A 66407-nucleotide genomic window follows, 5' to 3' on the forward strand; every position below is an offset into this window, starting at 1 on the left:
GTGGGGGAAGGGAAAGGAATAGTATGTAATGGTGGTAAGAATGAATCCTAGCTTCTCATTCCCCAAAACAGCCCCAGCCCCCTGTTATCATGTCTGAGGCATCTAAACTAAGATCTAAGTGTAGTTACAGAACAGTTTCAAACATCTGGGCTATAGAAGAACACAAGATTATCTTCCTAGTACAGGGTTCCAATGGCATCCCCTAAGTCACTTGAGAAGGCTTTTCAGCAAGTGAATGTATTAAAAATCCTGACTTCACCTCTATTTCCCCAAAGTTCATTGGGCCTGAAAGTATAGAAACAGTCAATCTGTTACCACTACACTCTAAGTTAATAAAGATATAAATAACCATTGTTGATAACATTTTTATTTTTATTTTTCATTACATATTCTTGTCTATTTGGGGTTCACTTGGAGATGGTGATGAACTTGGAGACATTCATACCTGATCTCTGTTACTTAACACTTCCTTTGCAAAAATCGTTTGCATTTTCTGGGTTTTCTTGCTGTGACTATATGCCCTGTTATGTTACTTTATCACATGCAATAATAATAGTGGTAACAATTTGTATTATTTTTGTAGTATTATTTTTTATAACTGTGCTTTTTCTATGGGCATTATATTAGTCCAGATCATTGTTTTAAACCAAAATTGAAGATGTAAAATCCTAGAACTCACTAATCTATTTTAGTAGGTCACAGGAAGCATGCAAACCATAGAAACCACAGTCATCAAAAGCATCTGTATTGAAAAAAAAAAAAAGTAAGAATTTATCTTCTAAAGGTGTCAACAAACAAATCCATCACAGTAAAAAAGTTACAAGGGGGCATAGAAGTACCCTCAGGCCGTTGTAAACCTTGCCTGTCTTCTTGCTGGGACAGCAATTCTCTCCAACCATGCTCTTTCCCGTGTTTTTATTTGATTGAGTGCTATCATTCATGGAAGGGCAGAAGATTCTTAGAACAAACCTAACTTTCAGCTTCAGTGATCTAACCCTCAACTCAGCTGCTACAAATAAATAAGAATTTTAAACTTCCCATGGCCAGTGTGGGTCTGGTTCTTCCCTCTTCTTTGGAGAAGCAAGAACTATTTTTATTTCATTAGTTTATGGAAGAATTGAGTGTCTCCTCATCCCTGTCCCAGGTCATCCTGAGTTGACCACGGCCATGTGATCCTGCTTGGTCAGCAGGCAAACCAGAAATAGGAGGCTAGTGACATGCTTTCCCCAAAGTCTGCTCAAAGGGTTACCCTCCTCTTCCAGACTGAGAATTTCAGAAACCATGTGCCACAGGTAGGTATGGGAGTCTCAAACTTAGGGAAAAGCATCTTTCCTAACTCCTTCCATGTGTATGAAGAATTCTAAGGTATACTTACCCAGGTTCCCAATTTTCTGACTAGCTACCTGGACCAGGTGAGAACAAATAGACAAAACAAAACAAAAACAAGACACAAAAAAATACGTTTGGCCTGATAGTTGTGTGGTTATTTACTATTCTCCCCCAGATCCACGCTGAGCCCCAGGAAGCAACATTTATGGGCTACATCACTTAGATTCCCCATTTATCCCTCTGCCTGGTGGGTTCAGTCACTTGTAGGACTGGCAGGAGATTAGAGTAGAAACCAAAGGTTAGAGTACTTTCTGCTCCTGATCTTCTCCTGAGTTGCCAATGTCATAGTAATGGCTGCATCCTTTGACTTTCAACTCAACTCCAGAATATTTTTTATTCTATAACCCTTCAAGTATAGGCCTAAAAGCTCCACTGCTGCTAGTCACTGGGCACCTCACTACCCTGAGCATTTCTTGCAGGGAAGGTCTATTGGTAACAAGTTCTATCAGTTTTTATGTATTTTGGAATGCCCTAATTTCTCCCTCACTCTTGGACAATTTTTCCAGATATAGCCCTACATTTCTGATGAGGAATCTGCTGCTAATCGTAATGAGGATCCCCTGTATGTGATGAGCTGTTTCTCCTTGCTGCTTCAAGATTATCTGTGTGTCTTTGTCTCTTAAAAGTTTGATTATAATGTGTCATGGTGTGAGTCTCTTTAAATTTATCTTATTTGGAGCTTATGAGCTTCTTGAATGTTTATATTCATGTTTTTCTTCAGTTTGGGAAAATTTCAGCCATTATTTATTCAAATATTCTCTCTGCCTCTTTCTCTCTTTTCTCCTGGAACTCCCACAGGTTCCTTAACCTCTGTTCACTTTTCTCCAACATTTTCTGTTTCCATTGTCCTATCTACAAGTTTGTTGATTCTTCTGCCTGCTCAAATCTGTTTTTGAATCCCTGTAGTTAATTTTTTATTTCAGTTATTATATTTTTCAGCTCCAGATTATTTTTTGGTCTTTTTTTTTTTTTTAGGGTTTTCTCTCTTTATATTTACATTTTGTTCATGAATAGTTTTCTTGACTTCCTACACATCTTCCTTTAGTTCTTTGAGCATCTTTAAGACACTGTTTTAAAGTCTTTATCTAGTAAATTTGCCATCAGATCTTTTTCAGGAACAGTTTCTGTTGATTTTTTTCCTTTGAATGGATCATACTTTCATGTTTCTTGCATGCCTTATGATTTTGCTATTGTTGTTGAAAACTGGGCATTTGATTCTAATAATGTGATAACTCTTCTCCAGGGTTTGATGGTTTTTGTTATATTTTTAAATTGTTGTAAGTTGTGTCTGTGCCAAGGATCAGCCTGACGTGTGAAATTAAGGTCTTCTTGGGTCTTTTCTGAGCCTGTGCCTTTCCTTGGGTATGTATGGTCACTTTCTAATTTTTCCCAGAAATGCAGTTGCTATTAAATGTCCTGGTCTTTAATGTCTAGCTTCCAAAAGAGGAAAAAGAGAAAATGGAGAGAAAAATAAAGGGCACTGGCCCTTTAAATCTCCTAAAAGTCACTTCAGCCTGAGGAGGATGGGCTTGCAGCAATGGGGGGAAATGCAAGGGCAATGACTGTCTGCCTCTTTGCACCTCTGAGATCAGAATCAGCAGCCAGTGATCTGAGCACAGATTCCCTCCTATCTGGAGAGCAGAGTCCAATTTTTGCCCACCCTGGCTCCTGCAAGTGTGTGCCAAGGCCACCTGGAACATGTGCAAGGCCACCTGGAGCCTGGGTGCGGGAGATGAGCAGCTGCTATTGTGTTAGGAGCTGAAATGGACCAAAGCTAACTGCGATTAACCATTCAAGTCTACTCCTGAAAGTTATCAACAGACTCAAAGGGTCCCAAATAGTTAAATCAGACTGATTCTCCCAGGAAAATTGTTGTCTAGGTGAGGAGAACGATTCCTGGCGCTTCCTCCTCCACCATTTCCCCAGAATCTCAATGATGTTTTCTTTTAACACAACTTCTCTCTGAGTAGTCAAACCTATCACTGAGACTCTTCTTACTAAGGACATCTCTGACACAAAAGACCACCGAGCATTTCCTTTCATCAAAAGGCTCTCTTTAATGAAATTTCTAACCTGATCTTAAATCCATGATGCCACTGAAACCAGGGCACTTTGTCACATAAAACCTCATTATATTTCCTCCACCATCACCAACAGCCCCGGCTAGCATGTATCCTCATGAAGTTCTCTTTTGCTCGTGTCATGCAAATTATCACTGGCAGGAGAGAGTAAAAGATTTCTAGATATAGAGACCCACAAGATAAAGAAGCCCTGAGTCGTTAGACACAGGAGCAGATGTACAGGGTGTGTCTGACTTACTCTCAAGGTTGCATAAGCAAAGATTTCAAAATCAATCCTACTCTGGAGACCTCAACCTAGCGGACAGTGTTCCTGGCTGGTAAAGAAGAACCTCATGACTCTTCTTTTTCTTCTTCAAATCTTTACCCTTACTCTTGTATCCCCGCCTTCTCCTTCTGCAGGAAACTTTATTTCCTACTTCTGCACACCAAGTTCCTACCTCCAGATCTGCTCGGTTCAGTTGCTGAGAAACCTGACAACCCAGTGCCACTTGGAAGAAGCCATCGCCTGGTGAGTCGTGCATTTTTCCATCACTTTGTGGATCATAGGCTCAGAGTGTCTCAGCTCTGGAGATGCAGGGACTGGGAGCACTCTGAGGGGCTGCACAGCCCAGGAACTTGGGTGTGAGAAAGGTGGAAAGAGAGGGTGGAGGGTGGTGTCTGCCCCAGAAATGTTGAGAGAGACCATGGTGACAATGAGGAAGTGCAAAGCAGGGTGAGACCACCCCTCAGGGCCCAGGTGATTCGGAGAGTGTGCTGAAAAGGAACAATCAAGAGAGTGAGGACAGTCAGGCATTTCAACTACTGCTCCTCTCACTCTGTCCCTCCCAACTCCCAAGGGCTTTGAAGAGCTGGAACTTTCTACCCAGAATTTTCTACCCATCTAGTCCAGGCTCCAAATCAAAATGTGCCTCTTGCCTTAAACCAGGAGGCCGAAGTGAGGGGCTTACTTTTCTGAGAGGCAGCTTTTCATTGGCTCTGGGTGACGTGTCCTGACACTTGACGGTGACACTTAGGCCAGTGCATTTCAGCCACCTCCCTAAGTGTCTGCTGTGGTAGGAGCTAAGTGTGCTGGAGTGACAGGAGAAAGGTGACAGGCAGCTGGCCTTTGAGAGGCCAGTGCAGGTAAACAGCAAAGTGCAGAGAACACACGGTGGAAGGGGTTGAGGCAAGTCACCCCCTCGTACTCCCTCACCCTGATCTGGATCATCAGAGCGAGGGTCTGGGCTAGATATTTCTAACTGCCAGACTTCCTGTGTGATACTGGAGCCCGGCATTGAGTACCACTGCTTCAGTCCACACTTTCCCATACAAAAGAGGAAATTAAACCCTGATTAAATACAGAACCGCCCAAGAGCTTGCTGTACTTAGGGGCTTGGATCCCCAGAATACTCATTTTTATAAGGTCTCACACTGGATTACCTGGGCATCTTGTCCTCCGTGGAGCATTCTGTTTCTCAGTCACTTGCAGCCTGCTAGTTCTGTTAATCACTTATTCCACGGATATTTATTTAGTAGCAACTATGTGCTGGGTTGGGTTCTGGGACACTTATACTTCATTGCAAAGCCAAAGATCTCTACTCTCATGGAGCTTGTGTTCTGTTGGGAGTGTGTGTGTGGGGGGGGTGCGGGGTGAGGGGGTAGGGTATGCTTGTACATGCATGGGGTGGACATTTTCGTGTGGGTGCATGTGGATTCTAAGGCATGGGAAAATACCTAGAAAATCTGTTACCTGTTCTTCTACACCCATCTCTGCTCTCAGAGCCTGGAGATGAGGTGACAGCCCCTGAGGGTCCCAATTCCAGCTCAGCCACTGCTTGCTTTGTGGGTTTGGGAAAGTCATCTAATCCATGCATGCTTGCATTTCTTCACTTGTAAAATGCATAGTTATCTCACACATTTGTTGCAATGAATAAATTAATTAATGCATGCAAAGTATTTAGCATAGAACCTGGAGCTTAACAGAGGACTAGCAGGCTGTCCAGTTTTAACTCTTTGGATGGATGCACGTGATCAGAGATGTTGGTTAGGTGCTGCAGATTTCAAGAATCTGGCTCAGTGATATGAAATGCAAGATCTGTGAAATGTACCAATCACAGGAGGAATTAAGGAATGCATAAACATATAAAAAGATGTGTATGTTGATACAAACAAATTCAAAGTCACTGCCAGAAAAAAAAGAATATTCTTGAGAATCAAGCCTAATGATATTTAATGTCATACTTTTTATTGGTGCCTCCGTTAGCCAGGTGCCATCATCAGAGCTGGAGATAGAAACATGATCTAGTTCTTGACCTCAAGGAGCTCACAGTGTGTAGAAGATAAGGTGATACATGCTTACTTAGAGGCATGCACTGTGTTATGAGATGATTTAAAAAAAAAAAAAAAGGAGGAGGCTTCACAGAGAAGGGGACTTTGAGCAGGAGGTAGTGGAGGATGAGGGAGCTCACCAGCCATTTTAGGCAGAAGGGCAAGAATTTGCAAAACCAGGGAAGCCTGAAGGAAATGACACGTTTGGGGACATGAAGAGAAGAGGGCTATGCCTGGAGCAGAGGGCCTGGAATTTGATGAGGGAGTAGAGGTGACGCTGAGAAGTGAGTTTGGAAAAGGCATGATGAGTAGTCTGGGCATTACCTTTGAAGTCCCATCACATACACATCATGGGGCCACTGGGGGTTTGAAGCCAAGAAGGGCACGATCCAGTTTCAGTTTGAGAGAAGACAGAGTGAAGGGAGCGTGGCCAGGAATAACCTTGAGCAAACGAGAGACCACAACAAAGCCAAGAGTGAGAAGCATCCGAGGCAAAGAAGTGGCCCTGGAAAGAAGCTCAGAGGGATGAATCTCAGAGGTGTTTATGAGGGAGAAGTCATGTGGCATCATAATAACAATACAGAGCATGCCTCCACACCAGGTGCTGCACTAAGTCCTTGTCTGCAGTCATCTCCACGGCAGCCCAGCCTAGTTAATATTTTATATAAAGAAACTGATAGTTGAAGAAGTAATTAGCCCCAAGTTACACAACATGTTAGTTGGAGGCAGGATTCTAATCTAGGTCTGTTTGACACCCAAGACCCGGTTCCTAAGAATGTCCAATTCTGCTTCTTGGGGAGTGTAGTGAAGGACAATAGCCAAAGAAGAATCCACAGGTGGAAGCAAGTTTCCAGGGCTGTGCAGTGTGGGCGAAGTGGAATTTGAGGTGCCTGTATGACACCCACTTTGCCCACTGTTGTAGCTCTAATGCCTAAGACAGAGCATGGCTCCTAAGAGGCGCTCAATAGATAAATGAGTAAGTCCAAGGGGAGATACGCAGTAGACAGTGGAAAATTCCCCTCCGAAGTATAGAAGTTGAAAGATGAGACTGGAAGACAGAGCTTCGGGAAGCATTAGCCTTCAGGGGACTTAGCACCCTGAGATTAGATGACACGATTCAGGAAGAACTCAGGAGCGAGAATGAAGAGGAAAAAGGTAAAGAGGTGAGAGCCAAGAATGGTGCCCGGGGACTCTTACAGTGTGGGCAGGGGGAGGAGACACCAACGAAGAAAATTCATAGGAAGTGGTGAGAGAGGAGCTAACCTGTTTTACTTGGAAGGAGTTATCAGAAGGATGGACGGCTCAATGAAGATGAATCTGAAATGAAGCCAGGGCATTTATATATTGGGTTGTCATGGCAACCTTAGCAAGAGTCATTTTGGCAAAATGATGAAGGCAGAAAGTTGAGAAGATTATCAGTTAGAATACTTTTGGCTGCAAGTCACAGAAAAGGCAACTCATCACGGCTTACACACAGGGCCTCACTTTTCTCAGGTAACAAGGGCGGGTTTGGGACTTGGGGATGTTCGGACTCTGCTTAGATTTGCTCCAATTCTCTGGGGTCCTTCAGTCTTGGTCTCAAGCACAAGCTACAAGAGCGGAAGGTCAGGCTGAGGTTTCTCTTGCACCTCTCTTATCAAGGAATAGTGTTTGCAGGAGCCTTCAAACAGAGTCTCCTAGATCTGTGGTCGGCAAACTGCGGCTTGCGAGCCACATGCGGCTCTTTGGCCCCTTGAGTGTGGCTCTTCCACAAAATACCATGGCCTGGGCGAGTCTATTTTGAAGAAGTGGAGTTAGAAGAAGTTTAAGTTTAAAAAATTTGGCTCTCCAAAGAAACTTCAATCGTTGTACTGTTGATATTTGGCTCTGTGGGCTAATGAGTTTGCCGACCACTGTCCTAGATCATCATCCAGGAATGGGCCATCTGCAGAGGAGGGAGGGAAAGCAAGTGTGCAGCACATTCGCCTTATAATGAGAGTCGGGTGGCCAACGGTGCTGGCAAAGGGCGGATGGGGAAGATGACTAGCTTCTCTACTGGGAATAAAGGGAAGTGGTACACTAGCACGCATGCTTTCCAGGAGATGGTTTTGAAGCAAAGACAAAGACTGGATGCTGCTTAAGGGGCAAGAATACTTTTAAGACGGAGAATTGGAGCAGTTATGTTGTATGTTATCATCTTGTTCTCTGCTTGCAGGACGGAGGAGGATGGGAGGCAACGACACGTTGATCCAGTTGAGCCACAACATACTGTCCACATCTCATTCTCTGTTTGCAACAAACATCCGGGTGGACGGTGCCGACCCCACCACCGTCTTTGACTATGGGGAGGACAGTGCACCCTGCGTAAAAGACGACGTGAAACAAATCGCAGGCAGGCTCCTGCCTCCGCTCTACTCGCTGGTGTTCATCTTCGGGTTTGTGGGCAACCTGCTGGTCGTCCTCATCCTGATCAACTGCAAAAAGCTGAAGAGCATGACTGACATCTACCTGCTCAACCTGGCCATCTCCGACCTGCTCTTCCTTCTGACGTTCCCCGTGTGGATTCATTCTGCTGTGAATTGGTGGGCCCTGGGGAACGTGATGTGTAAAATCTTCACAGGGATGTACCACGTTGGTTATTTTGGAGGCATCTTCTTCATCATCCTCTTGACCATTGATAGGTACCTGGCGATCGTCCACGCTGTGTTTGCTTTAAAAGCCAGGACGGTCACGTTTGGGGTGGTAACAAGTGGGGTCACCTGGGTGGTGGCCGTATTCGCCTCTCTCCCAGGAATCGTCTTCACCAAATCCCAAGCTGACGAGTCTGTTTATTCCTGCGGCCCTTACTTCCCAGTCGGCTGGAAGAATTTCCATACGATAATGAGGACCCTCCTGGGCCTGGTCCTGCCCCTGCTGGTCATGGTCGTCTGCTACTCGGGAATCCTGAAGACCCTGCTTCGGTGTCGCAACGAGAAGAAGAGGCACAAGGCCGTGAGGCTCATCTTCGTGATCATGATCGTCTACTTCCTTTTCTGGGCTCCCTACAACGTCGTCCTGCTCCTGGACACCTTCCAGGAGTTCTTTGACCTGAGTACCTGCAAGAGCACCAGCCAGCTGGACCAGGCCATGCAGGTGACGGAGACCCTGGGCATGACGCACTGCTGCATCAACCCCATCATCTACGCCTTCGTCGGGGAGAAGTTCAGACGGTACCTCTCCGTGTTCTTCCGAAAGCACGTCGCCAAACACCTCTGCAAACAATGCCCGGTTTTCTACCGGGAGACCACCGATCGGGTGAGCTCCGCCTACACCCCTTCCACGGGAGAGCAGGAAGTCTCAGTGGGTTTGTAAATGAGCAGCAATTTGCTTGTTAAAGGGAGATAGCCATCTATCTATGATAATAAGCCTCAAGGGTGTTGAACTATATAGACCTGCAGACCTCTAAAGTCAGTGCCCAGGAACCTCAGGGTTGCGTGTACCGAGACAGACCTATGTCACTCCTTGTACAGCCAATGTGTACTCAGGGCATATTTCAGAAGCGCTGTGGGTAGAGATTGACTGCAGCCAGCTCGTCTCAGTTCCTGGAAAATGCCTCATTGCCGATGCTTATGCTCTTGCCCCCGCCTTCACCATTTTCTTCACCCGCTCTGATTCTATCAGTCTCTTTAATCAAGTGCCCAGTGAGACAACTGTGGGTGAAGGAAACGGGTGAGTGGGCTCGGCCACGTGCAGGGGGAGGGAGGCGTGAGAATGGCTCATTCAACCAGGCAAGGGTGGGGATGCAGGGAAGGGGTTTGCTCGTTCAACCAGGCAAGGAGCGGCCCTGAGCCTCACCTCCCACCTGTATTTGACTTTGAAGGCTTCCCAGGTCCTGAGCTTGGGGACTGTACTCACTTTCTGACAGCTTTGCTTGGGTCCCATGATCCTCTTCTGCGTAAGTGCATGACACATCCTCACTTTATTCTGTTTTGCCTATACCAGCCATGCACCCTACCTTTGAAATCTGTTAAATCTTTTGCCCCACTGCCCCCATGTTTCTTGGGCCACATCGCCCTATATAAAAATGTATACAAATGTTTGTTTGTGAAATATGCACCTTCTCTAATGAGATGAAAAATAAAGCCCTCGCTTGGTCTTGCCAGGGAAAAGGGAGGGTGGGAGGCAATGATTAGGAGAAAGGCTGGGACCAGTGAGTTCCCCCATCAGGGGTGCAGGGCCGTAGCAAGAGTGAGACCACCCCAGGAATGTTTCCAGCATCAGCTGAGGGGGAGGCCAGGAAGGACCCTCAGCACCTCCCAAGGCCTCGCTCCTGTCGCAGACCTGACAGTGCGGCTTCTGCTGCCTCTGCCTCTCCAGGCCTTCCGGCCGCCCTGGCCCTGTTTCCCCAAAGCCTTTCTCACCTCCCCTGCCTGTGGGGTGAGCCTCCTCCAGAGGCCAGTTTGTAGAGGGTCCAGGAGAGTAAACCTGGGGAGAGCCTGAAGGCAACTGTGCAGCAAGGACCCCCCAGTGGGCCGGGAAGAGGGAAGACAGTGGGTGGGAGCCCTGGGCTGTGTCCTCAGGACGGGGAAGGGGCCCCACACTGCCAATCACACATCAGCCATGTGTCTGTGTCTCCAGACCAGCAGGCAGGGCGGCCTCAATGAAGATGACTTTGGATTGCGGGATGGAGAGGGGGTGAGGTGGGGGGAGATACAAATGTTTTGCATGGGGGTGGGGATGGGGATGGAGGTGGAGTTGGGGGGGGATTAACTGGGGAATTTATATGTCTATGCATAACCCATGGACCCAGACAATAGTGTGGCAAAGGCTTGGGAGGAACGGGTGCAGGGAGGAGGGGGTCAATGGGGGAAAAAACAACAACAAAGCAGACATCTGTAATATTTTCAACAATAAAGATAAATTTTAAAAAAAATAAAGACATGAACAAAACAAAAAAAAAAAAGAAAAGAAAAGTTTTCCAAACTACCTTCCAGAGCTTCCTTTCTGGATACAGGGGCAGAGTTCAGATTTTTAAAAAAAAGTTAAAGATGAAAACTGCAACTTGTGAATGTGCTAGCCTACATTTTAAGAATTGTTATTGTGCCAAGCCTGAAAGTGCTATATTCGTCATGGAGACAATTCTGCTTTTGAGCTTAACGTCTTGGACTGCAGCTCAGCAGACACAGCTGTAGGTCAGGGGTTGGCGGTCTGCGATCTCCGACCTAAATAGCAGCAGCTGATTGATCCCAGCGCTCCCTGAAGCCGGCAGCCCAGCCCAGCCCTGTGTTCATTCTCTGACGTGCTGCCAGGCATCTTGTTTTGCATCAGTTAGTCTAGGAAGGCGTAGATTTAATCACATTTGAATGCTTCCGGCCTTTGTCAATGTCCGTATTGATGCTTGGACTGTCCCCTTTGGCCGGTGGGAATTCCTAAATCAAGCTGACCCCTAGGCAAAGCTTTCCAGGGGTCCTCAAACTTTTTAAACAGGGGGCCAGTTCACTGTCCCTCAGACCGTTGGAGGGCCGGACTATAGTTTAAAAAAAAACTATGAACAAATTCCTATGCACACTGCACATATCTTATTTTGAAGTAAAAAAAAAAAAACGGCAAAAACACCCGCATGTGGCCCGAGGGCCGTAGTTTGAGGACGCCTGCTTAGACCTTCTTTGTAAAGAAGGGGATTAGTTCACCTAAGTCAGAAAGGTGAGCCCGGTTAAGCATGTGCATCCGCGGTACCCAGTGCACCTCTGATCTGATGCCAGAAACACGGGCTTTCGGAACCTGGCTCTCGGGACCTGGAAGCTACTGTGGTTTTACTTTCTTGTTTCCTGACTAGAGAAGGATCACAAAGAAGTGGCCGGGGCGGGGCCGGGGGGGGGGGGGGTGTCTTTCTCCCTCCGGTATTTGTATTATCCCAATGAATGCATTCAGTTCTGTTTTGGTGATGAAATGTAAGTCTTGTTATGACTCTGAAAATGAGTCAATGCTCTAACTATATTGTTTTAAAAAAAAACACCTGTTGGTTAAAAACTCATTTCCTTCTCCCCCGCCCCCAACTCTGGCAACCACTGCTCCCTCCATTTCACCTATGAGTTTGACTGCTTTAAATATCTCCTGTAAGTGGCGTCAGGCAGTACCCGTCCTTCTGTGCCTGGCATATTTCACTTAATATAACATCCTCCGGTTCGCCCGTGTTACAGGGTTTTCTTCTTTTCTGAGGCTGAATAATATTCCACTCTGTATATATCACATTTTCTTTATCCATTTAGCAACATGTGTAAAATTTCAGTTATACAAGATGAGTAAGCTCCAAATGTCTGCTTTGCAACATCGCGCCTATAAATAACAATACTGTATTGTACACTAAAAAATCTGTTAAGAGGGTAGGTCTCGTGTTAAGGGTTCTTACCACAATAAAAAAAAAAAAAGGTGTTTTTTTTTTAAAAAACTGCCTGTTTTGTTGTACTGTGGTGTGGTGATCGCAACGTTTCCCTCCTTCCCCGGGTGATTACACAAGCCTGTCCTTGCTGTGTGACCTGCAGGCGGGACACCCCCACCACACCCACAGGTGGGAAGTGAGCCGTTGTTAACAGTGGTTGGGCTGAGCCTCCAGCTGTCCCTGCTCAGCCACTGACCGGCCGCCCCAGACCAGCACTCCTTCCACCCAGGCGTCCTGGGGGCCAAGCGAGAAGACACAGAGAGCAGAGCCCGGTCCCCAGCCACACGGCGGCCACACGGCGGCCACACGTCCCCGCAGCAAGAGGTCTGTGTCAAGCCCCTGAGTTGTGGGGGTTGTTTGCCAAGCAGCACAGAAGCTAATGAATACGTATAATACATAGAAGCTTCCTAAGTAAGATCCAATGTGACAAACACACCCGACGATCAACGAGGTGCCAGACTAGGTCAGGTATTAATGCCTGTGCCCTTTTGATTTTACTTTTTAAAATAGGTTTTTATTGATTTTAGAAAGAGAGGAAGGGAGATGGAGAGAGAGAGAGAAACATTGATGAGACAGAAACATCGATTGGCTGCCTCCCACACTGGGGATGGAGCCCACAACCTGGGCATGTGCCCTGACTGGGAATGGTGCCTAGGACGACACTCAATCCACTGAGCCACACCGGCCAGGCAATGTCTGTGCCCTTGGACCTCACTGCCGATGGGGTGAGGGGTAGAGAGTGGGGTGATTTAGAAATCACAATGCCCACTGCAGAGCGCAGAAACACGGAGATGTGAAAGTTTTCTGCGAGCCCAGAGGAGAAAGTGACGGACAACGATAGGCCTGCGTCGCAGTAACAACAGCTACAGCGGGATTTATCAGCGCCAAGGAAAATGCCATTTCTAGACGTGGGCACCTCCAGCCTCCTCTCTCCCGGGAAGAGCATGTGAGGGGGCTGTTTGAGTTCAGCGGATGCCAGGGAAGGTCAGCATTCCTCGGGATGGGCACCTTGAGACTTTTAGTGGCGTCGGGGGCTTGACACAGCCCGCCCCACGCCGCCCTCCCGGTGTGGGCAGTTGGAGGCCTTTGAGCACGCCTCAGGGAGGGCCTGCAGCCTCCTGGGAAGAAGCCATGCAGACCCCATCTGGCCCCTTGGCTTCCTCCCATTACTAAAGCTTCCCTCACACATCGCCGTGGCCTCGGTGAGCTTCCCCAGCAGCCAAGGACGCCCAGGGGCACCTTGCGGGAGAGAAGAGGGTCCGGGCTGGTGCCTGACCTCTGCAAGGCCGCCCGGAACTCGGGGGGCGGCCCTGGGTGTGGTGAGGGACTGAGGTTGGAAACTTCTTCAGACGCTGCTGCGTTGGCAGCAGGTTTGACCTTGACCCGGGAGCTCTCACATCCTGGGGATGTCCTTGCTGCCCAGATGCCACGCCCTGTCTTCCCCGCCACCTCTCTCCAGCGCCCTCTTCCCATGCTCAGCTGGTCTGCTGCCTAGCGGATGCCCCTTGAAGAATGTGGGGCCCATCGCTTCGATAGAAGGAAAAGTGTCAGTGGCCTTAGGGTGAGTGAAGGCTGTGGAGTCTGTTGATGGCTTCCAGGACTGGGGCTTTATGTAGGAGCCAGTTAATAAACATTGTTGTCACTCAAAAAAAAACCCTAAAAATGTGGGACTGGCCTCCCCTTCTGACCACCCCCATTCCTCATACGATTCTCTGGCAGCCTGCTCCTTGGTTCCCCTCACACCTCCCCATCAATCCCACCCACTTCTATGACCCTTTTCTGCCACCAGTTTTCTCCTTACAGGGACAGGAGTGAGAGGGTAGACATGGGGGTGGGGGTGGGGGGGGCGGTGCCCAGGGCTGGTTCTGTCGCTCAGCCCTGGGGAAGGTGTGTGACCAGGTGTCAGTGGTTTTCTTAGAACTGCAGAGTACTTAACACCTCCTCGCCCTCAGCCTCAGGGTACAGCTGCCAGTTCTGGGGCAATGGGCAAAGTCCCACCTACTATCCTGTTATGCACAGAGTTGAATATAGAGCAGAGCACAGTGAGCCTACTGTGCTCCTTAATCGGTACATTAGACTTCTATCACTGCACCTAAGGTCGCATCCGCCCCATGTCTGGGCAGTGATTTAAAAAAAACAACAAACCCAAAATGCAAGAGCAGACATTTCCGGGGAGTTAAGGGGTTTCCACCTTGTCTAAACCAAGGGGTGAGGTGGACAGTCCGCACGTGCCTAGGTGGCTTGATGGTTTAACAGGGCATCGGGGATGTGGTGCGTGGGCTAGAGGATGGGGTTATCCTGGGAAGGTTCTAGAGCAGTGGTCAGCAAACTGCGGCTCACGAGCCACATGCGGCTCTTTGGCCCCTTGAGTGTGGCTCTTCCACAAAATACCACGGCCTGGGCGAGTCTATTTTGAAGAAGTGGCGTTAGAAGAAGTTTAAGTTTAAAAAATTTGGCTCTCCAAAGAAATTTCAATCGTTGTACTGTTGATATTTGGCTCTGTTGACTAATGAGTTTGCCGACCACTGGGCTAGAGACAGCGGGAATAGAGGACGGCATGGTGACCTCCCAACTACGCTTCAGGACGGGTGTCTGAGACAGAGGGTAAAAGGCAGTGGGAGTCACAGGACGCCAGCATCATTGCTGAGGCACATGGGTGACAAAGTGTGGCCCTGGCCGGGGATGAGGGGGTGTCTGTACGTATTGGGGGGAGGAGGGGTTCTCCCTTTTTCTTCGAGGGCCACAGGGACTCTGGCTCTCCTGGTGAAGGTGGCTTCGGGGACCCCGGGAGCGTCTTCCTTGGTGGGGAGATCAGAGACTGACAGCAACATCAAAACAAGCTGTCCACACCCGTGACCAGTGGAAACGCCCAGCTGTCTAATCACAGGGCTCTGTTGGACAAAAGAAGCCGACAGGAAGGACGCCAGAGTCTAGTTACAGGAGGTTAAAGGACAGGCACATCGAATCCCTGACGACAGAAGTCAGAGTGCCCTGGTCTCCGGGCAGGGCACAAGGGCGCCTTCGGGGTGACAGGGCCATTCCGGGTCATCTCGACCCGGGTGGTGGTTGCATGGTGCCTCTCCAAGCTGTCCACCTAGGGCTAGTGTGCTAGGCCGCATGGAAGCTCCACCCCAATACAAATAACAGTTGAAGAACAATACGAGACATTTAATAATGTGAGCAAATGCCTACCAAGTCGTCTTCAGTCTGATAAGAAAAAGAGCAGCCCCCGGAACTGGTATACATGGGAGGGCAATTAACCAAAAAGCACACGTAAGCAAAGGTCTGGATTAAAACACATCGTATGTTGAGAGGGACTGTTTTGAGATTGTGAGAATATGCCTAATTTCCCCCCACTTTCTATTTTTCTGTTTTTCCCAACTTCATACCATGAGCACATGTTGGCTTTATAATTAGGCATTTGTTTAAAAAACTAAAGGATGCGTTCGCTGTTTTTACAGCCGGTCTCAGTGTTGACTGACATTGACTACAGTCCATTCGAGCCCCAGGTATGTTCATGTGAGCTCCTGTGTGGCAGGTTTGAGCTGCCTGTGCTCAAGCAGGTGGCCCTTCTAACCCCAGGAGAAGACCATCCGATGTTCTCCCCAACCTGTGGGCGATGCTCTGAGTACATGGTCCAGAGAGGGCCAGGGTACGGAGCGTGAAGCAACCCTTGGAACTTGGGGGCAATGACCAGATGTAGAGCAGCTGTTTAAGGCCTGGGCTGAGACACCCTCCAATACGGACATTGAGGAGGTCTGAATGCCACGCCTCTGAGGACGGGAGCCCTGGAGAGTGGGAGGGACCGAGTGAAAAGGGAAGCAGAGACCGGGAAGCGAAGGCACAGGACACACTGCTCATTTGTTGTCCTTGTTGTATCCAGAACAGCGTTTCATTGAGGAAATGCTGAAGAAGTTCCTTCCCACTGGTTCTCACTCCCTGGTGCATCCTTGGGATGGACCCTATCGCGGGAGCTGACCTGAACTCACCTCTGGACCCAGAAGTGAGAAGGGGCCCTGGCTGGTTTGGCTCAATGGATAGAGCATCGGCCTGCAGACTCAAGGGTCCCAGGTTCGATTCCAGCCAAGGGATCCGATTCCAGCCAAGGGATCCGTACCTTGGTTGCGGGCACATCCCCAGTAGGGAGTGTGCAGGAGGCAGCTGATCGATGTTTCTCTCTCATCGATGTTTCTAACTCTCTATCCCTCTCCTTTCCTCTCTGTAAAAAAAATCAATAAAATATATATTTTTTTAAAAAGAAGTGAGAGGGGGTCAGGCACCCTGCTAAGCTGTGGTTCCTTGTCTCCGCCTTATTCCCATCTAATGTGTATTTTCCAAACCAACCTGGCCAGGAGTCATTCACTATTTAAGTGGGGAGCTGCCTTCCGGACCCCCAGGCCTAAGCCATCACTGGACAGATGAGGAAGTGGAAGCCCAGAGAGGAAGTGTCTTGGCCGAGAGCACAGGGTGAGTGGGCACCACCGTGTGGGCGAGGGAGCCTGCTCCTTGCTCCACACTGCCCTCTGGTGGTGAGCACGCCGTCAGGGACTCAGCCACCCCAGGGCAAAGCCCCAGCTCCACGTGGGAAAGTCCGAAACAACCACTGTCTCCTACAGAAACGTAAGGTTTGTCCAGCAGCATCTGAGAGTCCCTCACCATGTCTTACCGGAAACACCAGAACCAAAGCCGCACCTGCTTTCTGTGCCATTTTACATCCGTGTATTTGCTCCCGGTTTTGTGAACTCTTTCTAAAGCACGCTTCATAGTTCACTGCTTAACTAACCCACAGAGGACAGGCATCTGCAAAAGCATCTACTATACACTCGTCACATCATTTGATACCCCACCCCACCCTGCGCCGGCACAGAATAAGCACAATATAAGGAATAGACATTAACATAATTTTCCTAAGCCAGTGATGGCGAACCTATGACACGCGTGTCAGCACTGACACGCGTAGCCATTTCTGATGACACGCGGCCACTGAGGCGGCCGCATGGCGAGGATGAAACATTTGCTGCTCCTGAGGATGAAACATTTGCAAAATAATGTTTTTTCCTCAAAGTGACACACTACCCGAGTTATGCTCAGTTTTTTGGCGAAGTTTGACACACCAAGCTCAAAAGGTTGCCCATCACTGTCCTAAGCCCTGCTGACAAAACGACAGGCCGCCTAGAATTTTCCCTCCCTTTTTTAATTCGCGTCCTCCACCCCGCCCCTTTGGCAGCCGGTAGCTCCTTCTCTGTGTCAGTGGGTCTGTGTATCACTCGATCTTGACCACAGACCTAACGAGTAGGTTTGTGTGTTGGATGTGTTGCCCCATTTCCCAGATAAGGAAACTGAGGCCTGGAGCGTTTCCGTAACTTGCTCAGGTCACATAGTAAATAGCGACGCTGGGGCTGAAATCCAGCAACAGGACTGCAGGGTGCGGTTCCGAGTCGTTGCCTCTTGAATGACACACAGGACGAACGGGGACATTTTCTTTATGGCTCCCTGTCCTGGTTAGGGTGACCAGGCTCTGTGGTCACACAAACATATGTGCCCTCGTGTGGCGGTTCTGGATTGCGGGGCTATCCCTGTGCTTTCCTGCTTCCCCTGGTCTCCAGGCACCAGGCGTCAGCTTCATTCTTTCAGCTTCTCATTTGCTGATACTAAGCAGCTCTATACAAGGACCCCAGGGAGCCATTTATCTATCTATCTATCTATCTATCTATCTATCTATCTATCATCTATCTATCTATCATCTATCTACCTACCTTTATTGATTTCAGAGAGGAAGGAAGAGGGAGAGATAGATAGAAACATCAATGATGAGAGAGAATCATCGATTGGCTGCCTCCTGCACACCCCGCCATTGGGGATCGAGCCCGCAACCCGGCATGACTGGGAATCGAACCGTAATCTCCTGGTTCATAGGTCGATGCTCAATCACTGAGTCAAGCCAGGCAGGCAACAACTGAGGTTTTTAGCTAAGTCACCCACCACCAAGAAAGCTTGATGTGACTGCCTAGTCTTGTCATCTAGTCCTGAATTCGACCCTGTTCTTCTGGCATTTGTTGCCCATTTCATGTTGAAAAGTTCTCACAACTCCAGACAGACCGTATCCTGGGAGTGGGAACTCTGCCGCCGCTATACCTGGCACGGTGCCCACACCCACCAATGCCCGCGGGGCTGGAGGGCTGCCAAGCAGTGAAGAGGGAGAGTGAAAACTCTGTACTGACGAGCCCCACCAGATTCCCGAGAGAAAGGCGGGCAGCGTGGTTCGCTCGCAGGTGAGCCTGCAGTTCAAATGCTTTAGGTAACCAGTTGTTTGAGTTTACAGAGAAAAATCGTGTAGGGTGCTGAGTGAATGTGTCAGTTGCCGTAGGCAGGCGGTGGGGAGAAGGATGGGTAAAGGGGAGCACGGGGTTACTACGAAGGATTCCCCTCTCAATTTCAAGTCCTTTTGAGTTGGCTTCATGGACAACAAACAGGAAGAGGATGGGGATCTCTGGGCCTTTGGGCCTCACGCTGATCAGCCCTGAGGCCTTGCACACATCATTTGCCCCTTGGACAGCAGGGGTTTTTGGTTTTGTTTTTCCAGAAAGCGAGGGCTTTTCACTAGATACGTGTGAATACTCTAGTTCCGAGATCCTCCCGTTCTTTCTGCTTCCTAACAGCCTCTGTGTAGCTGGATGAGCAGAGAACCTAAAGAAAATAGTGTAACTAGGGAAGCCCACGTGACAGGCCCGAAATCTACTCTCCAGCCTATTTAAAGCTCAATTAAAAAAGGAAAAGAAAAAGGAGAACTGTTTACTGATTTTTTTTTGCCCTGCAACATACGTATGCATCACAACTCCACCCCCCCGTTTAAGTAGAAACTGCTTAAGCTTCCTGCGCGTCTGCTGCTATATGCTTGATTTGCACAGCTCAGCTGGTCAGAAGAGCTAAGACATCCGTCCCCACCAGAAACTTCCCGGTAAGTCACCTCTCAGTCACTTTGCCTATGAGTTAGCTCGGCTTCTGTGATGAGCGCAAGCCTTTACAGGAAACCCAGAGGAGACATTAGACAAGCACCAGGTGCTCAAAGGACTATCTTAAACGATCACCTCGATGATCAGGAAAGGCTTAGAATTTAGAATGAGTTTCAGACGGTGATAACATCGAAGATACAAAACACGATTATGAATGAAAAATTCTAAAGGAAACAGTATTATTTCTTTGAAAGCCCCGACCTTTCGAAAGAAAGCTTTGTCAGAGAGGGGGTTCTTGGCAGAGTCTGGGTAGAGATTTTTCTTCTGATCAGGACAAAAGCTCCCGGCAGGATGCCCTCCGAACATGCGCCCCACCAGAAGTTGCATCTCAGTCTGGTTCTTTGGGTGTGTGTTTCCCCCCCCCCAGAAAAGAGGGAGGCTGAGAAGTGCTCAAATTAATATCATCACAAATATCAAAGTCTCCCTTTAACATATGAGTCTCACAGCACATGCTCGTGTGTGCTCCTTTTTCTGGCTCAGAACTTCAAGGGGAGATGGTCTTCCCCAGCTGCCCAGGATTAGAGAGAATTCTCAGGCCAGGAGTGGAACTTGGGTAGCTGGGGCAAGCCGGAGGGTTGCGAAGGAACTGAGCTCACCCAGGAAGGGTGGTGGCAGATGGGACATTGTCCACTTGGCCATTCCATGTGGATGTGGCGATCTCTTACTCATCGCAACTCGGGAACTATAAACACAAACTTCAGAGGAAAGGGGACAGTGGTCTGGATGTTACAATTGGCCGTTGGCCTTAGGACCCTCTTGGGGACCCGGCATCTGCAAGCCCATTTTGTTCTGACCATAGAGAAAGAGGGGAACCAATGGCCCTGCCTGTTGGGTCTCTCACCAAGGAGTGAGAGACAGGATGACATGGTGGATGAGTGTAGGTTGCCTGTGTTCAGAATCAGTTGCTCCCCAGCTGTGTGTCTTTGGGTAAGTTACGCATCCTCTCTGAACTTTAATAGTCTCATCTGCAACATGGGAGCAGTAATGTGACCTGCCTCATTGGGTCACCTTGAGGATTAGTTGCCTACGTGAAGCTTAGTGGTTGGCATGAATGGTACCCTGGGAAATTTAATTATCAGAGCATGCCCAAGGTGACGCTCACGGAAGCCCGCTCCAGGTAATGGCAGCTTCGCCATAGACTGCAAGGCAGTGCTGGACTGAGGGTGCCTGACTCCGTTTCCTGAAACCGTTATTCAAGTTTTACCCACTCCACGGGGTTGTGGAACCACCAGATTTTATTTGGCAACATGGTCCTTTCCTGAGTTTCCCCAACAGAGCAAGTAAGCAGCAAGCCTTCCCTTTATTTTAAGAGTTCATTCTGTGTGTGGGGGGGGGGGGGTGAGGGGGGGGGAAGGAGCTCAATTAAATGTAGAAATCTATGTATCAATTTCAGGGACCCATTCATGTGTAAAAACGTTCGCAGTCATGGTGGGCCCCTCGGTACCTTCTGGGGCTTTATCAGAGATCACTGCTTCTGTATTCACAGGGCTGAGCACGATGGAGCAAGTGTCAGCCACACCCGATTACATCGACTACAGCATGTCAGAGCCCTGCCAGAAAACCAACGTGAGGCATGTGGCCGCCGGGCTGCTGCCTCCGCTGTACTCGCTGGTATTCATCTTCGGGTTTGTGGGCAACCTGCTGGTCGTCCTCATCCTGATCAAATGCAAAAAGCTGAAGAGCATGACTGACATCTACCTGCTCAACCTGGCCATCTCCGACCTGCTCTTCCTTCTCACCATCCCCTTCTGGGCTCACTACGCAGCCGGCCAATGGGTCTTCGGGAACACCATGTGCCGGCTTCTGACGGGCCTCTATTTCATCGGCTTCTTCTCCGGCATCTTCTTCATCATCCTCTTGACCATTGATAGGTACCTGGCGATCGTCCACGCTGTGTTTGCTTTAAAAGCCAGGACGGTCACGTTTGGGGTGGTGACAAGTGGGGTCACCTGGGTGGTGGCCGTGTTCGCCTCTCTCCCAGGAATCATCTTCACCAAATCCCAACAAGAGGGTTCTCGTTGCACCTGCAGCCCTCACTACCCCACCAGCCAGTATCATTTCTGGAAGAACTTCCAGACCTTGAAGATGGTCCTCTTGGGCCTGGTCCTGCCCCTGCTGGTCATGGTCATCTGCTACTCGGGAATCCTGAAGACCCTGCTTCGGTGTCGCAACGAGAAGAAGAGGCACAAGGCTGTGAGGCTCATCTTCGTGATCATGATCGTCTACTTCCTTTTCTGGGCTCCCTACAACCTCGTCCTGCTCCTGAACACCTTCCAGGAGTTCTTCGGCCTGAACAACTGCACTAGCTCCAATCGGCTGGACCAGGCCATGCAGGTGACGGAGACCCTGGGCATGACGCACTGCTGCATCAACCCCATCATCTACGCCTTCGTCGGGGAGAAGTTCAGAAGCCACCTGTCGGCCTTCTTCCGAAAGCACATCGCCCGCCGCCTCTGCAAACGCTGCCCGATCTTCCAGGGAGAGGCCCCCGAGCGCGGGGGCTCCGTCTACACGCGCTCCACGGGGGAGCAGGACATCTCTGTTGGCTTGTGACCTGCACTCGGTTTTTAGCCCCGGGCTGGGGGTGGGGGCTGTTATTTCAGAAAGGAAGCGGCTGTCATCGAAGGCCTAAGATCCACCCATCTATTTGGCATCTGCCCTTCCATTCTAGAACCCAAACAAGTGGGTGAAATGGCCGCCTTGTCATCTGCCCTCCACGGACCTCAGCAATCGACGAATGCTCCCCTCCCTGCAAAAGTTCATTGTAAAAACTGTCCCCCGAGAATTGCTGATGCTTGAGTTTGGTTACCTGGCCAGGAACAACAAAACGAATCAAGACATAGTTTCTTGCCTGCACAAGGCAACGTACAGGTTGTAAATGTGTGTAGAACAGTCCTTGTCTCGCCGTGGGGAGGAGAGACTTGGACGTGGTCAGTTATGAAAGGCCGTCTCCTCCTGTGACCTCCCCTCCAAGGTGGGCAGTAAGTTCCCCGGGCACTCGGGACCAGGTGAGAGCCGGTGGCCTGGTGGAGCTGAGAGGAAGGGAGGGGGACCCACTGCTGGTGGAAGAGAGGAAAGCTGCGCGACTGGTTGGGAGGAAGGTGTGGGCTGGAGTGTGAGGAACCTGACAGCAGAACAGGGGCCTTGACCAGCGTTGCAGAGGTTCATCCCGTGCCCTGAGGAGGACCTGGGGAGATGAGCATTTAGGGCAGGGAGACCAGCAACCCGCAGGTCAGGGTGAGGAGGCCTCCGCTTAGGTCACGGCACAGGAAGGGATGGGGTGGCGGGGAGTATATGCACAGCATTTAGGGTAAGAGTCAGCAGAGCTCAACATGCAGACTGGAGATACCCTAAAAGAGACTTCTAGGGAGGTTTAGGTGAAAAGCAGGAGCGGGAGGTGGGAGAGGAAGGGTGGGTGTTGTGAGCTTGTATGCAGCCTGGTGCGGACAGACTCTGGCTGTCTCTCATTGATGTAGCAGTTCTCAGAGCATCCTTCCTGCCCCAGCTCAGTCACCAGGCATCTCCCGGAGGCTTTGAAGCAACAGGTGTGTGAATGCATGTGCCTGAGGCCCAGGAACACTGCCAGCTCAGATAGGCGACCTACATAGTTCATGAAAACCCAGAGCTTTATAAGCATTGAGCCAAGAGGTGAGGGAAGCCCAAATGACTAAGAGTCTGCCTGCCACACCCCGCCGCGTCTTCCCTCCCCCCACTGTCTAAGCATCGTCTTCCGGATTTAACCCTATCAATCGGCGGAGCGGAGAAGACACACACCCGTTTGGGAACAGGCTGCCCCCAGCTCTATAAGCCACAAAAAGTACAATTGACCAACCTCTGTGTTTTGGGCTGAGTGTGGGGCCTTTAGATACTCTTCAATGATGCCTCCTCCAGACAAATCCTACCCAAACACTAAGGAAGTTGCCCATTTGGAAGGGAGAACTATGGGGTTGTTTTTTTCCTCTCTGCAGTTGCTACTTTTCTTACCTAGCATATGCCTGAGAATGTTTTGAATTGAGGTAGCTAGGACCATGGTAGTAAACATTAGGTGAGGAAACATACAGGAGCGAGAATCACCCGGGAGATAAAGGTGTCAGAAAAATAGGAGGTGTTAATGATTTTTCTCAAACTCCGAAACCTGAACCTTGTGGGTTGTGGTTGTGGGCAGGAAGTGACCGAAGTGCCTGATCTTTCCCTCTTAAGGCGGTTAAGGGGGCATAAGTAGCATATGACCCCAGCCTCTGGCTTGATTCAGAAATTCTGATATCTTTGTATCTATCTACCTATCTATCATCTATCTATATCTATCTATCATCTAGAAAGATAGATAGATAGAATATAGATAGATATAGATATTGATATATAGATAGAGATATATGGTCTTTGTATGTATATAGCAAGTTACCAATTGCTTGGAAGAAAATATGTGTCTAATAAAGCCACCCTCTAAAATAATAAATTATATTCTTGTTCTTTCAGTGCAGAGTTCCTTTAGAGACTAGCACTTAAACTGTGATCGCATTTTGTAAGTAACTGGGAGAATTTCACACATGTATTGAGAATTGTGTTTTGTAAAGATAGTTTAAAAAGTTGACCTGGTACCTGGATCAAATTTTCAGAATAATTTGTATTTAAAGATGCCGCCTCCAGGGTGGAGTTTCTCAGCAACAGACCTTGGAAATCGTTCCATTTCCAATTTAATTCCATGACGCAAATAAAAGAGTTGACACGTTGCTGTTGTTGTTTTAAAAAAGCACCCCGTGAGTGTTGAAGCACTCGGCAGCTGTGTGTGTTTGCCAACGAGGGCGGTAGATAACACCATGGCCGCATGGGCCTGCAGTCCTGAGTTGAAGGCAGTGGGATGCGGGAGGAGGAGGTTGGTTGCTGTAAAGGTTGCTTTTCGTTCATTTACAATCTCTCTCAAGCACCTGGCTGTGGTGATGGCAAGGATGGTGCGCCAGGTAGAGGTGACCTCTGCGCACATTCACGGTTGGGAACATGCTGGTGTCCAGGTTTGCAGCCTGCTGTGCTGTCACCTTCCAGCAGGTGGCAGCAGAGCCAGCAGCCATCCTACTTGGGCGCGGGTGAACCGCGCAGAAGACAAGGACAGCTGGAGCTGGCTCTTAAGACAACTTCTCCCAAACAGCATTGAAGGGCCGCCTTCCATCTCCTAGGCCTAGAGGAGGCATGAGCCCAGGAAGGCCGGCAGGGGGCTGAAGTTAGCGTAGAGGGACGGGGTCAGGGACAAGGGGGACCTGTCCCAGACGACAAAGGCAGCTGTTTGGGCAGGTTGGAAGGTGTTAACTTTTAGGGCCGATATACATCACTTCTTATCTCCTTTCCATCTTAATAAGGGACTCCAGAATGAACATGAAGAAGTAGCTGCCGGGGGTGTCTGCAGCATTACCAGGGCCCGCCCCCATGAGCTCCTTCCGCCCATTTTCTCACTTCTCCTTGGCCTGGACTCTCCACTGCCCACTCTTCTCGGGAGTTCTGACTCCATTCACCATCCCCTGGGGGAAGGGACCCTGCTCCCCCACCCAGGGGCCCCTGCCAAGGAGGGCACTGCGTACATGTCGTGCATAAAGTCCGGGGAGGAATAAGGTACAAATTCATAAATTGCAATTCTGTTTACATTTGTATTCCAAGGGTTCTCAAGTTTAAACAGCTCTAACTTAAAATGCACTGGCATTTCCACTGCTACGATTACATTTACAAGTCATTTATTTTCTACCGGAGGGAACAACAGACTCCCAAACATGAACATCAACTTCCAAGGGGTAACCTTTCTGATGAAGGTATTCGACTTGCCACCAGCTTCCCCAGAGGCTAGAAGTGAAGATGAAAGCGGAGCATATCCTGGGCTATTTAACTGCCCTCCCTACTAGTCTAACCCAGTGGTCAGCAAACTGCGGTTCGCGAGCCACATGCAGCTCTTTGGCCCCTTGAGTGTGGCTCTTCCACAAAATACCACAGCCTGGGCGAGTCTATTTTGAAGAAGTGGCGTTAGAAGAAGTTTAAGTTTAAAAAATTTGGCTCTCAAAAGAAATTTCAATCGTTGTACTGTTGATATTTGGCTCTGTTGACTAATGAGTTTGCCGACCACTGGTCTAACCTGTGGGCTTACAGTGGCAATGCACGAGCTTCCCTAACCATCCTGGCCAGGGGGGCTGGGGGGGGGGGGGGGGAGGGGGACAGAAAAGGCAAAACCGAAACGCATTTCCATAGCTCCTTCACATTTGAATAAAATCCACGGCAGAAATCTTGCTTGTATTTTTCCGAAACATCGCCAAACGTTAATACGTTAAGTTATATAGGTCATAATTGTGCCAGATTTTCCTTCATCATTTCCTTCAAGCACTTTTACAACTCTTATTTACGTTTGGCTCCATCTTCTTACTCTTTAATTTGATTATAAGTTCTGTGTCATTGCAATTCTGTCATGTTTCAGGAATTTATTTTTGCTTCTTTTTCTGAAGGTGGTAACTAGGTTCGTTAAGTGTATGTGTAGAAAGAAGTCTTTTTCAAACGTGATTCAATGGAAAGGCCTTCATTAAGAACGCCGTGCTATACTGCCCCCTTGTGGCCATTTTAGCAATCAACAAGGGCATCCCCCCACCACCTGGGCCACAGAGAATGAAGATGGAGCCTTTTTCCTTCCCTTCAGCGGTTCAAAGCTTGTCTGCTGGCACTCTTGTTTCTGAAGAACAAGAGGAGTGTGGATGGAGGACGCAGGTTGATGCCTGCGGTGAGATAAAAGTCCCAACTGCCCCTGCCAATCTCTGCAGACCTCTGAACTCACGATCTTGCAACAAGGTCCAAAAATGTCTTGTGACAAAGCTTTCTCATAGCCCATAAAACGCCACGAGCCCCTCCCACATTTCTCTTGCAGGTACCAAGTGTTTGTAGGTGGGTTTCTTTTACATCCACACCCTCCTGTCTCCCTTATTGATATCACCTCAATTTGATCACTTACGGTGTCATAGAATTTGAAACCAGAAAGGTTGCGAAGATCAGCCAGTCCAACCCCCTCACTTTAGAGAGGAAGAGCCGAGCCCACCCCCAGCCCCAGAGATTCTGACATAGCAGATCTGGGCCGGCCAGCGCAGTGGTGTGTTTTCAGTCATGGTGCTTCCCCAACGCGCATGGGCAGCCAGCAGGAAGCCACTGAGTAGGGCGGGTGGGAGCAGGGGAGGTGGGTCTGGGATTCAGGGGGGCCAAGTGCTTAATCAAGGCTGCACATGGTAGTCACCTGGGGAGTTTTACAAATAGTGACAGCTGACTCCACCCCCAGGGATTCTGATTGGAGGGGTCTACAATGCGGCCTGTGGTTTTTTGACTTTTAGAAGTTCCTGATGATTCTAAGTATGGCCAAGTTTGAAAACCTCTGCCTAAAGCCTGTCCTGTTGAGCATGCTGGAGCCAGGGCTGCGGTCCCAGAAAGACACCCCCAGCCCCCGCCCCCATGGCTGCAAGTGGGGGACACAAAGACCAGGGAGAGTCTGGATTCGGCTCCAGGTTTTCATAACAGAACATTAGCACTGTCTTCAGCAAGCTGGTTTTTAAAGCATAGGAACCTAGACTTAAGTGGCAACATAAAACATCTACAGGAGGCCCTGAGTATTCCGCGGCCATTGCTGGTTTGGGATTATGCTTTGACTCATCCCTTCCAAGTGAAAAGTGAGTAAAAGTGGCACCAATGCTGAGCTTGCAGCTTCAACTTCCAGAGAGACTGTCTCTCGTGCAGAAAGGGGGCTGCTGTGTGAGATGTTCCACAGGTGAGAACAGATTGCACTTATGTTGGTGAAAGAACTCCCCCCGCCCTCCCTCCTGGGGACCATTCCTTTAACTCTCCAGTAACACATTATCCCTACAGAGCTGCAAAACTCCGAAGTCCGTGTCAGCCTGGAGAAGGCAATGATAATTCTGCAGTTAACTTTTCACTTACAGTTGATATGCAATATTATATGAGTTTCGGGTATACAACAGAGAGGGTTCGACATTTAAATAACGTATGAGTTGATCCTGCTTCTAAGTCCAGTACCCCTCTGAGACCACACATGGTTGTTACAATATTATTGATTATATTCCCTAAGTTGTATTTTATATCCCCTTGACTATTTTGTAACTGCCAATTTGTACTTCTTAATCCCTTGCCCTTTTTCACCCAGCCCTCCAACCCCCCTGAATGGATAAAGAAGTGATATGGAATATTACTCAGCCATTAAAAAGAATGAAGTCTTACCGTTTGTGACAACATGGGTGGATGTAGAGGGCATTGAGCTAAGTGAAGTAGGTTGGAAAGAGAAAGACAAATCCTATATAATAAAAGCCTAATATGCAAATTGACCAAACAGCAGAACAACCGGTGGAACGACCGGTCTCTATGATGTGCACTGACCACCAGGGGGCAGACGCTCAATGTAGGAGCTGCCCCCAGCCCACAGGCCCCACGTCAGCCAAGGTGGGTGCCAGTGGGGGGGCCCCAATCACCCCGCCAGTTGCCCCACAAATTGGCCAGCCAGGCCTAGGGGCCCTCCCCGTGCATGAATTTCATGCACCAGGCCTCTAATACCATATAATTTCACTTACAGGTAGGATCCAAAAAACAAAACAAACGAACAAACAAGATAGAAACAAACTCATAGATACAGAGAACAATCTCTGTGCTCCAGAGCATTTCCTGTGAACTTGCAGTTCATCAGCTGCAGGAATGATTCCTTGGCAAGACCCCTCTGTGGGCGAGGACCTGCCATTGCTCCACATCACCTGGGCGGGGGCCGGGGGGGCACGCACTGTCACCATCACTGTGATGGGAACATTGATCAGTGGGTTCTGGGGCTGTCGGTCAGATCAGGTACAGAGTCCCCATCAGCCTCTGATGATCATTCAAGGGCCACTGCAGTGACACAAATTAGAGAGGCCACCTGCCTACCATGAAATCCAGGTAAGCCAGTCAGCTTCTGGCTCCCGGAAATCATGTCCATGACCAAGTCCCACAGTGGCTTGCAGTGCCCTGGAGAGAAGGCTCATGACCACCTGGGAGAGATGACCCAACACACAGCTGTCCCGGGTCATGTCTTTCCCGAGACCAGATGCTCGGCCATTCCTTCTCTCCTGTGATCAGCAGCAAGAATCCCCCAGAGCTCCCCTTCTTAGCTAGGTGAGTGCCTCCCTGCCCAGCACCTAGAGCACCTCCACTAGTGCACAGAGAAGCCCCCACGGCTCCCACCCACGCAGCCAGGAGCATTTCTCCACCCCGCACCTTTAACAGCCCTTTCTTTGTCCACTGAGTGGACAGGTTTTCCCACACAGATAGGCAGGTATTTGCTCACCAACTGTTGTGGACTAAATGTGTGTGACCCCTAAGTCCCTATGTTGAAGCCCTAACCTCCCAAGGTGATGGTATTAGGAGGTGGGCCTTTGGGAGGTGATTCGGTCCTAAGGATGGAGCCCTCACCAGTGGGATGAGCGCCCTTTATGAACGAGACACAGGGCTTGCTCTCTCTCTCTGCCCTTCGCATGTGAGGACATAGAGAAGACGGCCATCTGCAAACCAGCAAGCGGGCTCTCACCAGACACCAGATCTGCTGGCACCTAGATCTTGGGACTCCCAGGCTCCAGGACTGAGAGAGACAAATGCCTGTTGTTTGCCACCCAGTCTATCGTAATTAGTGATAGCAGACCAACCTGACAAAGACACCAGGCATTTCTTTTACAACGTGTTTGCCTATCCTTTCAGAAATGGTCTTCTATTAATTACAACAACAACAACAAACGTCGCTTTGCTTCCCTCCCCCTCGTCTTCCTCCCCCATCAAACCTCCTCTCCCGTCTTTCACCGGGACAGAGTAAATAACAGAGTGCAGTGGAAAGTGTCATGAATTCAGGGGAGTTGCATTTTAAATACATCCGTATTCACCCACTATCTACTGAGAAGTTACTGAGCTGGTGCTAGGGTTACCACAGGCCCCAGTTCCTGTGGTCAAGGAATGATGTAAGAGTCTAAACACAGAGCCCAGAGGTAAACAAACAACCACAACGTGCCTGGGGTGAGGCCCGCTCCCAACACCGTGGAGGGCGTCAGCGCTGGGCAGTGAGACTGGCTTCCTGGCAGGGACAAAGGCTCGGCTGGAGCCTGAGACCAAGGGGCAGCCTTCTGGCGTCGCATGTTTATATCAGGCCCCGACTCAGAAGCACAAATGAGACCATGTTATAACCAAACACACGCTTCCTCATTCGGAGCCACATCTGCTTGGAAGCCGGTCCCATTTCATCTGTGCCCGCCTGTTCAATGCAACCCCGGGATTGCTCAGTCAATTTCAAGATGCATAGAATTCATTTTCTGTTGGGCATGCCCTTGCCGAAATATTTTCCCTTTTCTCCCATGCCCACAGTTGATTCTTCTGGGGTAGTGGATCTCAACCAGAGGACGATTATCCTCCGGGAGCCACCTGGCCACATCTGGAGACATTTTGGTTGTCACGACTTGGGGAAGAGGCTAGGGATGCTGCTCAATACCCTCAACGCACAGGGTACTCCCCCACAAGAAAAACGTGTCCAGTCCCACAAGTCAGCAGTGCCGTGGTTGAGAAACCCTGCCCCAGCCTCATCCAGGAGGACACAGGCCTGTGACGGGCTGTTTGGGATCTCTGGCAAGATTGCTGCAGCTTCCTCCAGATTCATAGAACGTTCTGGATTCTTGGCATGGCCACAGGAGACGTGACTGTCCCCGGGCACTCTATCATCATCCACCCATCATCTCACTCCACCACTTTGGTCTCGACCCTCTGTCAGTCCTGTTCTTCCCATCAGATCCTTCTCCTTCCCACAAAACATCACCCCCTAACACTTCGGATTCTGAATCTACTTTTGACCCAGCAGACCACCGACCTCCACCCCCTTACGTGCCCCCTCCCTCACCTGCAGTAGAGTCCCAAAACCCAGACCCTCCTTACCAGCAACCACCTTCTCCCCAGGTCCCTGAGAGGCCAAATCCTGAGAATGCCAGTTCCAATAGTCTTTTCCCACCTAATACTTGCTCTTGGGCCACCAAAGACTGCCTTCCTGAATAGCCACTTCTATTCCCAGGTCCGTTCTACCTCTGAGAGAGGGAGTGGGAACCGAGGGCATAGTCCAGGTACACATCCCATTTCCCATGTCCTACCTCACACAGACTGAGAGGCGTCTTGGGTCTTTTCCACCGACCCCACCACCTTTACTAAGGAATTTGAGTACCTGACCTAGTCCTATGACTGACCTGGCACGACATCTATGTCATCCTGTCTTCCTCTCTCACCCCAGAGGAGAAGGAGCAGCTCAGGACCATGCCCATGTCCTCCATAGACAGGACGTGACAGCCAACCTGGTTGGCACTTACATAGTCCCCCAAACTGACCTGAGATGGGACTATCAGGTTAATCCTCCAGGGCACTGGCTCCATAGCCATATAATCACCTGTCTCATTGCCAAACTCAGAAAGGCTGCCCATAAGGCGGTCAACTATGACAAACTCAATGAAATCACTCAGGGCTCTGGCGAAAACCCAGCTCCCTTCCTCTCCCACCTCACAGAGGCCTAACAGAAATTTACCACCTTGGACCCCACCTTCCCTGAGGGACCCCTTCTTCTGAATACCCATGTTATAGCCCAATTAGCTCCCAACATACACCACAAACTTCAAACAATAGACACAGGTCCACACACACACACCCCAAAAAAAGACCTCGTTAACCTGGCCTTTGAGGTTTTTAATAATAGAGACAATAAGACCCAAAAACAAAGGCAAGATCAGGCCAAGGCTGAGGCCCAGAAGGAGGACTTTCAGCTCCTAGCCACCACTCTCACATACCCCAAATGAAGTGCCGGTCCTCCAACAAGGGTAAGTCAGGGCTAAGCCTCCTCCGGGCCCGTGCTTCAAATGCAACAAGGAAGGACACTGGGCCAAGTCCTGCCCAAACCTGAGACCCCTCCTGGGCTCTGCCCAAGGTGCGGAAGGGAAGGCCACTGGAAATCAGACTGCAGTCTGGCCCCTCCAGGTCAGACCTCAGCCAGTCCAAGAGGCCACCCTCTGGACCCGGTGTGCAGCTCCCAGACCTCCTGGGACTGGCCACCGAAGACTAAAGCTGCCCAGGTCCTGACAAGGCCCACAGACTTACATCAGCAGGACAGAGTCTCGGGGAATGATTGTGGTGGCAGGTAAGCCGATCGCCATTTTAACTGACACTGGGGCCACTTATTCTGCCCTCCCCAAGTTTGCTGGGACCCTTGTCCCCTCCTAAGTCTCTATTATGGGGCTTGAGACATTAGTCTCGCAGCCATTAGCCACTTCACCTCTACACAGCATCTTAGTAGACACCCCTTTATCACTCTTTTCTCATTCTACCTCTGTGTCCAACTGGGGCCACCACGCATCCCCTCATAAAGCTCAGTTGTCCCAAACCACAGTCACCGAGCTGGGTTTCATTCTCACTCTGCACAGCTGAGTCATTACCTTAGCCCATCAATGCCTAATCTCCTCCATGACTGTACCCTCAGTCATGGCTGCCTCAGGACCAGCTTTTACCTCCCAAGTCACTCAATAGGTTTCCTCAACCTTGGGTATCACATAAAACTCCACCCGGCATCCTACTCAAATACTGACTATAATGAATGATTTGGCATGTGCTAGAAATTTTTTTCTATATCCCTTCTTAGCAGGAGTCAGAGTTCTACTCAAAACAGGGATGATCAACTAGACAGAAACCTGTACTATAGAGTCTCTCTCACCCAACGTAGACATAGCCCCCCAATAACTAGTCTTTACATGTCTCCAGATAATCCATCTCCTCATAACCCTCAGTATCTCAGCAGGTGTTAGGACTGGCATAAGGGACTTAACCAGTGCTTCATCATATTTTGCAAATTCATGGGACTACTTGCTAAAAAATATAAATTGGTATTTACCTTCTTTCATAGGACCATTAACATTCCTATTCCTCATCCTCATTTTTGGCCCATGTATTCTGCACCATTTTTCATCTTTCCTTCAGGACCGTCTTCATGCCTTCACCAACCAGTCTCTCGGGGAAATCATGCTGTTGCAACCTCTCGCTCCAACCAGGAGGCATCTATACAGTGTTCCAGCCAACTACAATCAAAGTTCATCCCCTTATTATCTCGATGTCCCCTCTCAGCAGGAAATAACTATGGAAGAAATGACCTCCGTCCCTATTCCATAAAACAAAAAGGCTGGAATAGTAGGCCTGATCAAATAATCGAATCGGCACCCCCTCCCCTGGGAAACTGACATTTAGATCATTTCACAAGTGACATTCCCTTTCGCTTAAACCACATTGTATTTGCAAAGACCATTAACTTTCCTTTCAGGACTTGCCCAGGATCCGGACCAGCCCAGAGAATTCCACACCGAAAACGTTGCCCAGAGTCTGTTAAAATCTCTGATTCCCCGTCCCTGGGAGCTCGGCCCATCTGGTTTCCAGATGACCTAATAAATTTTAATTCTTTATCGCTGTTGGCCTCATGCGTACCTTCTTCGGGGACCCTAACAGAAACAAGCAGGCACAGGAGGAGGCAACTTCAGAGAATGGTGAGTAGTTTCATGAGACACTGAGAAGGGAGAAGAAACAGATGGGACCGGAAGCTGGTGAGTAGAGGGCAACTAGGGATGGCCTTGCTCATTGTGCTAAGGAGTGTGGTGGGCCCAAAGGGCAGGGAGGAATCTGTACCTTGGCCATCTGATCGACCCCAGCATGTGGAGAATGTACAGGAGGAGGCAAGAGTGGAGGGAGGCAGAGACCCCAGGCAGAGTTTTGGCGGTGCTCCTCTGGGGACACAACGGAGGCCTCTGCCAAGGTTAAGAGCTCTGAGTGGCGAGCAGCTAACAAATTCCAAAGCTTCCAGGGGAGCCCAGCCGGCGTGGCTCAGTGGTTGAGTGTCGACGTATGGACCAGGTGGTCATAGTTTGATTCCTGGTCAGGCACATGCCTGGGTTGCGGGCTCCATCCCCAGTGTGGGGCGTGCAGGAGGCAGTTGATCAATGAGACTTTCTCATCATTGATATTTCTACCTCTCTCTCTCCCTCTCCTTTCCTCTCTGAAATCAATAAAAAAAAAAAATACACATACTATAGTATTTTTAAAAAGAAAGAAAGAAAGCTACCAGGGGAATGACTCATCAGGACTTGGATTTAGGGAGGGAGGGAGGTGATGGCTGGGGCCCCGGATATGAGATGATGGGTTGAGAGTTGAGTTAGAACTCCATGCAGCTGGCAGTGTTGGGAGAAGCTGGATGGGCTGGCCTTGGACCCAGCAGAGCACATGGGTGGAGAGGCACATCTGGGGGCCCCAGCAGTGGACACATGGCTCAGGACAGAACCCTAAGGAGTGCAGACAAGGAGGAACCCCCGAGCAGAAGAAGAAGGTGTGTGGGACAGGCAGAGCCCTGCCGAGGCGAGAGCTCAGGGAGGAAGAGGAAGTGTCAGTGTCCCGGGACGCCAAACAAGATAAGAGCGGAAAAAACATCCACGGGGCCTGTGATGCAATCCGAAAAGCAAGACAACCTTCCAGCGCCTGCCTGGTCTCCTCCTGCCCTGACTCACAGCAAAGGGACAGACAACCGTATTTCCCCGTTGCCCCTAAAAAAGCACAACTTTGTCCCGAAGTTCTGGGCTCTCGGGAGGGGACAGGACCTGCCTTTGTGGTTCGAAGGCCCTGGTTGCTGAGAGAAGGAGGGACCCTTTCCAAGGACCCTTTCCAGAGGGTATGGCTGAATCTTTTGAGATGGGAAAGAGGTGGGTACCTCAGACTCTGGTGCACAGATAGCAGCCAGCTCAAACCACATCCTTGGAGTCCATAGGAAAGGCTCCGGGGGGCCTCAGGGACCCTCCCTGGGGGAGCACTAGGCAGGGAAGGAGCACAGCTTTCAGTCCTATGGGCCTTGACCCCAGGAGGGCCCACAGTACCCACCCAGGCTGAGGACCAGGGCCCAGCCCCGTCTTGCACAGTTAAAATCTGTCACAATTTAATTTTGTTAAAGGGAATATTTTTTAAGTGAGGCTCCTACTTGGTTGATTACCTTTTACCTCTGTTTATAAGAAAAGATTTCTTATCTCTTCAAAATATGGTTCATATTGAACCAGAGATTGTTCAATCTTCCCGACCCTCCAAAGCAAGCATGTCAAACTTGTGGCCCACAACAAATATTTTTGTGGCCCAGCCAATATAACGGTATGTAAGAAATGCTTTAATAACATTTCGTAACTTAATTTCTCGTAACTTAATTTTTCATAACTTAATTTTTACAATATCCTGTTGTACATAATTATTAATAACAAACTACAACATTCGCTAATGACTGATTACTATAATCGTGTTCCATTCATTTCCTTTATACGCCTTATGCGCAGGCGCACCATTTCTCTCCACTAATACCAGCAGTGAATATTTTAGCAGCCAATTGCCACGTCCTTAGTCTTGGACTGACTTGTTTGGCGTGCACAACAGGAAATATTTCGCTTTTGGAGAACAAAAAGAAATAGGTTTATTTGTGTTACGCTTATTAATTTGTGCAGTTATTCAGTGTCTGGTAAGTTAAAGTTCAAGAAAAAAATATTAATTTTTATTAAAATGTTCTATTATTTTATGTTAACGATCGCTCATTTATTTCAGCCCTTTGCATTCAGCATGTCTCTATCGAAATAAACCTACGTTTCTGTGAAAATGGAAGCTTTTGTTATTTTGTGGCCCACATGAACTTAAACCTTGTTTATTTGGCCCGTGTTAGCCTTTGAGTTTGACATGCTTGCTCCAAAGGCTAGAGTGTGGCCAATGAAATAAGGCAGGAGAAAGAGGAAAAAGGAAAACTGGAGGGTGGCACGGGGGTGGGGACGTTTCAGTTCTACTCCCACTCTGCGAGCCCTGATGACCACAGTGAGTCATCAGGAGGGATAAGTGGAGCCCTAACCGGTTTGGCTCAGCGGATAGAGCGTCAGCCTGCGGACTGAAAGGTCCCAGATTCGATTCTGGTCAAGGGCATGTACCTTGGTTGCGGGCACATCCCCAGGAGGAGGTGTGCAGGAGGCAGCTGATCAATGTTTCTAACTCTCTATCCCTCTCTCTTCCTCTCTGAAAAAAATCAATAAAATATATTTTAAAAAAAAGAGAGAGAGAGAGAGGGATAAGTGGCCAACGGTCACGTGACTCCTCCTCCACGACCACAGCATGGTCTTACGACATGGCAGTTTTGTACACTTCAGTTTCTGTTTCTTATCTTAGGGTAAATAAAATGTGCAGGAAACCGAGAACTCTCAGCATGTGCAGTAGGCACTGTGGGTTCTGCCCTGATGCCCTCTTCAGGGTCAATGCACCCACTCTCCCAGCAGCTAGGGCTGGGGCAGCTGCACGCCTCACGGGGAACCACCCTCAGCTGCTGGGACCTGCCTGCCAGGCTATGCCCCCTCCCAGGGGAGGGCTGAGGCCTGGCCCCCTTCCCTCAGTGTGGGACAGCGCTGCAGGGCCAGCCCAGCGCCAGAGCTCCTCACAGATCAGCTGAGGCCTCAGTTGGAACTCCCTTGCCGTCAGCTTCTCCCCCTGCTGGGTCCCGCCTCAGTTGGGTCCCTTCCAGGTTGTTTCCTGGGAGCCCTTTAGATCAACAAGACCTCTGTCTGCAACGCCCTCGCTGAGAGCTCTGCATTCCTGGGAGTGAGCTCTCAAATAGCCAAGTTCTTGGCTCCAACTTTCTCTTCCACCAAAACTCAGTCACAGGCGCCAGTGACTAAAAATACCTCCACCCTGGGTTGTGTTCCTTTCACTTCCCTTGTCCCATCTCTGCGATACAAGTAAATGGTCCCTCAAGGATCTGAAAAAAGAAGACATTGGGAGGAAAAGGGAGGAGAAGAGGCCTATGCACTCCTCGCCTGGCTAACTCCCACTCGGGCTTTCAGCTTAGATGACAGCTATCCTGGGACACCTCCCCTGGGCCCTCTGGGCTGGGCAGGTGCCCCTGCTGACTGCCCCACAGCTCCCATGTGCTTCCCAGCCCATCACGTGACTCCCTGGGTTATAATCAGTTATGTATCTGACCATATCCCTCTAGATCAGTGGTTCTCAACCTTTCTAATGCCGCGACCCTTTAATACAGTTCCTCATGTTGTGGTGACCCCCAACCATAAAATTATTTTCGTTGCTACTTCATAACTGTAATTTTGCTACCACAGGTTGTGACCCACAGGTTGAGAACCACTACTGTAGAGCCTAAGACCATCGGAAAACACAGATATTTACATTACGATTCATTAACACTAGCAAAATTACAGTTATGAAGTAGCAACGAAAATAATTTTATGGTTGGGGGTCACCACAACATGAGGAACTGTATTAAAGGGTCGCGGCATTAGGAAGGTTGAGAACCACTGCTCTAGATGGTCATGTCAATGCCATGAGGACAGGGAATGGGTCTAGTTTGCTCATCATTTTCTCCCAGGGCAAAGCTCCTGGCACTCGGGAGATGTGTCCTACTGTCTTGCTAGGAAACATGTGGCACACTCCAGTAGGGCAACTGAGAGGCGTCTGGTGAGGGGGCTCTTTACAAAGATTGAGACAGGGGCCGAAACCGGTTTGGCTCAGTGGATAGAGCGTCGGCCTGCGGACTGGAGGGTCCCAGGTAAGATTCCGGTCAAGGGCATGTACCGTGGTTGCGGGCACATCCCCGGTGGGGGGTGTGCAGGAGGCAGCTGGTCGATGTTTCTCTCTCATCGATGTTTCTGGCTCTCTATCCCTCTCCCTTCCTCTCTGTGAAAAATCAATAAAATATATTTTTTTTAAAAAAGATTGAGACAGGGGATGGGGAACTCAGCACACAGTGCAGGACTCAGTGCTGGTGAGAGTGGTCCGCCTTTCCCACCACAGGCCAAGAGGAGGGTGCTGTCTGGCAAGAGCTGCCCCACCAAGAAGGAGACCCAACCAGGAAAGAGCCTCCAATCTCCTACCTGAAACTCCCCATTGGCCCAACCCAGCGGAAAATCATAGGCTAAGGGGGGTCTGCTATTACTAGTAATAAGCTCAGTCTCTCTGGACATAAAGCAGGGTAGAGGAGAGTGGACAGAGAGGGGGAAAGGAAGGTTTACAGGACAGTAGGCACGAAATACCTGTGAAATGAATAAACGAATGTCACTTTTCAACAAATGCTCATGGAAACACTACTCAGTGGATACTTATCCTGTTGATCACCACTGGTGTAGACAAATCAAAGTCCACATGCATTAAAAGGCCACGAACTGTGACTCCACCATGGGGAAGACAGCAAAGCCTGGGGCTACGTGAGATGGGGAGCTGGAACCGAGATGTCCTGGCATAAAGCTAGGAAAAGGTGGACTAGAAGAAATGCACCCACGGGCAGAAGACAATGAGACAGCGCACCAGTCCTTGCCTAGGCTCTAAGCAGTAGAGGGAAGAGACTCCTCTGGGAATCCAAAATCTGTGCCTCATGCAAATATGAGGTTCCATGCTACAACACTCTCAACCCAGGAGACCACAACTGCAGACCAAGAAAACTCATCTCAGGCCATTGATGCCCCTGGTGCTGCTGGCTGAAACAACTAGCTTCCAGAGACTTTTCTAGGGGAAAAGTTTTTACTTTTCTGCAAAACTCCCCTCCCCCCCCCCCCAGAAGAGAGTGCTCCCCCTTCAGGCCACGCAAAGCTGATGCAGAGAAAATAATCCCCAATAAATTTGAACTCACATGGAGACTGCAAATATCCAAGGAAATGGATCACTGTGAGAGACAGTTGGTAGGCTTCACAAACCACAATTAAACCCTGACTGGTTTGATTAAATCATGACTTGATTAAACATCTTATAAGGAATCAAGATCCTTAAAAAAGGGAGCAAAATATTATAAGCAGAACCCACTCATTGTAGACAAGGGTCTATTCCATTCTTGTGGGTTTGTCGTATTGCCCTAAGTCAGCACTTCGTCTTAGAATACGAAAAGTCCTAGAAACCCTTCTGGATATGGGAGTTTTTACTCAGGAGGTGTTTTTCCTTTTTTCCCCTAGAAAAGTCTCTGGAAGCTAGTTGAGACAGGAGACCGTAAGTTAGTGATGGATTTTGTCTTCGTGGCTAAGTAGTGTTAACTAGCTAGTCTCAGAAACACTTACTCAAAGAAAGAATGGAGAGGAGAAGTGGGTTGGTGGGTTGGTTTTACTGGGGCTTCCAGGGAGGTTAGGGAACGGACCAGTGGATAAGCAGAATGCTAGAAATCAAGCCAAAATAAAACAATACTGAAAGCGAAGGCCATGCTAATTCCAGGAAGTTAGGGTGATCCTGAATGTACAAACAGTGGTTTTTCTTGGGAAACTTCCAATTTCACATAATCCCGTGACACATTCGAGGTGCCTGCCTGCAATTTCCCTCCACTTAACCACATCACGTTCAGAGTGTGTATTCATGGGGTTTTTCAAGTCTCAACATTGGACTTGACCCTCATCTCCTGGCCTGCGATCGACCAGTGAGCATCCGGCAATAGAGTATCAAGAGCTGCCATCACCTACTCACTCCAGGTTCTGGGGAGGTGGGGGGCAGGTGGGGGGGGGGGGCTGGTGTGCCTCCAAATAGCCTGGCCACAGGAGGTAGAGCCCCTGAAGGAAGAGTGACCTTTGCTGGTCCCAGGGCCACAGCTGCCACCACTGGCCAGAGCTTCCCAGGGCACAGTGACCCTCACTCACAGGAGCCCATGGGGGGGGGGGAGGTTTGGGGGGGGGGCAGAGGGAGGACTGGCTGGGAAACAGTCACAGCCCCGGTTCCCACCAGCACCAACCCTTGCTTAGGGAGGAGCACCCTGAGTCGCCCTTTGAGTTAAATTTAATGCTCGATCACATGTTCGTCTGGGTCCTTCTTGTGTTTGTTTTTCCTTTCTTTTAATGCTTTCCTTATTTCTATTTTAACAGGCCCACGTTCTGGGCGGAATGCTACCCCGAACACCTCTGTGGCGTTAACAGGATGTCATCTGACCAGCAACATAAGCAACATAAATGCTAAACCAATCCGCGGAGGCCGATCACAGGTACAAAGACTGGATCTGGGAGTTCAGACAGACTGCTCAGCTCTTTCAATCAAGTTCCTCTTCCCAGTTCAGTTTTATTCCCAACCCTCCCCGCCCTCCCTCCACCCCAACCGCCCACCACCTTCGCCCACCACTCCAAATGTGGCCTCTTGTCTCAGCTTCCTCTCTCCGGCCTCAAACCTCGCCTCGCCCCTGCCTTGTCTGGGGTTGAACTTGTCACCACCACGTTATCTGCCTCCCTGAGTCCTCACCGTGGAATGTTCCTGCGCTGGGTTCTCCCTCGAGGCGCAGGGTCAGCTCCTCACAGCTCGCCTAACCCCTCGGTTCCCATGGAGTGGGGCTGTCGGTGCTCACGGCAGCGCACGCTCCCTGCACTGACACCCCACGTCTGCACCCCCTTCCCAAGGGATATCCCTGTGGCTGCCACTGCCGGGGAAATCCTCTCTTGAGACCCCCACCACCTCAGTCAAAAGTGACAAGAAACACCCAGCACGGTCCCTGGGGCTCTCACTACAAGTTCTGGAAGCCCCAGATGGATGCCAGGTGTGGGCTCTGCAGATGCTAAGGAGCCGCTGCAGGTGGGCGTCGGGCCCCTGGCTCTGTAGGCGCCGCTGTGACAATTAGCTGCAGCTGGTCCCTGCTCAGTGACACATGTCAGACGGGCCTTCCTAGCCCTCCCTCCGTATCGCCCAAGAGCAGCCAAACCCAGTTCCCTTATCTGGGGCAGCCAGGAGGCCCCGGGGAATCAGAGGCGGGTCCAGAGGGAGGTGGAGGACTCAACAACTTCCTGGTTTCCCTCGAAGGCTGAGACGTAGCCTGGGGGTCCGGGGGAGCTTTCACGGGGCTTTACTTCAGTTCATCCCGGAGCCCCGACTGGAGGCAGAGCTATCAGGGACACGCCTTGGCTTCTCTCACTCACCCCTAGGGGTCAGGACCGCCTGCTGGGCTGGGAGGAAGCCGCTGTCTGCAGGCCCAGGCCCAGCCCAGCCGCTCTGCCAAGGGTAAGTCATCTGTGTATTTCACCAGCGAGGCCATGTGGGGCGTAGGATGCTTTCGCTTTTGCAGACATTTGCTCCTGTCCTTCGAGAGAAGAACTCGGAGCTCCCAGCCTGTCACAGGAAGCTGCCTGGGGGTGAGCCAGCTTCTCAGACGGGGAGAGATGATGACCCACGCCGACTCTGCGGCACTGGTTCTGGGTTCTCCTGCATGGGAGCTCCTCTCTCTCTCCTACATATTGCCTGCCCGCGGGCTCCTGTTTCTGCCCAGAGAATGAATGACGTTCTTAGAAGACGTGTCCCGCTTACCTGCGTTTGCCCGGGGGTGTCAGCATCACGCGGGACGGAGGGACGGGGTGGAGAAATGTCTGTTTTCCCTCTCCTGGGCCGCAGACGTCCTCTGGCTCAGAGCGTGCGGCGTGGCCACTCACCTGTTTGCTGTTTCCTCGGGGGCCCTGCAGCTGTCTGCGATAACACCATCTCCTTTCTCTGCGCAGGGCAGCCGGCCATGGCTAACTACACCGACGATGATGATTATGACGTCATCATCTACGACCCTCTGCCTGACAATGAGACGCTCGGAAAGGACGGCGCCCAGCAATGCCCCCCGTACGACCCCGCCGTCCTCTCGGCCCAGCTGCTGCCCCAGCTCTACACCGCCGCGTCCCTGCTGGGCCTCCTGGGCAACATCTTGATGATGTGCATCCTGGTCAAATGCCACAGACTCCGCCAGGTGGAACACACCTACTTCCTGAACTTGGCCGTGTCTAATCTGTGCTTCTTGCTCACCTTGCCGATCCAGGCTCACGCTGCCTCCCACGGGGGGCCCCTGGGCCATCCCATGTGCACCGTTCTCGTGGCACTGTCCTCCGTGGGCCTGCACAGCGGGGCGTTGTTCAACGCCCTCCTGACCCTGCAGAGCTACCTGGTGTGTTCCCGCGCGAGACGCTTGTCCCCAGCGGCCAGGAGGGGGGCCTGTGGCGCCCTCGCCAGTGGCCTGGCCTGGCTGGCGGCCGCTCTGCTGGCGCTGCCCGAGGTCCTGTTGTGCGCGGCTCAGGGGGACAGCCGGGGGTCCAGGTGCCCCTGCAGCGGGCCTCACTTCCTGCCGGGCCAGGGGACGGCCTGGGAGCCCGTTCTGACCTTGAAGGTGAACCTGGCGGGCCTTCTGGTCCCACTGCTGGTTTTCATCGTTTGCCTTGTGCGTCTGGGAAAAACATTAAGGAAGTCTGGCCTTTTCCGGCTGGTTTTCGCCATCATGGTTGTTTTCCTGCTGATGTGGGGACCCTACAATGTGGCGCTGTTCCTGTCTACGTTCAAGGACTCCTTCTCCCTGCGGGACTGCGGGAGCCGCTACCACCTGGACAGGAGCGTCCAGGTGACGGGCATCATCGCCAGCACCCACTGCTGCGTGAACCCGCTCCTCTACGTGCTCCTCGACAAGGCGTTTCAGAGGCGCCTCTGCCCTTGCTGCTGTCCACTTCCACCCACCGAGGACCCTGCACAGGATACGCCCTGGGAAGAGTGTGACCACTCCACGCAACTGTAAACCGGCTTCCATCAAGCTGGACAAATAAACATCGCTTTTGTTTCCTGGATGCCTGGTTTTGTATATGTTTTGGCTATGGATGAACTGTGTGCTCCCCATCTCCCCACCCCAATTTATATGTTGAAGCCCTAACCCTGTTATCTGGGCATAGGGGCATTGGGAGGTCATTAGGGTTAGATGAGGTTATGAGGGTGGGGCCCTCGAGATGGGATTAGTGCCCTCAGAGGAAGAGACACCAGAGAGCTTCCTCATTGTTTTACACATGTGTCTATGAAATCCGTACAGGGAGAAAGGGGGGAAGTGAGTATTGGATTTGTCTCAGGTGCTGGGCAAGGCTCTTTATAAGCGTGAGCTCCTTCACACCTCACTTCCCAGCCATGGTGTGGGTGGAATTAGTCTCATTTCTCTGAGGAGGAAACGGAGGCTCCGAAACATCTCTCAGATCACACAGCTACGGAGTGGCAGGGCTGGGACACAAACCTCGGTGTCATTTGCTCCAGAGCCCGTGCCATGTCCAGCGTGCCAAACTTCCAAATACTGGGCAAGAAAACACATGAAGTGAATATGTTACTTTTAAAACCAATTGGACCGCATTTCAAATGAGAAGCAACCCATTTCTATAGAAGCCATTTTTTACACACGTTTCCTTGCAGATCATTGAAAGAATGGCTCGCTGGAGGCTCTGGATAGAGGTGAAGGGACATGTTCTGTGGGAATTCCCTAGGTTTTCTTGGCTGCTCCCCCACCAGGCCCCCAGACATCGCCAACCTGTGAGCCTCCTGTATTTCCACTGCTTCTTTCTACTTTCACAATAGTAAGTGTACGGTTAGGTTTAGAAATATTTAACACGGTGTGTGTTTTGTCCTTTTCAGTGAAACGTACACCTCAGGCCTCAGCAGCCTGTGACTAAAACATCAGGAGTGTTTGCCTGGGGAAATCCAGTGCCTGTGTTTCTGTTACATGGCCCAAGTAGCGATGACAGAGGAAATGCAGATGCCCATGGACCACAACCTTTCACCTCCATCACTGAGGAGGGAGGAAGAGGAGGTGACCCTTGGGGAGACCCCATAGGAACACCGTTGATAGCAAGCACTGGCTCTTCCATATCTTAGTGGGGGGCTATGGATGAACTTTGCCCCCCCCATTTATATGTTAAAGCCCTAACCCCCAATGTGATGTTATTTGGGAGTAGGGACTTTAAGAGGTCATAAGGGTTAGATGAGTTTATGAGGGTGGGGCCCTTGAGATAGGATTAGTGCCCTCATAGGAAGAGACACCAGAAGGCTGCCTAATACTCTGTCCACCATGTGAGGTGACAGTGAGAAGGTGGATATCTGCAAGCCAGGAAGAGTACTGGCACCAGAACCTGGCCGTTCTGGCACCCTGACCTTGGACTTCCCAGCCTCGAGGCCTGTGAGAAATCAATTTCTATTGTTTAACACACCCAGTCCACGGTATTCTATATGGCAGGCCAAGCAGACGAGGACAAGGTTCCTCCAGAATGACATTAACTCGCAAATAAAAACACCATGAGATGTCCAAAGGGAGACCTCGGAAGGAAGTGTCCCAGCAGACATAAAAGAGGGTTATGATGCTGAAGAAGAGGAGAAGGAAAGGGACAGAGACAGTTCCACAAATTCAGACAAGAGGGTCTGGCCTCTCCACCCACTTCTACCACATGCAGGACAGAATTCGGAGAAAATGACATCATTTGCAGATGTTTACAGAGGCAGCAATGAACTCAAAGAACAAATCCTGTTGGAATTTCCAGAATGAAAACATAAAGTGTACAGAGAATAAGGGGGATCTACACTCTTACAGTGACTGAGGGTGAAATGGTTACTAAAAATCAAAACTTCGTGATGGATGATTCACTGGCAACAGCCCACACACCTAAGTAGTGAGAATGTTAATAATTCAGTGAGCGCTTCCTCCCACGTCAGGCAGTTATCCTAAAGGTAAAAATAACACAGGGCCCTAGCCGGTTTGGCTCAGTGGACAGAGCGCTGGACTGGGGACCAAAGGGTCCCCGGTTTGATGCTGGTCAAGGGCATGTACCTTGGTTGCAGGCTCCTCCCTGGCCCCGGCCCTGGTCAGGGCAGATGCAGGAGGCAATCAACCGATGTGTTTCTCTCACATTGATGTTTCTCTCTGTCTTTCCCTCTCTCTTCCACTCTCTCCAAAAATCAGTGGAAAAATATCCTCGGGTGAGGAGTAGCCCAAACAGATAAAAATAAAACAGTAACACATGCTTCTCTACAAGCTACCACATTAGAGAACTAGCAACCAGTGAAAAGAGAAGGTGGCTGATGTATTCAGGATAAGCTGGCAGTGTTTCCGTTCCGACGATAAATTATTTCCTAATGCAAAAAAAGTTCCTACCAGGTCCAGGCCATTCTGATTTGGGAGGATAATTGAAATCTCCTGAACAACCCTCTATTCACCTCAATTCTATTCATTCGTGGGCACAAATGGAACACATTTGAAAACGGGAAACAGGATTAATATTGTGAACGAAAAAGCAGGGGGAAAAAATACGGGATTCCCAGTTAAATTTTAATTTTCATTACACAACAACTAATCTGTCTTTTCCTTTTCCTTTTCTTTTTTTTTCAAATGTGACGCAGCCACCTGAGCCCACGTTATCTCCCATCCTAGGAACGGCTCACCCTTTCCTGGCCTGAGGCTCCCACCCCGCCCCTGAATTTCAGTAGAGCTTCGCCTCTGCAAAGGGCCTTCTCAGACATCTCATCGGCACCACAGACCAGTCTTTCAGAGGAAACCGAGCGTCGTCGGCCTCATTTTAGAAAAGGGGAAACTGAGGCTTAAGTGGCACAGCGGCCGCGTCACAGTCCGGGCTTGTCACTCCCTGACATCAGTGCTCTTTCCTCTCCTGCCCATTGCCCCCACCCAGGACTTCCTCGCGTGTCTGCAGGGCCCCGAGAGCTCCTGAATGTCACCGCACTGGATCTTTTATGACCGTCCAAAGGATGGGGGGAAGGCGGGGCCTCTGGCCCCTGCTCCCCTCGGCTGCCCATTTATAGACACTGAGAAAAACAAACTTCTCCAAAGAACTATCTCTGGCACATCTAACAGAAGAAAATCTTTGATCCAAATTTTAGGCTCTGAGCCCCTTGATGTTGCCCTGGGGTTTGGCCTTGAGCCACTTCCCTGGAGGCCATGCTCAGGAGGAGCTGGGAAAGGGTGTGGGTGTCTTCCTGTGGGACTTAACAGGAGCCATCTGGCCGCCCCGAGCCTCAGACAACCGGGGGAAGGCCCTGCCCTCTCAAGGCTGCTGGCGATCGGATGGCCGTTGGAGTTTTAGCTCAGGTCTGTCTCACGGTGGGTCCAGAGGGTCCCTGAACCCATCTAATAGCTATGCCCCCAGTTGCAGAACAAACACACTCAGCAGTGGACAGAATCCCTGCACTGATTCTCTGTGGAGTGAGGGCAGCCATGGGGGGGAAAGGCCAACTGGAAGCCATTGGAACTGCCTCTTCCTGACAAAATGCGATCCAACAAGACTGCACATGCAGAGGAATTCCCGCAAGGACCGGGGAGATGCAGGAGGGCATCCCCATCCTGATGGCTGAGTTGGTTTGTGCAGAGCCGGGTGGATCCTGGAGAATGCCCAGGGACCGCTGTGAACTTCACCAGGTGGGGCCTTAGTTGCAGGACCCTTTCAGCTGTGGTTTCATTGCTGGGCCAAATCAGCATTTCGCCCCTGGACCTGGTGTGCAGTTGACTTATTTTTCCTCTTTTTTTTTTCTTTTCCTTCCCTAATCCTGTCAGTAAAGACCATCAGAAGCTGTTTGTTTTCAGCTGGCAAAGGAGAGCACTCTTCGCCTCAGACCCCACCAAATGCCTGCAGATGGGAGGGCAGGCCCCTCCCGGACCAGGGCAAGGCCCAGCCCAGCAGTTGCTTTAGGAGCGGCCCACATGCTGTGTCTCTGAGCTGAAGAAACAACTAGCCAGCACCTCACAGACCTGCGCGCGCCCTCTCCACACGGTGTTTTGTTTTTACCACAGGTACTCATAAGTAAAACATGGTGTTGTTTTCGATGGTTTTAGAGGTTATATAAATAGCCTCTTTCTCATACTGTGAGTACTTCTGTTACCAGCTCCTTTTGCATGGCACCAGGCTACAAGCAAAGTACGTTTCTGAACGGCCGAGCAAGGAAAGCCTGTAACTCTGCTGAACTGATGGAATTGTGTTTGACTGAAGCAATTTTTAAAAATGTGTCCAGAGAAGAAAACCTCCTTTAAGTCTGTTAAGCTTTCCACTGATGACAGTTGCTTGAAGAGTTGAGGACATTGAGAACAATACCAATAGTCATTTTTTAAAAAATGATGCAAATGATTTTGAGGGGTTTTCCTTGGCTTTTGATGGGTCGACAGATGTTACAGATGCTGTCAATTGAGTCAATGGTGAGTTTGAAGTGACTGAAGAATTGGCCCCCATAAACAGCCTGCATGCAGTAACTACAGGCAAAAATATTTTCAAAGAAATTGAGAAAATATAAATTCAGAACAATCTGAAGTGAAGTCTGCAAAGATGTTGTTACAACTGATGGTGGTTAAAATATGTGTTAAGCAGAAAAAGGCTTAGGTGGGCACATTTACAAAGCTTTTGAAAATGGAAGGTGTTTAAAGTCTGTGATTTTTCATTAGTGGTACTTGGTGGTAAGTATGTCAGTTCATGGTGTGCATTAAACCACTAGTACCAACATGAACTTCATTGGCTCTCATGGATTTAACCACCATCAGTTCTGTGGAATTTTTTTATCCAGAAATAAAATTTAATGTCCTAACTCACCCCACCATACAGCAGTTAAGTGGCTTAGCACTGGGAAACTATTTTATTATGATATTTAGAGGTCAGGGCCAGGATTGACATTTTTTGAACAAGAAGGACTGTCCTTATCTACCTTGCAGGACACTGAATGGCTCTGAAAATTAGATTTTTCTGCAAAACGTATTATGTTTCTTAATCAACTCAACCCAGGATAACAAGGCAAAATCGCACCTACGTGTGAAACAGATGCGGCATTAAAGCGACTTGACAGCTAATGCTTGAATCACAAGAAATGTCAGGCCACACTTCCGGTTCAATAAAAGTTCAGAGCTCACACTACTGGCCCGGTGTTTTGCAGACCTCGGTGCAAGGCCTATAGAGATTGCCATAACTCAGTCAGTTTGTGCACCTGAAGCACATCCAGCTAGTCTCCAGTTGAAAGTCGTGTGCCATCAAATGGCATGGCAGCTCAAAGGTAAACATCGCGAGAGAGGGGTCTAATGCAATGCAGTAAATTTCTTCCAGGCGATAAGCATGCACAATTCAAATCATATGCTTGCAGACGGATATCAGTATTGGGCAGCACCTATCAGAAAAAATCATCGTCAAGAATGAAATATGTACAATTTCACCACAGATCAGTATTAACTGATGGACATTTGCAATCAATTTTAATAATAAAGAATACTTATTTTGAACCCCAATTAAGCAAAATTTTACCCTCCAAAGAAGAATTTCATTCTTCTCATTAGTTGACCTGCATTACAAAAAAAAAAAATTGTACCCAGAGCATGAGTCTACACACCCGTGGTCAGCAAACTGCGGCTCACAAGCCACATGCGGCTCTTTGGCCCCTTGAGTGTGGCTCTTCCACAAAATACCATGGCCTGGGCGAGTCTATTTTGAAGAAGTGGCATTAGAAGAAGTTTAAGTTTAAAAAATTTGCCTCTCGGCAGCCCTACAGGTTGCTTGTTGTAAAAAGAAAGACAAAGATTCTTAAATGAAACTCCGTAGCCTGAAAATTATTCTGGAAGGAAATAAAAAGGTTTCCTTCAAATGCTGTAAGGATTGTAATTGAAAGCCTATATATTTGGCCTCTTAAACTAAGGTAAATAATTTGTGTGTTTTCCTCTCTGGTAAGTTTTATGTAAAATTAAAGATTAATAGCAGAAACTTAATGTCATTTATTGTCCATAATCTAGGACAAGTGAAGTTTAAAAAATTAACCTTATTTCAGGTTAATTTAAATTGGCTAATGGAAATAAGTGAATGTTCATAAAAACTTAATTGTACTGGACAAAAAACTGTTCCTGAAGTATTAACAAAAGGTTATTCATGGTTCATCTCATAGTAAAATTGCTTACCATGCAATGAATCCAAAGCAGTCATATTTCTGTGCAAAAATTAAAAATAAAAGGTTATCAAGACTGCATTAAATAAAAATTTTACATAAAAAATTTGGCTCTCAAAAGAAATTTCAATCGTTGTACTGTTGATATTTGGCTCTGTTGACTCATGAGTTTGCCGATCACTGGTCTACACTAATACTTCCCACGGCAGTTCAGCCCATAGGTTCTGCCTTGCTTTCCCCATTACATACTTCCATCCTCCTTCCTTCTCTCAGTTACTCTAGGTCCCAGATTTTTCTGCAACATCAACACATTTACTCATGCTCTCGATTCTACACACACATCAGAGGTTTCAGCATTGTTATGCCCATACCACTTGGAGTTCCCATTAGACAGATAGAAGAATGATTAAGGACATGTACCTAAACCAGTCCTAGAGACATGGCCTGGAGCCGAGGCATGAAGTCATTGCTGGGCCAGGGAGAGTTACTGGTGATTCAAGGTAAAGTCATGGCCCAGCCGGTGTGGCTCAGTGGTTGAGTGTTGACCTATGACACATGCCTGGGTTGAGGGCTTGATTCCCACTGTGGGGCGTGCCAGAGGCAGCCGGTCCATGATTCTCTCTCATCATTGATGTTTCTATTTCTCTCTCCCTCTCCCTTCCTCTTTTAAATATCAAGCTGTGGCCTGACGGGAGGGTGTCTGAGATGAACGTGAATGACTCCCCGGGGAGCCCTGTGGTGGAAGCTGCTGCGTGGTTCTCTGGATGGGGAAGTGGCATCAATGCGAGAGAAGTTGTGAAATGTGCAGAAGTCATTGGGAGAGGAAAGGAGGGGCCGGGGCTACCCTGTCGCTGGTCAGTGTGTGTCTCTGTGGTGGCCGTGCAGCTGTGCAGGTCGAGCCCTGTCTACGTCATCCAGATGAGGGGCACCCAGGGGCTCACCAGGCCGCCATCCCTGGAAGGGGCTGTACATACCCCGGGAAAGGGGCACCTCCCTTGGACTTTGCCCAGAGGCCCTCTATGGGCTGGCAGGGCCGCCCTCTGACTGCTCTCGGACCAGCCACCACGAAGGGCTTTGCAGCCGCTTCTCCTAAGACCTTTCCCCAGCTCCGCGGCCCTGCCCCGTCCTGTGTGGGCGTCCTGTGTGGGCGTCTCAGTGGGCCGGTTTGTCTGAAGTCTCTTGACCTATATGGAAGGTCAATTCCACCTCAGGGAGGATGAGGAAGGTGTGACTTCCTCCGACCAGGTCAGACTCAGAAAAGAGGAGGTGCCTCTAAACCATCTGAGGCTGTCTTCTCGGTTCTGTACAGCAGGGCTAGGCCCCCAGCCCTGGAGGCGGAGGTGGCGAGAAGGGCAGCGCGGGAGAAGCTGGCCCTGCCCTGTGTTTGCTTCTGCTTGTCCGTGTCCCTTGGAGCAAAGCCTGCTGGGACAAGAGTGGTCTCGCCCTGCAGGTCATATTCGCTTTGCCTGGTCTTCCTCCCGCCTCGCTCTGGTAGTAGGGGATGGAGGAGACAACACTGGGGTGTGACCAGGAAATGACCCCCTCCGGCTCTCTCCCGACTCAGAGAGGAGGGAACAGAAAGCTAAGGCTGTTTATTGGATTTTGGTTTTGTTTGTTTCTGTACTTTGCAGTTCAAGTAGCACAACCAGGCCCTAGAAAATTCAACATCTTAGACAAAGGGCCTGGAGCAGAACATCGGCCCAGAGCGCATTTCATTCTGGGATTCGGAGGCCAAAGGGCCAACAACCAGAAGGTCAGATTACATCCCTGGGTCTGTCGGAGGTCCCTCCCCACAGGGACAGTGGGAGGAGGCAGAATCTCCCAGAACCACTCCTGGCAGGGGAGTTGCAGGGGGGAAGGCGTGGGTGGTCTGCTGCATCCTATGGCCCTGCCTGGGCAGAGGAGGAGAGGAGACGGGAGCGGACTGCGTGGAATGCAGGCACGAGCTCCCCTTGCAGTCGGTAAGGAACTTGGGGTTGCAGATGCGAGAGCGCAGCCTGCACTCAGCTCAGCGTGAGAAGGAAAGACTGCGGGGTCGAAGGTCTGGTGGGGGGTCAGGGCTTTGAACTGCGAGGCCTGGACAGGGAGGAGCCGGAGAAAGAAGCATCTGAGTGGCTTGAGGGCTCTGCACCCACATTTCCAACCTCCGCAGGAGCATGAACTCGACTGAGAGCTGTCACTGTGGATGTGGTGTCTAGTACCCCCCTCCTCCCCCCAAACCCCGGGCTATGACATAGATCTCAGCAGCCTTTCAGAGCAACCCTTCTCCTGCTAAGACCAAATCCACAGGCTGGGCCCTCCAATGACTGGAAACTTTCCCTGTTGCCCTGGGGAAGCTAAAGCTGAGGAAATGCACTTTCCCCTTCTCCTCCATCTCTCCCTGTCTTACCCAAGAGTCTCCATGTCCTCTAACTTTCTCCTTTAAAATTCAAATAGCATGCCCCAGCACGGATCTCCTGTGCTGCCCACAGCTCAGGGTCCTCCTTGGAACCCCATGGGCTCAGCCTCCCCTCCCCCAGAACGGCTCACAACCACCTCCCAGCTGCTGCCCCGTACTGATCACTACCTCCCTTTCCTTCCTCTCCACATCCGCCTCCCACCATGCAAACGATGCCCTGGGCACCTGTCTGAGGGTGGCTGACCTGGTAACTAACCTGAGGGAGCAGCTTCCTGGACCCCACTGGACCCCACGCCCCCAGTGAGGGGACTCGGCATTTGTAGCCAAAACCCAAACATTTGGTTCTCCCCCTCATTCCCTTCTGTGGCATCAAGACAGTGGGTCAGAAACAAAACTCTGGAGAAGAAAATCATGGAGGATACACTTGCAGGACCCCCCAAAATGCAGAAAAGGAGGTGAGATAGGAGGAGGCATGGAAGCCGAGGGAACAGGGTTTCAAGAAGGAGCGGGTGGCCCAGCCAGCGTGGCTCAGAGTGGATCGTTGACCTATGAACCATGAGATCACAGTTCAATTCCCAGCAGGGCACATGCCCAGGTTTCGGGCTCGATCCCCAGTAGGGGGTGTGCAGAAAGCAGCCAATCAAATGATTCTCTCATCATTGATGTTTCTCTCTCCCTCTCCCTCTCCCTCTCCCTCTCCCTTCCTCTCTGAAATCAATAAACATGTTCTTTAAAAAGAAAGAAGAAGGAGCGGGTGGTCAACAGGATCAGAAACAGAGAAGCGCTCAGAGGGGAGATGGAAAGGCTGCTGGGCTGGGCTGGGCTGGGCTGGGCTGGGGGCAGGGGAGTCCTTTCCCAGAACCAGGCAGGAGAGTGAACAGGTTAAAACAGAAGCACAGCGAGGTGGAGAGAGAAGGCAGGAGCGGCCCACCCACCCCACTGAGGACAGTGAAGGCGGCCGCTCAGACCAGTTTGAAGAGGTTGGCTGGGGGAAGGGGTGGGAGGATTAGTGACTAGAGGTTAACCCGAGAAGGAGGGCCAGCAAGGCCAAGGGTTAGAAGTATCTCACTCTTCCCATGATGCCTATACTTGTACATTTACTATACCTGCTGCTATTTCCTTAAAACACCAGATTCTCACCAGTCTTCTTGATATCCAGTTTCTTCCACTGATCCCTGGATTCCTATTCTCTACTCTCTCCCCCTGCCCTAGAAACATACACATGTACTCACTCCACTCACACGCACACACACGTGCACACACACACTGAGATGGCCGAGTCAATGACCAGCCACACGTCCGTGGGGAGAACAGCTTCTGGCCTGTCCTGAGATTCCAGGCCATCTGGCATCACACCCAAAACTGCAGGAGAGAGGAGGCTCGGGACCCGAGGCCCAACCATGCAGGTATTGGGTCAGACACAAGATTTCAGCATAAAATCCTAAAAAAGATGAACGATGCTTAATAAGGAATGGAAATCAACAGCATTTCTGGTTTTATTTTTTGCGAAGATGACAACAGCGAATTGCGGAGACAGGTGTGACTAGCACACTGCCCCTGGGGAAGGGAGGAGAGGCCCCGGGGCCTGGGGATGGGCAGGGGCAGCGGTGGAGGGGGGGGAGAGGGCGGGGGCAGCGGGGGCAGCGAGGGCTGAGGCTCTCTGCGGGACTGGGCCATCGTCTTGGGTTTACCTCCTCAGGAAGGCACAGGCTTCCAGAAGTGCTGTGGACACAACAAAGCAGGAGATTCAGACACTGATTTCTTTTATAAGCAAGACATCCATCAAGGCAGGTACTAAAACAGAGGCTTTCTTCCGCCCTTTTCCCAGTCATGCTTGCTCTGCTCACATTTCCCCACGGCCCAAGGCAGCACGTGGCAGCTGTGGCCTCACCAGGCTGGGCCATTCCCTGCTCTGGCCTGAGTGACATGACCCCCACCCAACTTGTCTCTAACCGACACGGACGGCTCCCTGACTGCAGGGATGTGCATCCTCTGTATGCAGACGTTCGCAATAGTGTGCACAACTCAGTCACTCATTCAGTCACACAGGAGTCACTGTGCTCAGTGCCGAGGCTTCAGCCTGGACAGACAGGCCCTGCCCGCGGGGGGTGCAGTCTATGCCACCGTGAGCTGGCTGCTTGCATGAATGGCCCTCCCGCTGCGTTTCTCCGAATGTTGCCCAGAAACACCTGCAGCACAGTTCCCCGAGACCTCGGCTGATAGAGAGCAGGGTCTCCTCCTTGGCACCAGATTTGCAGCCGGGACTTCTGGTGTGAGGGTTGTCCTATGCTCTTAGCATCCCTGGCTTCTACCCACAGGTACCAGCAGCGCCCCCTAAGTTATGAGAATCAAAAATACCTCCAGGCATCGCCAAGTGTCCCCTCAAGGGCAAAATCTCTCCAGTTGAGAGTCAATGATACAGAGATTCTTGGTCCTATCCCCACCCGTGGACCCCCACCCCTACCCCCATCAGATGCCTCTGATTCTGGATGACCTGGGGCCACAGAATCTCAGAATCATCGCCTGGAGCCTCACAGTGCTCTGCAGTGTCTTCTTAATGTTTTTAAAGGATTGAATTATTGTCAGTACATATTTCTGGCTAACTGTTATTTTGAGCATTTGTATTCTCTATAGTTGGTATTTGTGGTAACTGTCTAGACACCAGAATTTGTCCTTTCTTAATACATATGTGTCTATATCCATACATATATACACACATACACACACATTTCATTTTACTGAATAAAATGCTCAGTTTCTAAAAACTGCATGGCAGTCACTATCAGAATGATAAAATTTAGCATATTATCTCCTGCTTTATTTTAGTCTCCATTTCTTTCACCTCATTGATGAGATTGTAATTCCTGACGCACAGAGACATTCCATTGCCTTAACATTTTTATACCAATCTTCCCTCCAAGGATCCTGCTTGGCCCGCCAACCTTGACCTTCCCCCATGGTGGTTTCTGGGAGACGCCCTCGATGGTCCACTTACGGGAGGTGGAGCATTGTCTCAGATTCCCAACAGCCATGACATACTCCGCTCCCAAATATTTCTCATACGTCGTTTTGCCTTGGAGTTTGGCCAGACACTCGGTGTTGTCATTGAACAGAAGGTTTTTGGTTTCCGACTGGAACAAGCAAAACGTGCCTGGACAGTCACGTCCATTTCTTCCAAACTTAGCCTGTGTCAAAGGGCAGACAGCACGTGAGGAGCCGAGGACAGCGGGCGAGTATCTGCATTAGGGAGACCAAGGACACCCTTCCCGGCAGGATCAGCCCTGGGACAAACACGGCCAAAAGGAGCTGAGTTCTGGACTCGTCCACTGCCTTGGCCGAAGTGTCCCCTGCCCCACGTCCTCCTGCTGCCCAGGCCCCAGACCCACCCAGGGCAGCTCCCAGGCCTTCGACCTCTCTGATCTCGCCTCCCGCCATCTCTCCTTCCTTCCTAATCTGTGGCCTCTTCCCCTAGAACTTGTTAGGGGTGACTAAGTGACAGCTGAGGGCTTGGGGGATCTGCCCCACGTGTCGGTCCCCGGCAGCCTTCTAACCGGCCAGCTCTCCCAGAGAGGCAGTCTGCACTGGACATCATCTGCCCCCACAGGGCATTGCCGTGGCAGGGCACTTGGCCTCCCTGGGCCACAGTTCCTCCTCCAGGCCCAGACCCCCCGCAGGGCTGAGCTGGGACACCGAGCACCTCATCCACAGCAGACCTCTTACCAGCACCGGTGTGTGAGCCACCATGAGGGCTCCATAATGCCTCTTATTGTGCCTATGGGTACCATTTTAGGGCCCCTATCTTTAAAGCGCACCTGGAGATGCGATGGGTTTTTTGTTGTTGTTGTTTATTTGTTTGTTTTTGTATTTTTATTGATTTCAGAGAGAAAGGGAGAGGGAGAGAGAGATAGAAGCATCAACGATGAGAGAGAATCATTGATTGGCTGCCTCCTGCACACCTCCCACTGGGGATCGAGCCTGCAACCTGGCCATGCGCCCTGACCTGGAATCAAACCATGACCTCCTGGTTCATAGGTTGACACTCAACCACTGAGCCACACCGGCTGGGCGCCATGTTTTAATACAAAACTAGGAGTTCTAATAGAGATGGCAGACTGTAAGGACGTGGTAGGATTTCCTTCACGCCACTCTCAGAGATGGCCTCAAAGCTACCCAAGTTCTGGGTGAGCTGTTTTTGGAGATGACAAATGCAGCGGCCTGGTCTAGACATTGCTCAGCTGGCCCAGACTCGGGGAGCGTTGAGTAAGCCACTCTACCTAGTTGTGAGAAGAAGGCTCAGTAGCCACCCGCTTTGCCTGAAGAACTAAAGAAGGGACTGAGCCGGGTGGGCAGTGAGCTCAAGGTCAGGGGCAGGAGACTGAGGGCAGAAGTTAGGTCGGTCCCAGAAATCCCGGGACAGTTCTCACTGAGACTCTGGGCAGCCCCGTGGCCCGAAGCAAATACTCTCCCCACCAGCTTTGGGCAGGGGGACTGGAGAGAAAGGCTTGGCATGGGCTGGTTGACCCAGCTCTGCGGTTGCCCCACCTGACAGAGCCCCTGCAGCTGGGAGAGGGCAGAGTGGTGCATACCTGCTGGTCGAGCAGCACCTGCTCCAGATGTTCCACCTTATCTCTCCGAGATACCACAGCATGATTGGGGGCCTTGGCCAGGTAGCAGCTCTTGGCCTCAGTCACAGGCTTGCGGGTGCCATCAAGGCACAAGAGCTCGAAGTCCTCCAGCCTCAAATCCTTAGCCCAATCTTCAGTGCCCTTTCCTGGGGAAAGAAGAAGGTGGCATCAGTCCAAGGGGCCTTCTGGGTGGGTGTCACCATCCACTGGCCTCTTGAAATGCACCCACTGGGGTTGTGGTGATGTGAAGGGGAGAGAGGAAAGCGTTGTCAAACATGTATTAATGCTGTGTCCATACAATGCAATCGAAGTCAGCCATGAAATGGAGTGACGTACGGGTACACATCACAACATGGATGAACCTTGAAAGTAGCCGGTCACAAAAGGCCACATATTGTAGGATGAGATTTATGTGAAATGGCCAATCTAGGGAGCCAGAACGTGGATGGGTGCTGCCAGCTCTGAGAGAGAGGGGAGAAGTGACTGCACTGGAGACCACTGACCTGTCCACTCTGGACGGATGGGTTTATAGTATGTGAATTGTATGTCAATGAAGCTGTTAAATGTTTTAAAGTATTGTTGATTGATTTCAGAGAGGAAGGGAGAGATAGAAACATCAATGATGACAGAGAATTATCAATTGGCTGCCTCCTGCATGTCCCCTACTGGGGATCGAGCCTGCAACCGGGCATATGCCCTGACTGGGAATCGAACTGTGATCTGCTGGTTCATAGGTCAACACTCAACCACTGAGCCATGCTGGCCGGGCAAAGCTGTTAAATTTTTTATTTTATATTTTTTAGTTTCTAAGAAGAAAACCCTCTATCTGTGCCATATTTTCCAGTGAGTTCCAGAAAAAGAATAGCTGGTTTATGTTCAAGAACAAATTGTTTCCTTTTTCCTTTCATATTCAAATGCTCTTAGTGTAGCACGAGAAAAGAAGGAACGTCTAAGGGTTTCTCAAATACCTTTAGTCAGTTCCAATAAAATACAGTTGTAAAACCCTACAATTTAAAATTAAATCTGACATCTGATCCCTGGAGACCACTTAGATGAATGGTTCATAAATTCTAAATAGAATCGCATGCATGTCTGTGTACATGCAAATGTGGGTTCATTGTTCAGGCCTCTGCTACTCTCCTGCCATCCCCCTTGAGAAAACACTCCATATATTCTCTTGTCTTGGTCCAATTGATATTGGGTCATTCCAAGTTTACATGTCTGACCTTGACCCCCCTCCCAAGGGATGTGAGGAGGAAGGAGCGGCTGTGACTGTTGATGTCTGGGAAGGAGGAGGGCAGAAAGCCGGGGCAGTTCTTTCTCAGGGGACGAAATGGCGAGGCACCTGCTGAGCAGGAGGGGTGGGGAAGCTGAGTGGGACTGAGGAGAGGGGTGCAGTTTGGAGTCTGGAATTTGGTCATTATGCTTTTCATCTAGAGATCAGAAGAGAGAGTGATTATTCAACGTCATCTGATAGAGTCTCTTCTGGCCTCTGCATCTGCCTATGATTTTGTCCCCATTTACTCCCAAGGAGTTTCCAGACAGTGACTCATATGGGGTTGAATGAAGGTCCCTGCTTCCCTTGTATGAAGGGAAGTTTTATTTGCATATGTTGGATTTTCTTTTTTTTGTAGTATCATTCACATTCAGTCTCCCATAGGCTGGAACAGGCAGATGGTGAGTTTCTGTGGATGTCTAGACAAAGCCAGGAGACATTTATTACTGAGCACTGCTGGTGTGTGTGTGTGTGTGTGTGTGTGTGTGTGTGTGTGTGTGTGAGAAAGAGAGAGAGAGAGAGAGAGAGAGAGAGAGAGAGAGAGAGAGAGAGAGAGAGAAGTGGGGGGTTAAAAATCAGGGTAACACCTATAGACATTACCATGTTGCATACCAAAGTAAAAAATTTCAAAGTTAACTTAATCAAAAGTCTGGAAACCTGTACATCTTCCCAGCTGCAAATGTGACCAGTAGGAGGCGCTGTGATGCCAGAGACTCTGCTCCGAAGGGGAAAGGGAAACTCCGCTTACCGTTAGTGTTCTCCAGGACAGTGGCATCTTTCACAAATGCAACGTCCCCAGCATTCTCCGCCAGGCACCTACCAGGGTCCAGAAAAGAAACTCATTGCCGGGGAAGAGAAACTATCAGTTTTCATAAGTATTTGCAATATACATTTCAAAATCTGAAACACTGAAGTAAACACAGAAAAGATAAAGACAAATATTTTCAGGAACTTTGGGTTTAAAACAGAAGACTGAACACATATGTGTAGCTTCCCACCTCCTAAAGTTCCAAGAAAATGATATTTGTGAGAGTTTTTAAAAAGTTTTAAGCCGGCAGGAGAGAGGAGCACAAGGAGAGAGAGAGAAGATAATGAGAACATTTGGAAGTCAGAGAGCAAGCGGGTGAGCAGTAATGGACCCAGCAGAGCAATAAACAGCTGTAACTTAAGTTGGAAATGGGGGAAGCCCAGAAAAAAAGCTGATGTACATGGCAAACTCCAGAAAGGCTCAACAACTAGAAACACCATTGAACGCGACTGAGAACAGGAGCAGAGAGAGCTGACATAGGTGCAGGGTAGGCGCCCTCCTCGCCCAGGCAGCTCCTCCTCACCCTGGCAGGAGACTGAAGGTTTGTTCACAGGGAGATTGGACCTGAACAACACTATGGACTAGAGAACCAAACCCAGTTGAGGGCAGAGGCCCAACGCTGAAATCAAGGAATGGAGTGAAAACTATGTCTTGGAAGGTTCATTCGTAGCCCCTTACCTCTCCCAGGCTCCAAGGAAAATCTGATCAACTCAAAGAAGATGCCTATAGGATCTGATCCTTAGATGTCCCACAGTGCACTGCCCTACAGTGAGGCCCATACTCAGCGGTCCTCAAACTTTTTAACAGGGGGCCAGTTCACTGTCCCTCAGACCATTGGAGGGCCAGACTATAGTTTAAAAAAAACTATGAACAAATTCCTATGCACACTGCACATATCTTATTTTGAAGTAAAAAAACAAAATGGCAAAAACACCCGCATGTGGCCCGCGGGCCGTAGTTTGAGGACGCCTGCCCATACTTGCCAAGACGTGGCAGCTGATGCAGAGCTAACAGTCAGCTCTGGTGCTTCTCTCTTAAATACGGACGAGCAGCCAGAGAGCACTGCCGATTTGGAGAGATGTCAGACGATATGGAGACCAATGCAATGACACCCGGAGGGTACGGAGACAGTATAGGAAACGCTACTTTTATATCCTCCCATCCCTGGAGAGAAGGCTACTGAATTGATACTAAAAAGTTCCAAGACCACCCTTTGACCCGTGTGGCTCGCAGATGCATGATGCCACCTGCTGGTGAAATATATTATTGGAGAATGGAGAGAAGGACTCTGCGCCCTCCAAACCCATAATGTAGTAAGTGCCACCGAGAATCCTCATGAATGGGATTACAAAGGGTGGGTTGTGGATCATCACTGTAAATAACTAAGTGGTTATCATTCTGAAAACCTATTCTTTGTTATTTTCCACGTCACTAGTACTGCTTTTTCTCTTTGCCATCTCGCAGGCCGAAATCAAAGAGAAAAGTGAAATGGGAAACATGAGGACCTAGCATTGGGGAGACAGTGGTGGCTATGAAAAATGATTCTTCCCCATAAATCCGAACTGTAGATAGGACGTAAGATCCCACGGGCTCTACCCATTTGGCTTTGAGGATGAGGCCATTGAGGGCCACTGAGGTTGACTTTGGCTCCAGGCCACAGGGAGGAGCCCAGCAGAGCTGAGGTCACACAGCCCAGTGCCAGCCTCCACTTCCGGGGTGGTGAGTGTGGGGGGAAGCCCATCAGCAGACCCCCAAGGTAGCCCCTGTCTCTGCTGTGACAGGCCACGCCTGGGCCCTCAGAACGCAGTGCCAAGACGCTGGAGGACGAGGCACAGGCCCTCTCCTGGGGGCACTCACCGGAAAGCCCCAGCATAGCCGTAGTATCTCTCGTTGCTATTGGGGGCACACTTGTTCTGGCCCCTGTCGTTGCCAATACACAGCGCGCAGAGGTTGGAGTTCGGGTCGGACCCGGGGGCACAGCTCTGACTGAAGAACTCATCTGTGGGGAAGGCACATGGGAAGTCAGCTCTTCCTACCTGACTTCACACCCACGCCTTCACCTAGCAGGGGATGCAGCCTGGGTCAGCCTCATTCTATTGCCCAGGACAGAGAGAACACAGCCACTGTCACAAGCAGTGACGTGTTACCACCAATCCGGGGCCCACCAGAAATCGGGAAAGCCTTCAGACTGCAGGCATTGGCAGGAAATCCGCCTGGGGCTGGGGACGAGCCTATGATGGGACCCACAGGGTCCCATGGCCACAGCGTCGAGCTGGGGACTGCACTGATGAACTTGGCCATGTGCAGAGAAACGGACTGAGAGGCCAGAGTGGGGTGGGCGGGGCAGATGTGCAGAGAACCATTCAACGCATCAGGACTGCGAGGCAGCCGCGCGGAGAACTTGCTAACACCCATAGAGGCTGTGGGCCTGCAAATCCCCTCCCCCTCCTTCCCTGAGGTTCCTGTGGAACCTTCCACGCCCACCCCAGGGTGGCCTGCCTCCTCCCTCCAGACTCCTTACCAAATTTGCAGGAGCCTGTCTGGTTGAAGAGCAGACCCACGGGGATGTTCCAGCCTGCAGTCCTGCCCACAGCGGTGTGGCAGGACTTCTTGCCTTTCAGAGAATTCCAGGTAAAGCCAGTATTTGATTTCCTGACAACCGCCACGGCTTGATACCCTTGGGTGACAGAAGAGCAAGTCTTAATCTCCAGGGGCCTGGCAGATGGATGCTGGTGCAGCTGTCTGCACCTCAGACCAAAGCTGGTCAAGAAGCATCATCAGCAATGCTTCCTCCTCCCCTCCCCCAGGTACCAAATTGTTAGGTGGACCACAAAAGCTTACGCTACTGGCCTTTGGGCTATGAAATGAGATAGTAAGAAAAGTTGATTCTTTCAGTGATTGCTGGGGACCATCCTAGACCAGCCACACCCTGTCCCCGAGTTATAAACCAGAAATTCACCTTTAAATGTGAGCTACTAAAGCAACAAACAATGAACGTCTAGCGTGACCCCAATGGTGCATAAATCACCAACTGCAATGCACACTGGGCCAGAGCGATGGTGGCCACCAGGCTAAGTGCTGTCTGGACCGCCCTGTGCTGAGTCCTGTGCTGTCGGTCCTCCTGCCAGGGTGCACCTGACAGACTCCCACTGTGGGCAGCGCACAGCTCTTCCGAAGCTGAGCCAGCACCAGCTCCGGCGGGCAGGTGGGGCTGGTGCGCAGAGCAGGGCATTAGCACAAGGGACGGGAGCTGCCACAGCATCAGTGTCTAGGCCTGTTAGTGAGATCAGGAGACTCTCTGAGCCACTGTTTCCTCATCCATAGGAGATGGGGATGGAGCACCGCTCCTTCCACGTGGCCAGGACGCAATGAGAAACTCTGCAAGTTCTCCGCCAAGTGCAAAGGCCAATCTAACATCCATTGTAATTGTCTACGGATTCCTTGCATCTTCACAAGAACTTTGGCTGCATCTCTTTCTGTGAGTTTTTTAAAGTTCCTGCCACCTCTCCCTCCAGCACCAAGAACTTACCCTTGACCCTGAAAATGACCGATTCCAACTCACCTTCCACTGGTCTATTCACACAATCCGGGTTACCGCTCTCTTCGGATTCTGAAAGAAGAAAGACAAGCAAAACGTCATGAAACGCTCCGATTTATTGAGAAGTCGCCAACTTTTCAATCTCAACAGTGCAGACTCGAATGCGAAGAGACTGTCCCAGCAGCTCCAGGCAGCAGAGCTGCACCCATGTGTCCACCACAGACACAGACTCGATGCTCCCAAGCAGCGCTGTTCACAGGCACCACCACCTGGGAATGACCCAGAGGGATACATAACAGCAGGAGAGCCACACAATAGACTACTGTGCAAGGCTGAATAGTCCACACCACGCACCACAAGGAGGAATCGCGCAAGTATAACACTGAGCGAGGGATAAAACAGCTACATGAAGTTCAAAAATAAACGGAACCGATCTGTGCCCTTGGAGGTCAGGAGTCGATACCCTCGTGGGGGTAAGGGGGCTGGTGACGGGAGGACACACAGGGACTTGTGAAACGTGCTGTGTCTTGATCTGGCACTAGTGCCGGGAGATGCACCAGTGTGAAATGCCATGGGGTTGTACACTTATGTGCACTTTCCTGTACGCATGTTACACTTTCCTGAAATATTTCCAAAAATTGAGAAGAGGAGCAATTGTGTTCGTAGCCACCACAGCGCCAGTGCCAGCTCCAGCCGAAGGAGAAGGGGGTAAGTAAAGAGGTCTCTATACCCCAGCTCATACAGTAAAAAGCAGGCGGCCTGCAAATCCACGGGTGGTGAAGCACCTAGGAGGCAACTGGCTACCAAAGCTGCTGGTGAGAGTGCGCCCTCTACTGGTGTGGTGGAGAAACTGCATCGTTACAGGCCTGGTCCCCCAGCACTGAGGGCAGTTGGACGTTGTCAGAAGTCCACGGAACTTCTGATTCACAAACTTCCCTTCCAGCATCTGGTGCGAGAAATTGCTCAGGACTTCAAACCAGGTCTGTGCTCCCAGGGTGCAGCTGTTGGTGCTCTGCAGGAGGCAGGAGGCCTACCTGGTTGGGCTTTTAGAAGACACCAACCTGTGTGCTATCCATGTGCCAAAAGACATCCAGCTAGCACGCCGCATACGAGGAGGATATACTATGGCCCTAGCCGGTGTTGCTCAGTGGATAGAGTGTCAGCCCACGGACTGAAGGGTCCCAGGTTCAATTCCGGTCAAGGGCAAGTACCTTGGTTGCAGGTTCCCTGGCCCCGGAGGGTACAGGAGACAACCAATCGATGTGTCTTTGTCACATTGATGTTTCTCTCTGTCTCTCTCTCCCTTCCACTCTCTCTAAAAGTAAATGGAAAAATATCCTTGGGTGAGGATTAACAAAACAAAAGAATATGCTATGATGAAATACATTTCACTCTTTAAAAAATTTTTCTCTTTTTCCTGTTATTGGTAGTTCTCTGTTACATTCTCTGCCATTCCCCCATGGGGTCAAAAGGTACCTAAGTATAATACTGCAAGTGGAAAACAGGGGACAGAAATTAGGTATTGCAGTTTTTCTACTTTCATTTGTGTGCAAATTTCTTAAATATAAATGTGGGGACATGAAGCATTAATGCATGTAAAAATGCTTCAGTAAACAAGTTTCAGCAGTTCAACTTCATAACAATATAAATAAACCTGTTAAATTTTTCTGGACAATGCCAGAATTTGGATTTTTTTAAACAAGTACATTTCTTACTGATGGCAACTAATGGATTCACACAATAGATCCCATCCATTCACTATACTTTCTGACTGACTGCCCTACATGCAAGTACATGCTCTTAATGTTGTCTCTTTTCTGTGATGTTCCTGTAAGTTTGCTATTAAAATACATTAAACTAACTTTTTAAGTATATTTCAGAGAGGAAGGGAGAGGGAGAGAGAGATAGAAACATTAATGATGAGAGAATCGTGGATTGGCTGCCTCCTGCACTCCCCTTACTGGGGATCCAGCCCAAAACCCAGGCATGTGCCCTGACCGGGAATTGAACCATGACCTCCTGGTTCATAGGTCAACACTCAACTTATACTTAGGCGCCTTTTGACCCCACGGGGGAATTACTGGGCCACATCATAATTTTTTAAATTACGAAGAGGAACCTTGGCTCTGTGGAGAGCTCAGTCCTGGTGTTTACTCTTTCCCTCATTCTCCTGTTTGAATGTATCCATCCTTCTCAGTGTCTCCACCTGGACCCACCGAGTGGGGTGGCTCCTCCATGCCCCCAGCCCATGGCCCAGGGGGAATAAACCGGAGAGGACACCCCCACACACACACTTACTTTGACTCTCTGCCAGTACAGGCACCAAACCGCATTTGCCCGCGATATAGATGAACCCTCCATCCAAGCTCATGGCGTCAGCGTCTCCTTTCTGCAAAGACAAGCGACTCTGCGGCATCAGGGCGAGGCCACTCGCGTCCCGCCTGGATTGACCGCTCTCTGAGAGAACGGCTTGATGTCAGCTGTCCCAGGAAAGCAGCAGGAAGAGGCGGGAGTGTTTGAAGTGACAGCAGGAAAGGTTCTGGGCCTTTCCTGCTGTCACTTCCACTGGAAAGAGCCAGCACAGGCCGCACTCACCCTCCGCCCCCTGAACAAACCCTCTGGGCCCTGGAGTGCCCTTGGGACACCCTCCTGCACAGCCCCACTCCCTCGGGAGACAGACGGGACCAGTGACTACACTCCAAGGGCTGCACCGAAGCTGATGGACAAATGAGCTGCGATTTCTAATGGCATTGGCTCCCGGCAGGAGAATGTGCGCGGGAGCGGGGAGTCACCGGGGTCCCAGGCACTCTCTTTGGCTCAGTAATAATTTGCTTACGACAACATTAAAAGTAACTGGAGATGTGTATGAAGATTTCTATTCAAGGAAAGGCATCACGGGGTTATTGGTAATGACAAAATAAGGGGACAAAGAGGAATAGGGTCACGACCAAGCCACATCCCCATAAGAGAGACCCTGAAATCATTTTTCAGAAGTGTCTTCAAAGACTATGTAGTCACGTGCCCTGGCCGTGATATACCATTAAGTGAAAGGACGCAAGTAGCACCTGACAGGTAGGAGCCGGTGCTGTGGCCAGCCTAGGCATCGAGGCCCCCGGAAGTCCTGGGTGGGGAAGTACCCCAACCTCAGCGGTGGTGTCTCTCTGTGTGAGTCACAGCTGGTTTTTCTTTAATTACTTTACATCACACCTTCCTTTCTTTTCCAAACTACCTGCAATGATCGTGCGTTGTTCTTATCATCAGCAGAGTGGCAACCCCACAATATACAGTTTTCTGATAGAAAGCTGTGCCTGTTTGCACTCTGTGCGCTGGGCCAGAGGAGACACACACACCCCCAGGCCCCTCTGCCTACCCTCACCACAGTGCCTCTTAGCACCCAACCACTTCGAAGCAGATGCCCAGGACTGGGGAATCCCCCCGGAGCCCGCTGCCCCACCCGCAGGCCACGCAGGCTCCCGCAGCGGCAGCGCCTACCTACCAGGACCAGGGCGATGCAGTCCTCGGTGGTGGCGGCGGCGGCACAGGCCACTGCCCCCGAGCTCTGGCTGCTCCACTGCTGGCACTTGCGCTGCTCCTCGGGGCCCACGGCACACCACACGACCCGCGTGCGCCGCGCCTCCACCTCAGCGGCCGCTGCCCAGAGGGACACAGCATCAACAGGGGCACGGAGCCTGGCCAAGGACACCCCACGCTGCCGACCTCCCTGGGGCCCGGGCTCCACTCTGAGCACCCTTCCTGCTGGGCCTTCCCGTGGGTGTGGGCCAACCCTGCTTCCAGATGGCAGAGACTTCGGGCATCGGCCCCGCCCCCTCCACTGTCAGCGCCCAGCCCCTTCCGGGGCGGGTACCCTCCTCACCTGGTTTCTCAGTCCCGGTCCTCTCCTGGCCTCTAATCCACCCTGCACTCCTTGGTGTAACGACTTGCCTCATATCTCAGTCCACATGATCAAAGCTCCAGAACTCAGAGACAGTGACAGCTCCCCAGAGATGGCCTGGGGGACCCTGAACCCAGCTCTGACCTCCCCTAAGGCTGGCAGTCGCCTCTGGGTTCACCCAGACTCCACGCCAAGCCCCCCACTGGAGGAAGAACCACGACTGAGCGGGCCCGCTGTGGTCTCCCCAGCCAGGCCCAGAGCCCAGGTGCAGGGCAGTGTGCACCAGGCCTCCGGCTTCACCCCAGGGGGGCCCCGGCTCTCTTGGCCCATGTTCCGTGTGCTCACCCCAAAGGAGGCAGACTGACTTTTCTGTCAGGGCTGGGGAGGGTGACGTGCACAGGGACACGTGGCAGCATTAATCACGGCTGACACGTTCTGTCCGAGTCACTCCCACACCTTGAAATGCTCTCATTCGCTTGGCAGAAGGCACTCGCACCTGCATCCAACCCCCCACGGCGGAGACCCCAGTGGCTGGGACCTGGGGAAGTGGCCACTCCAGGGCGGGGCCCGCTGCCTGCGCTCCAGGGGGTGTGAGGGGCTCTCCCCGGGGACTCAGCTGTGGCTCCCCACCCGCACCAGCCAGCCCTCACTCACTTTCCTTCAGGCCCTTGATGGCAGTGACGTAGTTGGAACCGAGGTACAGCCCAGCGTCTATCTTCGAGGGGATCCTCAAAAACCCTAGCGCGTTATCTTTGAACAGCAGGTCCTTCTTCCCGGGAGGGGAGCTGAAGAGCTGGAATGCCGACGACTTGCCTTTTCCAAACTTCTCCTAATTAAGGACGAAATAGAATTGATGGTGTCGTGGTAAATAAGAAAGAAACAAAACCACAATGGTGAAAAAGAGCATCTGGGACTTAGGGTGGTTCTGAGAGCGGGAAGCTTGGTTTCCTTCCTCCTATAAGGGGCTCAGGTCATTTCTGAGACGTAGCTCAGTCACGGCTTATTCTTTAGGGTGTTGCTGGGGTCCAAGCACCTTGGGGTCCTGAGAATGCTGCATTGTCCTCCCAGCTTCGCCCCAGCCCATGAGACATTGTTGGGGGCTCCGTAGATGCTTCTGTCCAGAGGACAGCCTTAGGCAAGCAGCCCACTGGATCAGGACATGCCTGGCCAGTGAGGCTACAGAGAAGCTTCTAGAAGGGCAGGAAGTTAGGGGAGGAAGGAACCTCTGGCATCAAATCCCCGCAGGCGGGAGGGCTAGGAGTGTGGATACCTGTGCCTTGTTGAGAAGCTTCCAGATCAAGTCCTCCTTGCCATTCTCACTCCGGGCCACAACAGCATGAGAAGGAACCTGGGCCAGGGAGCACTCCTTGAAGTCATCCACTGACTTGCGAGTGTTGTCTGGGCAGAGCAGCTCATACTGGTCTCTCTCAGCCTTGTCTGGCAGGTTCTCTGGGGGAAAGAGGAGAGGAGGGGGTTGGAGGACCCAGAGGAGCCTGCTCCAGGCAGAATCATGAGCTCAGATTCCTCTCCCCCCCATGGAATTTGAGCTGGAAGAAATATCTTACACGGTTGACAAAATTAGGGGTTCTGAAAGAAAGACAGTGGGTTGCTCTAGATTCTAGAGTCTGGAATACTCAGAAAGGTAAAGACAGTGCCCAGCGAGCCTTAGGGCCCAGCCCAGTGATGCTCTGATGGGATCATATGGGCTGTGCTGGTGCTGGTGAGCCAAGGAAGCTGAGCCAGACATCATCTGTTTCCATGGCAACCCCACCTAGAAAAGGGTCACGTGATGGAGACAAACCAAGGGACCAGCCAGGGGTTGCTGCCTTACCCACATCTCTAGAAAGAATAAAAATGGATGGAATGTGGTGGGCCTGTCTCTGGAGGTCCTGGGTGAGTGTGATGGGCCTGTCTCCTGAGGTCTTGGGTGACTGTGGTGG

General features: G+C 50.4%; 4 protein-coding genes and 1 pseudogene across 7 annotated transcripts in view; 4 read left to right on the forward strand and 1 right to left on the reverse strand.

Annotated features, from left to right (window-relative positions):
* Positions 1-3963: 3963 nt before the first annotated feature.
* On the forward strand, positions 3964-9107 carry CCR2 (C-C motif chemokine receptor 2; the record flags this gene model as incomplete). Its single annotated transcript, XM_079794500.1, has 2 exons — positions 3964-3978; positions 7972-9107. The coding sequence occupies exon 2, from the start codon at positions 7983-7985 to the stop codon at positions 9105-9107; it is 1125 nt and encodes a 374-aa protein (XP_079650626.1). The 5' UTR covers positions 3964-3978; positions 7972-7982.
* An 11585-nt stretch (positions 9108-20692) lies between these two features.
* On the forward strand, positions 20693-22611 carry LOC307113202 (C-C chemokine receptor type 5). The gene has a single exon (XM_079794628.1). It carries the CDS (start codon positions 20727-20729, stop codon positions 21738-21740), a length of 1014 nt encoding a protein of 337 aa, XP_079650754.1. The 5' UTR covers positions 20693-20726; the 3' UTR covers positions 21741-22611.
* A 10087-nt stretch (positions 22612-32698) lies between these two features.
* On the forward strand, positions 32699-41825 carry CCRL2 (C-C motif chemokine receptor like 2). 3 transcript variants are annotated; one of them, XM_079794627.1, is made up of 3 exons: positions 32699-32770; positions 39128-39243; positions 40736-41825. In XM_079794627.1, the coding sequence occupies exon 3, from the start codon at positions 40747-40749 to the stop codon at positions 41782-41784; it is 1038 nt and encodes a 345-aa protein (XP_079650753.1). In that variant the 5' UTR covers positions 32699-32770; positions 39128-39243; positions 40736-40746; the 3' UTR covers positions 41785-41825. The 3 variants fall into 3 exon arrangements, with proteins under 3 accessions (XP_079650753.1, XP_079650752.1, XP_079650751.1); XM_079794626.1 differs by lacking the exon at positions 32699-32770 and adding an exon at positions 38608-38740; XM_079794625.1 differs by lacking the exons at positions 32699-32770; positions 39128-39243 and adding an exon at positions 40058-40244.
* A 10027-nt stretch (positions 41826-51852) lies between these two features.
* LTF (lactotransferrin) overlaps positions 51853-66407 on the reverse strand; it is a 21330-nt gene continuing 6775 nt past the window's right edge. Inside the window, exons 7-17 of the mRNA XM_079795718.1 lie at positions 65738-65916; positions 65122-65296; positions 64072-64226; positions 62874-62964; positions 60600-60647; positions 59559-59714; positions 58895-59036; positions 56978-57045; positions 54915-55099; positions 53324-53513; positions 51853-52050 (exon numbers count right to left, since the gene is read on the reverse strand). Of these exons, the coding sequence (XP_079651844.1) occupies positions 52016-52050; positions 53324-53513; positions 54915-55099; positions 56978-57045; positions 58895-59036; positions 59559-59714; positions 60600-60647; positions 62874-62964; positions 64072-64226; positions 65122-65296; positions 65738-65916 (1424 nt within the window). The 3' untranslated portion in view covers positions 51853-52015. The remainder of the gene's footprint in view (positions 52051-53323; positions 53514-54914; positions 55100-56977; positions 57046-58894; positions 59037-59558; positions 59715-60599; positions 60648-62873; positions 62965-64071; positions 64227-65121; positions 65297-65737; positions 65917-66407) is intronic.
* LOC307113387 (histone H3.3A-like) lies at positions 60982-62052 on the forward strand (annotated as a pseudogene). Its single transcript has 2 exons — positions 60982-61048; positions 61289-62052. The product of its transcript is annotated as a histone H3.3A-like (transcript).

The sequence above is a fragment of the Cnephaeus nilssonii genome, assembly GCF_951640355.1.
Source record: "Cnephaeus nilssonii genome assembly, chromosome: 17".
Lineage (NCBI taxonomy): Eukaryota > Metazoa > Chordata > Mammalia > Chiroptera > Vespertilionidae > Cnephaeus > Cnephaeus nilssonii.

What these genes read in the sequence shown, in the direction of transcription:
- LOC307113202 (XM_079794628.1), top strand. Translation starts at nt 20,727, where the DNA reads ATGTCAGAGCCCTGCCAGAAAACCAACGTGAGGCATGTGGCCGCCGGG.
- CCRL2 (XM_079794627.1), top strand. Translation starts at nt 40,747, where the DNA reads ATGGCTAACTACACCGACGATGATGATTATGACGTCATCATCTACGAC.